The sequence below is a fragment of the Mesoplodon bidens genome, assembly GCF_964165515.1.
Source record: "Mesoplodon bidens genome assembly, chromosome: 16".
In the NCBI taxonomy this organism is placed as follows: Eukaryota; Metazoa; Chordata; class Mammalia; order Artiodactyla; family Ziphiidae; genus Mesoplodon; species Mesoplodon bidens.
The window spans coordinates 35,321,213-35,393,301 of record NC_138173.1 but is presented as its reverse complement, the minus strand read 5'-3'; the positions used below and the strand labels follow the sequence as shown (position 1 = coordinate 35,393,301).

At 36.6% G+C, this 72,089-nt stretch overlaps 1 protein-coding gene across 1 annotated transcript; it reads right to left on the bottom strand.

Moving 5' to 3' along the window:
- Nucleotides 1–22,148: 22,148 nt before the first annotated feature.
- On the bottom strand, nt 22,149–61,793 carry LOC308630018 (large ribosomal subunit protein uL15-like; the record flags this gene model as incomplete). The annotated part of the gene is made up of 2 exons (XM_081258415.1): nt 22,149–22,596; nt 61,515–61,793. The coding sequence occupies 2 exons, from the start codon at nt 61,791–61,793 to the stop codon at nt 22,171–22,173; spliced, it is 705 nt and encodes a 234-aa protein (XP_081114541.1). The 3' UTR covers nt 22,149–22,170.
- Between the last annotated feature and the right edge of the window lie 10,296 nt (nt 61,794–72,089).

The window sequence follows — 72,089 nt, the reverse complement described above, 5'->3', positions numbered from 1 at the left end:
AAACTGGAGAGCTACATGTAAAAAGAAATGAAATTAGAACACCCTCTAACACCATACACAAAAATAAAGTCAAAATGAATCAAAGACCTAAATGTAATTCCAGGCACTATAAAACTCTTAGAGGAAAACAGAACACTCTCTGACATAAATCACAGCAATATCTTTTATGATGTACCTTCTAGGTTAATGAAAATAAAAACAAAATTAAACAAATTGACCTAGTTAAAATTAAAAGCCTCTTCACAGCAAATCAAACCATAAATAAAACAAAAAGACAACAGAATGGGAGAAAATATTTGCAAATGATGTGACCAACAAGGAATTAATCTCCAAAATATACAAACAGCTCAAGTAGCTCTATGTCAAAAAAAAAAAAAACCCAAACAACTGAATCAAAAATAAGCAAAAGTTCTAAATAAAAGGTTACCAATGGCATTGAGGGTGGGCAGAAAAGAGAACCCTCGTATACTGTTGGTGGGAATGTAAATTGGTACAACCATTATGGAGAACAATATGGAGGTTCCTTAAAAAAACTAAAAATAGAACTACCATATGATCCAACAATTCCCCTCATGGGCATATACCCAGGGAAAAATCTAATTTTAAAAGATACGTGCACCCCAATATTCATAGCAGAACTCTTTACAATAGCCAAGACTTGAAAGCAACCTAAATATTCATCAACAGATGAATGGATATAGAAGATGTGATACTTATATACAGTGGAATATTAGTCATAAAAAGAATGAAATAATGCCATTTGCAGCAACATGGATGGACATAGATATTATTATACTAAGTGAAGCAAGTCAGACAAAGTCAAATGTCATATGATATCACTTTTATGTGGAATCTAAAAAAAGTGATAAAAGTGAACTTATTTACAAAACAGAAAAGAGTCACAAATATAGAAAACAAACTTATGGTTACCAGGGAGGAAAGTGGGGGGGGGAGGGATAAATTGGGAGATTGGGATTGACATATACACACTACTATATATAAAATCGATAATTTTTGGTAGATAAGTAATAAAGGCCTACTTTATAGCACAGGGAACTCTACTCAGTACTCTGTAATGTCTTATATGGGAAAACAATCTAAACAAGAGTGGATATATATATATATATATACACACATATACATATACATATGTAAATGATTCACCTGAAACTAACATAACATTGTAAATCAACCATACTTCAGGTTCCAGGGGAAGATGTCAGAATAGTAAGATGCGGAGATCACCTTCCTCCCCACAGGTACATCAGAAATTCATCTACACGTGGAACAACTCCTACAGAACACCTACTGAACACTGATAGAAGACCTCAGACCCCCCAAAAGGCAAGAAACTCCCCACATACCTGGGTAGGGCAAAAGAAAAAAGAATAAACAGAGACAAAAGGATAGGGACGGGACCTGCACCAGTGGGAGGGAGCCGTGAAGGAGGAAAGGTTTCCACACACTAGGAAGCCCCTTCGCGGGCAGAGACTGCAGGTGGCGGACGGGGAAAGCTTCGGAGTAGCGGAGGAGAGCGGAGCAACAAGGGTGCGTAAGGCAAAGCGGAGAGATTCCCGCACAGAGGATCGGTGCCCTCAGGCACTACCAGGCCAAGAGGCTTGTCTGCTCGGCCGCCGGGGCGGGCAGGGCTGGGAGCTGAGGCTCGGGTATCGGGTTTCAGTCAGAGCACAGGGAGAGGACTGGGGCTGGAGGCAGGAAGAGAGCCTGAAGGGGTTAGTGCACCATGGCTAGCCCGGAGGGAGTCCGGGAAAAAGTCTGGAGCTGCCGAAGAGGCAAGAGACTTTTTCTTTCCTCTTTGTTTCCTGGTGCACGAGGAGAGGGGATTAAGAGCGCTGCTTAAAGGAGCTCCAGAGACGGGCGCTAACCGTGGCTAAAGGCGCGGACCCTGGAGACGGGAGTGGGACGCTGGGGCTGCTGCTGCCGCCAAGAGGCCTGTGTGCGAGTGCAGGTCACTGTCCACGCCCCCTTTCCAGGGAGCCTGTGCAGCCCGCCACTGCCAGGGTCCTGGGATCCAGGGACGGCTACCCCGGGAAAGCACACGGAGCGCCTTGGGCTGGTTCAACGTCACGCCGGCCTCTGCCGCCGCAGGCTCACCCCACACTCCGTGCCCCTCACTCCCCTCTGCCTGAGTGAGCCAGAGCCCCTGAATCAGTGGCTCCTTTAAACCCGTCCAGTCTGAGTGAAGAACAGACGCCCTCCGGAGACCTACATGCAGAGGCGGGGCCAAATCCAAAGCTGAGACCCAGGAGCTGTGAGAACAAAGAAGAGACAGGGAAATCTCTCTGTGCAGCCTCAGAAGCAGCGGATTAAAGCTCCACAATCAACTTGATGTACCCTGCATCTGTGGAATACATGAATAGACAACAAATCATCCCAAATTGAGGAGGTGGACTTTGAGAGCAAGATTTAAGACTTTTTCCCCTTTTACTCTTTTTACAACGAATTATCCAAAATTGAGGAGGTGGACATTGAGAGCAAGATTTATGATACTTTTCCCCTTGTTCTCTTTTTGCGAATGTGTATGTGTATGAGTATGATTCTGTGTGAGATTTTCTCTGTATAGCTTTGCTTCCACCAACTGTCCCAGGGTTCTATCCGTACTTTTTTTTTAATAATTACTTTTTTATTTTAATAATGCTACTATATTTTATCATACTTTATTCTATTTTACTTTATCTTCTTTGGCTTTTTCCTACCTTCACTTCCTCCCTCCCACCCTCCCACCTTTCTTTCTTTCTTTCTTTCTTTCTTTTTCTTTCTTTCTTTCTGTCTTTCCTTCCTTCCTCCCTCCTGTCTTTCTTTCTTTCTCTCTTTCTTTCTTTCTTTCCTCCCTCCAGCCCTCCCTCCTTTCTTTCTTTCTTTCTTTCTTCATTCCCTCCTTGTTTTCTTTCCTTCTTTCTTTCTTTCTTTCGTTCTCTCTTTCCTTCTTCTACTAATTCTTTCTTTATACTTTTTCTCCCTTTTATTCTGAGGCGGGTAGATGAAAGGCTCTTGGTGCTGCAGCCAGGAGTCAGTGCTGTGCCTCTGAAGTGGGAGAGCCAACTTCAGGACACGGGTCCACAAGAGACCTCCCAGCTCCACATAATATCAAGCGGTGAAAATCTCCCAGAGATCTCCATCTCAACACCACCACCCAGCTTCATTCAATGACCAACAAGCTACAGTGCTGGACACCCTATGCCAAGCAACTAGCAAGACAGGAACACAACCCCACCCATTAGCAGAGAGGCTGCCTAAAAACATAATAAGGCCCCAGGCACCCCAAAACACACCACCAGATGTGGACCTGTCCACCAGAAAGACAAGATGGAGCCTCATACACCAGAACACAGGCACTAGTCCCCTCCACCAGGAAGCCTTAACAACCCACTGAAACAACCTTAGCCACTGGGGACAGACACCAAAAACAACGGGAAATACGAATCTGCAGCCTGCAAAAAGGAGACCCCAAACACAGTAAGATAAGCAAAATGAGAAGACAGAAAAACACACAGCAGGTGAAGGAGCAAAATAAAAACCCACCAGACCTAACAAATGAAGAGGAAATAGGCAGTCTACCTGAAAAAGAATTCAGAATAATGATAGTAAAGATGATCCAAAATCTTGGAAATAGAATAGACAAAATGCAAGAAACAGTTAACAAGGACCTAGAAGAACTAAAGAAGAATCAAACATTGATTATAAACACAATAGATGAAATGAAAAATACTTTAGATGGAATCAATAGCAGAATAACTGAGGCAGAAGAACGGATAAGTGAGGTGGAAGATAAAATAGTGGAAATAACTGATGCAGAGCAAAATAAAGAAAAAAGAATGAAAAGAACAGAGGACAGTCTCAGAGACCTCTGGCACAACATTAAACGCACCAACATTCGAATTATAGGGGTTCCAGAAGAAGAAGAGAAAAAGAAAGGGACTGAGAAAATATTTGAAGAGCTTATAGTTGAAAACTTCCCTAATATGGGAAAGGAAATAGTCAGACAAGTCCAGGAGGCACAGAGAGTCCCATACAGAATAAATCCAAGGAGAAATACGCCAAGACACATATTAATCAAACTGTCAAAAATTAAACACAAAGAAAACATATTAAAAGCAACAAGGGTAAAACAACAAATAACACACAAGGGAATCCCCATCAGGTTAACAGCTGATCTCTCAGCAGAAACTCTACAAGCCAGAAGGGAGTGGCAGGACATATTTAAAGTGATGAAGGAGAAAAACCTGCAACCAAGATTACTCTACCCAGCAAGGATCTCATTCAGATTTGATGGAGAAATTAAAACGTTTACAGACAAGCAAAAGCTGAGAGAGTTCAGCACCACCAAACCAGCTTTACAACAAATGCTAAAGGAACTCCTCTAGGCAAGAAACACAACAGAAGGAAAAGACCTACAATAACCAACCCAAAACAATTAAGGAAATGGGAATAGGAACATACATATCGATAATTACCTTAAATGTAAATGGACTAAATGCTCCCACCAAAAGACACAGATTGGCTGAACGGATACAAAAACAAGACCCATATATATGCTGTCTACAAGAGACCCACTTCAGACCTAGAGACACATACAGACTGAAAGTAAGGGGATGGAAAAAGATATTCTATGCAAATGGAAATCAAAAGAAAGCTAGAGTAGCAATTCTCATATCAGACAAAATAGACTTTAAAATAAAGACTATTAGAAGAGACAGAGAAGGACACTACATAATGATCAAGGGATCAATCCAAGAAGAAGATATAACAATTGTAAATATTTATGCACCCAACATAGGGGCACATCAATACATAAGGCAAATACTAACCGCCATAAAAGGAGAAATCGACAGTAACACAATCATAGTAGGGGACTTTAACACCCCACTTTCACCAATGGACAGATCATCCAAAATGAAAATAAATAAGGAAACACAAGCTTTAAATGATACATTAAGCAAGATGGACTTAATTGATATTTATAGGACATTCCATCCAAAAACAACAGAATACACATTTTTCTCAAGTGCTCATGGAACATTCTCCAGGATAGATCATATCTTGGGTCACAAATCAAGCCTTGGTAAATTTAAGAAAATTGAAATTGTATCAAGTATCTTTTCTGACCACAATGCTATGAGACTAGATATCAATTACAGGAAAAGATCAGTAAAAAATACAAACACATGGAAGCTAAACAATACACTACTTAATAATGAAGTGATCACTGAAGAAATCAAAGAGGAAATTAAATAATACCTAGAAACAAATGACAATGGCGACACAACGACCCCAAACCTATGGGATGCAGCAAAAGCAATTCTAAGGGGGAAGTTTATAGCAATACAATCCCACCTTAAGAAACAGGAAACATCTCGAGTAAGCAACCTGACCCTGCACCTAAAGCAATTAGAGAAAGAAGAACAAAAAACCCCCAAAGTGAGCAGAAGGAAAGAAATCATAAAGATCAGAGCAGAAATAAAAGAAAAAGAAATGAAAGAAATGATAGCAAAGATCAATAAAACTAAAAGCTGGTTCTTGGAGAAGATAAAGAAAATTGATAAACCATTAGCCAGACTCATCAAGAAAAAAACGGGAGAAGACAAATCAATAGAATTAGAAGTGAAAAAAGAGAAGTAACAACTGACGCTGCAGAAATACAAAAGATCATGAGAGATTACTACAAGCAACTCTATGCCAATAAAATGGACAACATGGAAGAAATGGGCAAATTCTTAAAAATGCACAACCTGCCAAGACTGAATCAGGAAGAAATAGAAAATATGAACAGACCAATCACAAGCACTGAAATTGAAACTGTGATAAAAAATCTTCCAATAAACAAAAGCCCAAGACCAGATGGCATCACAGGCGAATTCTATCAAACATTTAGAGAAGGGCTAACACCTATCTTGTCAAACTCTTCCAAAATATAGCAGAAGGAGGAGCGCTCCCAAACTCATTCTATGAGGACACCATCACCTTGATACCAAAACCAGGCAAGGATGTCACAAAGAAAGAAAACTACAGGCCAATATCACTGACGAACATAGATGCAAAAATCCTCAACAAAATACTAGCAAACAGAATCCAACAGCACATTAAAAGGATCATACACCATGATCAAGTGGGGTTTATTCCAGGAATGCCAGGATTCTTTAATATACATAAATCAATCAATGTGATACACCATATTAAAAAATTGAAGTAGGAAAACCATATGATCATCTCAATAGATGCAGAGAAAGCTTTTGACAAAATTCAACACCGATTTATGATAAAAACCCTGCAGAAAGTAGGCATTGAGGGAACTTTCCTCAACATAATAAAGGCCATATATGACAAACTCACAGCCAACATCGTCCTCAATGGTGAAAAACTGAAACCATTTCCACTAAGATCAGGAACAAGACAAGGCTGCCAACTGTCACCACTCTTATTCAACATAATTTTGGAAGATTTAGCCACAGCAATCAGAGAAGAAAAGGAAATAAAAGGAATCCAAATTGGAAAAGAAGAAGTAAAGCTGTCACTGTTTGCAGAGGACATGATACTATACATAGAGAATCCTAAAGATGCTACCAGAAAAGTACTAGAGCTAATCAATGAATTTGGAAAAGTAGCAGGATACAAAATTAATGCACAGAAATCTCTGGCATTCCTGTACACTAATGATGAAAAATCTGAAAGTGAAATTTAGAAAACACTCCCATTTACCATTGCAACAAAAAGAATAAAATATCTAGGAATAAACCTACCTAAGGAGGCAAAAGACCTGTATGCAGAAAATTATGACACTGATGAAAGAAATTGAAGATGATACAAATAGATGGAGAGATATACCATGCTCCTGGATTGGAAGAATCAATATTGTGAAAATGACTCTACTACCCAAAGCAATCTACAGATTCACTGCAATCCCTATCAAACTACCACTGGCATTTTTCACAGAACTAGAATAAAAATTTTCAAAATTTGTTTGGAAAATCAAAAGACCCCGAATAGCCAAAGCAATCTTGAGAATGAAAAGTGGAGCTGGAGGAATCAGGCTCCCTGACTTCAGACTATACTACAAAGCTACAGTAATCAAGACAGTGTGGTACTGGCACAAAAACAGGAAGATAGATCAATGTAACAGGATAGAAAGCCCAGAGATAAACCCATGCTCATATGGCCAACTTATCTTTGATAAAGGAGGCAGGAATGTACAGTGGAGAAAGGCCAGCCTCTTCAATAAGTGGTGCTGGGAAAACTGGATAGGGACATGTAAAAGTATGAGATTAGATCATTCTCTAAAACCATACACAAAAATAAGCTCAAAATGGATTAAAGACCTAAATGTAAGGCCAGAAACTGTCAAACTCTTAGAGGAAATAATAGGCAGAACACTCTATGACATAAATCACAGCAAGATCCTTTTGGACACACCTCCTAGAGAAATGGAAATAAAAACAAAGATAAACAAATGGGACCTAATGAAACTTCAAAGCTTTTGCACAGCAAAGGAAACCATAAACAAGACCAAAAGACAACCCTCAGAATGGGAGAAAATATTTGCAAATGAAGCAACTGACAAAGGATTAATCTCCAAAATTTATAAACAGCTCATGCAGCTCAATAGCAAAACAACAAACAACCCAATCCAAAAATGGGCAGAAGACTTAAATAGGCATTTCTCCAAAGAAGATATACAGACTGCCAACAAACACATGAAAGAATGCTCAACATCATTAATCATTAGAGAAATGCAAATCAAAACTACAATGAGATATCATCTCACACCAGTCAGAATGGCCATCATCAAGAAATCTAGAAACAATAAATGCTGGAGAGGGTGTGGAGAAAAGGGAACACTCTTGCACTGCTGGTGGGAATGTGAATTGGTACAGCCACTATGGAGAACAGTATGGAGATTCCTTAGAAAACCAAAAATAGAACTACCATATGACCCAGCAATCCCACTACTAGGCATATACCCTGAGAAAACCATAATTCAAAAAGATACATGTACCAAAATATTCATTGCAGCTCTATTCACAATATCTCGGAGATGGAAACAACCTAAGTGTCCATCATCGGATGAATGGATAAAGAAGATGTGGCACATATATACAATGGAATATTACTCAGCCATAAAAAGAAACGAAACTGAGCTATTTGTAATGAGGTGGATAGCCCTAGAGTCTGTCATACAGAGTGAAGTAAGTCAGAAAGAGAAAGACAAATACCGTATGCTAACACATATATATGGAATTTAAGAAAATAAAAGTCATGAAGATCCTAGGGGTAAAACAGGAATAAAGACACAGACCTACTTGAGAATGGACTTGAGGATATGGGGAGGGGGAAGTGTAAGCTGTGACAAAGCGAGAGAGAGGCATGGACATATATACAGTACCAAACGTAAGGTAGATAGATAGTGGGAAGCAGCTGCATAGCACAGGGAAATCAGCTCGGTGCTTTGTGACCGCCTGGAGGGGTGGGATGGGGAGGGTGGGAGGGAGGGAGACACAAGAGGGAAGGGATGTGGGAACAGATGTATATGCATGACTGATTCACTTTGGTATAAAGCAGAAACTAATTATAAAAAAATAATAATAAAGTAAAAAAATAAACCATACTTCAATAAAAATTAAAAAAAAAAGAAACAGTGGAAAAGCAAATTACCTTAATCACATCAACTAGGAATAACTACTACTGTTAACATTTTGGTGTATTTCTTTGTAGTATTTTTCCTGCATATTTATAAATTTGCAGCTATAATATATATACAAATTTATTCTCAGTTATTAATATTTAACGTTTGTATTTTAATTATGTGTGTAATTTTTATGTCCTGAATTAGTATTCACAAATAGAATTTTTAAAATGACCCATAAGTCAAAAGCCTGTTTCCATTCTTTTTAAAATTTATTTATTTATTTATTTATTTATTTATTTATTTATTTATTATTTATTTATTTTTGGCTGCACTGTGTGTTCATTGCTGCGCACGGGCTTTCTCTATTTGCAATGAGTGGGGCCTATTCTTCATTGCAGTACCTGGGCTTCTCATTGCAGTGGCTTCTCTTGTTGTGTAGCACGTGCTCTACGTGTGTGGACTTCAGTAGTTGTGGTATGCAGGGTCAGTATTTGTGGCTTGCTGGCTCCAGAGTGCAAGCTCAGTTGTTGTGATGCACATGCTTAGTTGCTCCTTGACATGTGAGATCTTCCTGGACCAGCAATCCTACCCTGCACTGGCAGGCAGATTCTTAACCACTGTGCCACTAGAGAAGTCCCTATTTCAGTTTTTAATGCATATTGTCTAACTACCTCTGGGAAAGATTGTATTAATTAGAAATCTTACCACTAACCTGTGAGAGTAATTGCCTTACTACATATTCTTACCAGCAGTGGGTATTATTGGTTTATAAATCTTACCAATTTAATATGTTGAGAATGGTATTTCAATATTGTTTTAATTTATTTGATTGCTATACTGCTAGATACTTTTAATACCTCCTTAGAGTTGTCTTTTCATATTCTTTGTCTACTTTCCTATTGGGTATTTTTAATCAATTTTTACAATCTCTTTATATATTAAAGGTGTTAAATCCTAATTAAATTTATTTTTGCAAAATTTTCCAATTTTAACTTTATTTATGTATTTTAACACATACAGAAATTTAAAATTTTTATGCAATGAAATTCATTGGTACTTGCCATTTTCATTTTTTTCTTTGCTTTTATTCACTGTGCTGAGTTTCCTATTGATTTATATTTACTTCTTTTAAATTATTTTTTTTTATTTTAAGGGGTGGGATTAAAATAATTGTACATCAAATCTTCTCTGTGCTGTTTCAATTTTAGTGTATTTGCTGCTAAAATGAGCACATAATCTTGTTTTCTTATGGTTTAACAGTTTTATATTTAACCCTGCTATCCATCTGGAATTTATTTTGTTGAGAATCTATATTGAGTTTTTTTCCACAAATAGCTGAATTTTCCAACATAATTTGTTAAACAATCCATTTCTTCCTATGGGTTTCTGATCTCTCTTTTATCATATATTAAATTCTTACATACATACATGACATATCTGATTTAGGGCTCTCCCATTCTAGTCATCTGTAGATTCTAGAGATAATACAATGTTGTTTTAATCTTCAGAGTTTTTTTTTAAATTTAATTTAATTTATTTTTTTATGCAGCAAGTTCTTATTAGTTATCTCTTTTATACATACTAGTGTATATATGTCAATCCCAACCCCCCAGTTCATCACAGCACCACCACCTCCCTCCACCGCTTTTGCCCCTTGACGTCCATACATTTGTTCTCTACATCTGTGACTCAATTTCTGCTCTGCAAAGCAGTTTATCTGTACCATTTTTCTAGGTTCCACATATATGCATCAATATACGATACTTGTTTTTCTCTTTCTGACTTACTTCACTCTGTATGGAAGTCTCTAGATTCATCCACATCTCTACAAATGACCCAGCTTCATTCCTTTTTATGGCTGAGTAATATTCCATTGTATATATGTACCACATCTTCTTTATCCATTCATCTGTCAATGGGCATTTAGGTTGATTCTATGACCGGGCTATTGTAAATAGTGATGCAATGAACATCGGGATGCATGTGTCTGTTTTTTTCTTTTCTTTTTTTGAATATTATTTTTATTTTATTATTTTTAATATTTTAATATTATTTTTATTTTATTTTATATTTTAAATCTTCGTTGGAGTATAATTGCTTTGCATGTGTTTTTTTGAATTATGGTTTTCTCTGGGTATATGCCCAGTAGTGGGATTGCTGTGTCATATGGTAATTCTAGTTTTAGTTTTTTAAGGAACTTCCATACTGTGCTCCATAGTGGCTGTATCAATTTACATTCCCACCAACAGTGCAAAAGGGTTCCCTTTTCTCCACACCCTCTCCAGCATTTGTTTCTAGAGTTTCTGATGATGCCCATTCTAACTGGCATGAGGTGATACCTCATTGTAGTTTTGATTTGCATTTCTCTAATAATTAGTGATGTTGAGCAGCTTTTCATGTGCTTCTTGGCCATCGGTATGGCTTCTTTGGAGAAATGTCTGTTTAGGTCTTCTGCCCATTTTGGATAGGTTTGTTTGTTTTTTTTTTTAAATATTGAGCTGCATGAGATATTTATATATTTTAGAAGTTAATCCTTTGTCCATTGATTCATTTGCAAATATTTTCTCCCATTCTGAGTGTTGTCTTTTCATCTTGTTTGTAGTTTCCTTTGCTTTGCAAAAGGTTTTAAGTTGCTTTAGGTCCCATTTGTTTATTTTTGTTTTTATTTCCATTACTCTAGGAAGTGGATCAAAAAAGATCTTGCTGTGATATATGTCAAAGAGTGTTCTTCCTATGTTTTCCTCTAAGAGTTTTATAGTGTCTGGTCTTACATTTAGGTCTCTAATCCATTTTGAGTGTATTTTTGTGTATGGTGTTAGGAAATGTTCTAATTTCATTCTTTTACATGTAGCTGTCCAGTTTTCCCAGCACCACTTATTGAAGAGACTGTCTTTTCTCCATTATATATCCTTGCCTCCTTTATCATAGGGTAGTTGACCATAGGTGCGTGGGTTTATCTCTGGGTTTTCTATCCTGTTCCATTGATCTATAACTCTGTTTTTGTGCCAGTACTTTGATTACTGTAGCTTTGTAGTTTAGTATGAAGTCAAGGAGTCTGATTCCTCCTGCTCCGTATTTTTCCCTCAAGACTGCTTTGGCTCTTTGGAGTCTTTTGTTTCTCCCTACAAATTTTAAGATATTTTGTTCTAGTTCTGTAAAAAATATCATTGGTAATTTGATAGGGATTGCATTGAAGCTGTAGATTGCTTTGGGTAATATAATCATTTTCACAATATCAATTCTTCTGATCCAATAACATGGTATATCTCTCCATCTGTTGGTATCATCTTTAATTTCTTTCATCAGTGTCTTATAGTTTTCTGTATACAGGTCTTTTGTCTCCTTAGATAGCTTTATTCCTAGGCATTTTATTCTTTTTGTTGCCATAGTAAATGGGAGTGTATCCTTAATTTCTCTTTCAGATGTTTCATCATTAGTGTATAGGAATGCAAGAGATTTCTGTGCATTAATTATGTATCTTGCAACTTTACCAAATTCATTGATTAGCTCTACTAGTTTTCTGGTGGCATCTTTAGGATACTCTATGTATAGTCTTATGTCATCTGCAAACAGTGAGAGCTTTATTTCTTCTTTTCCAACTTGTATTCCTTTTATTTCCTTTTCTTCTCTGATTGCCGTGGCTAGAACTTCCAAAACTATGTTGAATAATAGTGGTGAGAGTGGACATCCTTGTTTTGTTCCTGATGTTAGAGGAAATGCTATCAGTTTTTCACCATTGAGAATGATGTTTGCTGTGGGTTTGTCCTATATGGCCTTTATTATGTTGAGGTAGGATCCCTCTATGCCACTTTGTGGAGAGTTTTTATCATAAACCAGTGTTGAATTTTGTCAAAAGCTTTTTCTGCATCTATTGAGATGATCATATGGTTTTTATTCTTCAATTTGTTAATATTGATTTGCATATATTGAAGAATCCTTTCATCCCTGGGATAAATCCCACTTCATCATGGTGTATGATCCTTTTAATGTGTTGTTGGTTTCTGTTTGCTAGTATTTTGTTGAGGATTTTTGCATGTATATTCATCAGTGATATTGGTCTGTAATTTTCTTTTTTTGTAGTATCTTTGCCTGGTTTTGGTATCAGGGTGATGATGGCCTCATAGAATGTGTTTGGGAGTGTTCCTTCCTCTGCAATTTTTTGGAAGAATCTTCAGAGCTTTATAAATATGTTTTAGTGTCTGTTAAGACAAATCCCTTTGATTAATCTCCTTTTTATTATATATTTTTGATGAATTTTAGAATAATATTATCGAACATAAAATAATTTTACATTTTGATTAAAAAACGTTAAACATATTAAGGTATTTGGTCATCTCATTCAGGATAATTGCGTGCCTTTCCTTTTATTCATAACTTTTTATATGTCCCTTGGTGGAGTTTAGCAGTGTTCTTCATATGGGTCTCTATAAAGTCCTAGTTCTAAAAACGACAAACAGTTCATTCTTTAATACCTAGTAAAAGCACTTCTTACTCTTCAAAGGCCTTAAAATTTTCTACAATTTTGGCCACTGGTATTCTCCGTCTTCCCCTTACTTACCTCATGGTTACATCCTCATTTATTTTTCTCTGATTATTTCACGTAGCTTAAGCTGTTATTCCTTAACAAAATTAATCACTGTTTTTTTTTTTTTTTTCAGTACGTGGAGCTCTCACTGTTGTGGCCTCTCCCGTTGTGGAGCACAGGCTCTGGATGCACAGGCTCAGTGGCCATGGCTCACGGGTCCAGCCACTCCGCGGCATGTGGGATCTTCCCAGACCAAGGCATGAACCTGTGTCCCCTGCATCGGCAGGCGGACTCTCAACCACTGCACCACCAGGGAAGCCCCCTAAATTAATCACTTTTAAAGAATATAGACAATGCTTTATAGTTTGTTTTGAAGTACATGCAGTAATCATTTTCACTCATTACATCATCAGCTACTCACTTGGTTCCAACCATTTGAGTGGCCCTGCACTAAGCACGAATATATATCAGCAAACAAGTCCAACACAGAACTTAGCCTTTGAGGAGTTTATAACCTAGTGTGAGAGATAGATTTTAAGAGACTAATTGAAAAACTAAATTTCAAAAGTGATAACTAATAGAATAAAGATCCGCAGGGTGTCATGAGAAAACATAACAGAGACACTTGATTTACATCTGGGGTGTCTAAGAAGACTTCCTTTTATAAGGACCAAAACCTGAGTTTTGGAGGATAACTATGTGTTAATTTGGTGATGAAGGTTTAAGGGTGGGACAACAAGAATTCCAGATATAAGGAAAAGAATAACTAAGAGCTAACACTGATTACTTATTACTTATTATGTACCAAAAACTGAACTGTGCTAAGCTCCATATATACTATATATATATATATATATATATATATATATATATATATATATATATTAACCCTAACAGTCTCCAGTTAACTCATGGAGAAACTGAGGCATAGAGACCTTAAGCAACTTACAACTTGCAGGCAATGTGTACAAATCTCGTGTGACTCCACAGCTCATAGTCTTAACTCCTATGCTATCTGGTCCTTCTATGCAGGCTTTGAAGGGGGAAGAAGCATTTCATGTTTGCATATCTAAAAGAAGGTCCAGAGTATGGAGAGCTGGGAAAAGTGGAGCTACCTCAGACTGTTGGGTCAGGTAGGTGTCAGATTGAATTTGTAGACCATGGTGAGACATTGGCTTTTGTCCTAAAAGAACTCAGAGCCCACTGGTAGGTATTCATCAGGAAAATGACAAGATCATATTATCACTTAAAAAAGATTTATCTGGCTATGGTATGAAGAATAGATTGAAAGAGTTGAAATGAGGGCAGAGAAAACAGTGTGGAAACTATCTCAGTACAGGCACACCTCATTTTATTATATTCACTTTATTGTGTTTCTCAGATACTGCATTTTTCTTTTTTTTTTTTTTTTTTACAAATTGAGGGTTTGTGGCAATCCTGTGTTGTCAGATGATGGTTAGCATTTTTTAGCAATAAAGTATTTTTGATTAAGTTATGTACATTGTTTTTCTAGACATAATGCTATTTCACACTTAACAGACTATAGTATAGTATAAACATAACTTTAATATGCACTGGGAAACAAGAAAAATTCATGTGACTTACTTTATTGTGATATTCACTTTATTGTGGTGTTCTGGAACTGAACCTGCAATATCTCCAAGGTCTGCCTGTACTACGAGTTAGAGATAATGGTAGCTGAGAGTAGGGTAATAGTGACGAACATAGAAAGAAGACTATATTTGAAATATACAGTGGAGCCATAAAGAAATGGACTTTTGATAAGTTGGGTATAGAAATAAGTGAAAAGGAAATATAAAGCACATTTTAGGCACGTGTAACAGAGTGACTAGTGGTGACAATCACTAAAATGAGAATCACTTATTAGTTCTAGAAAGAAAAACAACACAGAAAATAGTCTGATATTTCCCCCTCTTTAAGAACGCTAGAAAACATTTTTTCTTGTCTTTGATTTTCAGTTTCACTATACTAGCCTTAGGTGAATTTTTCTCAGTGTTTATCAGGCTTCTTAAATCTGTGCCTTGATATCTTTTGTCAAATTTTTGGAAAGTCATTTGTCATTATCCTTCAAATATTGCTTCAGTTTCCCTTCTCTGTCTTCCCTTTCTGGGACTCCAATTATATATATGGTAGAACTCTTAATTTATTCTCTTTTCTGTATTCTCTCTTTTTTCTCTACAGCTTCAGTCTAGATATTTTTTTCTGTCCCCTTCCGCATAACAAATGCTCTCTTCACTGAGTTTAATCTGCTGTTAAATCTACTGTGTCAGTAATTACATTATTGCCTCTCAGCTCCAAACCTACTCTTTTGTACTCTGCTTTGGGATGTTGAACTGGGACTCTGCAAACCACCTTTCTGCTTCGTCACTAGGATCCAAATTAGGTCGTCTGGTTCTACATTAGGATCTGACCAGAGGAAACACTAGAGGGAGAGTGCAAGATTGGAGAAGGAAAAAGGAACTTGTTTCTTACTCTGTGTCCTGTGAGTTTCCTATGAGATTTCTTTCTCCTACCAGATCCTTTGAGCATTACCTCCATGCTTCTTGAAATGCCTTCCTGTTGCATCAGCTGAATACTGCTTGCAGTTTTTCCATATGAAGCTAGCAGAGATAGCTTCATTGTTCTTCCCTCTAAGGCCACAGAATCTCAGAGATTTAAGTCCCAGACTCAGAAACACCAACACCAGCTGGCCAGGGCCTCCTTCTCAGAGGCCCAAGTTTCATCTTCACAGGACTCTTCCTCTAAGTTTTAATAATGTCAATGTCTTCACTTTGTTTCCCTATTTCTGTTGTAGGTGTGGTATTAACTCCTTGAAGTTGCTAATTTCATGATATATTAGAGTTCTTATCCTACTCTTTTAGTTACTTAGTTAATAAATTTATGCCTAGCTAACCATTCTATATATTAAACTCCTCTGTTCAAATTACTGGTAGTGGTTTTCTCTCCTGGGTCCTGTTACTTCCACTTATTGTGTTCTTATTTTCAGTTGTATTTCTCAATTCTGAAATTAGCATTCGTTTTTTTAAAAGAATTTTTACTTTTCTGATGAAAATTTTCATTTTGTCGTCTAATATATTGTGTATAAAATCATACAACTTAAGAGTTGGTGTCTGGTACTTTTAATATCTCAATATCTAAATCACCTGTTAGTCTATTTCTACTATCTATTTTGTTTGTATGATTTTTATTGCTTGTTTGTGTTTGATCATTTGGTCTTGTCTCCTGGTATCCCTTGTAACTTAATGATGAACCTTGTATATGAACATTTGTAAAGGCAATTTGGGTCTTTGGATATATTAGCATCCTCCAGAAGATTTATGCTACTTGTGTCAGGCAATTAAGAGTCAAGAAGATCATCTCAATCAAACAAGGAACTGAGCTGACTTGAAGACAGTTTTCAATATTTTAAGGGCCCAGCTTCTTTTAGTTTGTCTTTATTTCTAGGGTATGACCTTCAGGGGTCTCAGCTAAAAGCTAGGGTGTTTACATTGGTGTAAATGTATCCTGAACTCCATTTTTATGCCTTAGCCTTATAAGACATCCAGAAATTATTTTCAACTTCTCATTTTCTACTTGAGAATCAGCAAATCTCTTGAGGGGTGCTGATTATTGGACTCCCTTCTCTGTTCTTTTCTCCCCTCTGAGATGTCAAGTTGTCACTGCCTTGTTAGCTCTTCTATGCCTTTATGCATATTTTTGAAAAATATATACATTTTATCTAGCTTTAGGAACATTCTTACTCTATTTAGTAATTGTGTTTTTTTTTACCTGTTCAAAAGATCCCCATTATACTAACCAGGTCAAAGATATTCTCTCTTTGAACAAAGAGTAAATAAAACATTGCAATATTACTTTATTAAAAGAAAATGTCATTTTTCTTTCTTACCTTATTCTGATAGACTCATGACTCACAGAAAAGAAAGGCTTCTTTTGTCTTCTTTCCATGCTCTCCTAATCTCAACTTTACCACTCAAAGTGAATCCTCAACATATTATTGCTTCCAAACAAAGATACATTTTTTAGGAACTGTGATGTCATTTGTTGGGATAATATGTTTTTTCTTGCCCCCACTGTAAAGTCAATGATAATTATATTTACTGTTTTAAAATTTTAATTTCTTGAGGTTTTAAAATAACATTATATGTCTCATGAGGATGACATTCTATATCTACTTCTGTATACCTTATGATGTGTTCACCACCAAAAATTTAGTTTCCATTTGTCACCATACAGTTGACCCCCTTTACCCATTTTGCTCTCCCCCCTGCCCTTTCCCCTCTGGTAACCACTGGTCTATCCTCTGTATCTATGTGTTTGTTTTATTTGGTTTGGTTTGTTCATTTATTTTGTTTTTGTTTGTTTATTAGTTTTTGTTTTATATTCCACATATGAGTGAAATAATATGGTATTTGCTTTTCTCCTTCTGAGTTATTTCACTTTGCATAATACCCTCCAAGTTCATCCATGTTCCTGCAAATGGCAAAATTTCATTCTTCTTTATGGCTTAGTAGTACTCCACCACATCTTCTTTATCCACTTATCTGTTGATGAGCACTTAGGGTTGTTTCCATTTCTTGGCTATTGTAAATAATGCTGCAATGAACATGAGGTGCAGATCAGGTTTTGTATTCTTTGGATAAATACCAAGAAGTGGAATAGTTGGATCATAAAGTAGTTCTATTCTTAATTTTATGAAGAATCTCCATACTGTCTTCCACAGGGGCTGCACCAATTTACATTCCCACAAACAGACTGTGAGGCTTCTCTTTTATCCACATCCTTGCCAACACTTGTTATTCCTTGTCTTTTTGATAACAGCCATTCTGACAAGTGTGAGGTGATATCGCATCGTGGTTTTGATTTGCATTTCCACAATAACTGGTGATGCTGAACGTCTTTTCCTGTGCCATATGTACATCTACTTTGGAAAAATATCAACTCCTTTGTCCATTTTTAAATTAGGTTTTTTGGGGCTTCCTTGGTGGCACAGTGGTTGAGAGCCCACCTGCCAATGCAGGGGACACGGGTTCATGCCCCAGTCTGGGAAGATCCCACATACCACAGAGTGACTGGGCCCGTGAGCCATGGCCGCTGAGCCTGTGCATCTGGAGCCTGTGCTCTGCAACGGGAGAGGCCACAACAGTGAGAGGCCTGCATAAGGCAAAAAAAAAAAAAAAAAAGAAAAAAATTAGGTTTGCTGTTGTTGAATAGTATAAGTTCTTTATATATTTTGGATGTTAACCCCTTATCAGATATATAATTTGCAAATATCTTCTCCCATTTGGTAGGTTGTCTTTTCACTTTATTGATTGTTTCCTTTGCTGCACAGTTTTTTAGTTTGATGTAATCCCATTTGTTTATTTTTGTTTTTGTTTCCCTCGCCTGAGGAAACATATCTAGAAAGATACTTCTAATACTGATGTCGAAGAGTGTACTGCCTATGTTTTCTTCTAGTTTTATTGTTTCAGTTCTTACATTCAAGTCTTGAATCAATTTTGTTATCACATTTACTCTTTTTATAATAAGTTTTTGTTGGAGTATAGTTGATTTACAATGTTGTGTTACTTTCTGCTTGACAGAAAAGATAATCAGTTATACATATACATATATCCACTCTTTTCTAGATTCTTTTCCCATATGGATCATTACAGAGTACTGAGTAGAGTTCTCTGTGCTATACAGTAGGTCCTTATTAGTTACATATTTTATATATAATACTGTGTGTATGTCAACCCCAATCCCACAATTTATCCCTCCCTCCCTCTCCCCCCTGGTAACCATAATATTTACTCTTGATTCTGGCTTTGAGTCAGAGGAAAGACCTATAAGAAGTTATTTGCACATGTAAAAGATGATGATTCTCAGCCTTTGTTTACAATTCAACAATTACTTAGTTCAGCTTTTCCCAGATTTGCCTAAAGGTAAGAAGCAGCCTCTCACTTTCTTGTTAGAAATTCAGACCTCACCTCTGGAAACCCTGAATTAGTAGGTCTGGACTGTGGTTTAGTGATTCTTCTGACAAGACAAGTTTGGGAAATAGTGATCTGGTTATTATTACATCACAGGAGAACCAATTAACAATTAAAACAGCCTTACAAATCACTAAATATAGTAGAAAAATGATACTGACTTTGCATATTATTTTAATATTGACAAAGTTTTCAGTTCGGATGAAGCTGTGTTGCACATACATATCCAATTGAAGAATTAAGGCAATTACTTTTATAATTTAGGCCACCATCACTCCCTGCCCACCTCCTCAATCCATTAACACATAAATATATCCTTAAATGATTTGTTGGTTTTGGAAGATGAAAAGATAGTAGAAAGATGACTGGTGAATAATGAAGAGAAGAACTTCTTTAAACAATTTAACTGAATGATTTTATGTCATCTATGTGCACATGGAGTTTTGGGTCTCTCTGGTTGAACATATATACATTTGAGATATTTGCAATCAATATTGTTGCATGTTAAATTAAATGAGTTTGCATGTATTTCTAAGGTTGTACAAAATAACTAATGTATATCCAACTTTTAGCTACAGTAATAACTAATCAATTACATCTATTTTAAGATGTGAGTCTATTATAAAGTCTGTTATAGTACTGACAGACAAGCTTCCCCCAAAATTTAGAAATATAAGTTGCAGTATCCATTGCAGGTGGGATCTTATTGTTTTACCTACACATCAGACATTTTCACTAATATGCAAAATAAGCCATAAATTCAACTGATGTAGTTTTTTTCCCCTCCTTATTTACTAATTTGTTTGCAATGCTACTTAACTATCTGGGTAACACAGGTTTATTTCAACTATTGTCAGAAAGAAGTTAAAGAGTCCCTTTCTCTTATTCAAGTTCGATTTCCTATAGTACTGCAAGTATGTCTATATAACTTGAACATGGCTAGAAATATCCCTTAGAGAAATTATACTGGTTTTGCAGCTTATGGTGCTTCAGTATAGACATTTTAAAAAGCAAGAGAGTTAATTTAGATACTTTGAAATGACTATGTTAATATGAGCTTGAGATTTGTTTTCAAAAACTAATTTAGGTCAATAGAAAAACCTTGGATGTTGTAACCAATTGGTCGAAGGAGTGAGAAACGTTAGTCTAGGATATAATTTTACTAACATTGGAGCCATGCAGGCTTACGATATAGGCAGTATTGAAAAAGATGCAGGAATTGGTCAAGTTTAAGTTATTTAAAGTTAGATGGAGTGAACTTTTACTAATTTTAGTGGCCAAATAAATGAAATACTAAGTCAAGTAACCTAGCAGATATGGGTCAGTGTTCAGGCTTTTTTGAACTGATAAAAGAAGTTGGTGGCATAAAAGGGTTGCAGGTCACATGAACACTTCTTTCAAGTCACGGAGTCACTGCCATAGCAATTTTAAATAGAGTTCAGTGTGTTTCTGCAAGGTCATGGCTGAAATTCTATTAGTGCTTGAGTTGAAATGTCTGCTCGTTATGCCACTTTAAGCATCTGAGGTGGTCTCCCCTTCAACTGCTTAGGGTGACAAAGTTGCTTTCCTAGTTTATCAACTTCAATCCTGGAAAATTTTAGAATTAAGTGTAGAAGTGTTACAGAGACTTAAACACATTATTTATTTCTTTGCTTCATTCAGTTTTTTCCTCAAATATTGTCTCAAAACAGATTCAGGTTTCCTAAAACAGGAAATCCCATCCATTTCCTTATTGTGCCTTATTTTTTTCTATAGCATCTATTACTACCTATTATACATTATACTTTATATAATATATTTATTTAAGTTATTTGGTTCTTTTTCCATTGGGATATAAATTCCTCTAGGGTGTGGACTTTTATTTTTTCTTTGCTATATCCCCAACATATAGAGTAGTGTACCCTGATGTTACACAATAAACTGTTGTTAAATGAAAGAAAATAACTACTGGAGTCACTGTAAAAAGGAACCCTCACTTTTCAGGCTTCTAAAGCAATCCAAGGAAGCTAAAAATGAAGAAATAATTCCTTAGCATTACTTTGTCTTTGAAATTACAGAACAGCATTTTTATTTTAAGTAGTATTTCTTCCAGTGACTACCTGTTCTTTTCTTATAGTTCTCCAGTTCTAAAAGGTATGGTAGAGGTGGTAATTATGTACTTTTGTATTTTAGTCATCCATAAAACAAGTTAAGCAAACAAACATATTAAAAACCTTATAATGTTCCAGGCACCCTATTAGATGCTCTAGATTTGAAAGTAAAGAACATGTCCTTGTCCTTAAGAGGTTTTCCAGTCCTGTAGAGGAGGCAGCAAGAAAACAAACACTTAGAACATGATGCAATGACATTTGCACAGAGTGTGAAGAGAGTCCAGAAGTAGGGCATGTAATCTAGAACAGGAGTGTCAGCAAAGATTTGCTAGAATAGATGCTACTTTAACTCAGCATTGACTGATAAACATAATAAAAATATTAACAATCATCATTCATTGAGTGTTTATTATATGTCAGACAATTTACAACCCTGATGTCATTATATCCTTTCAAGAATCTTCATGTGGTAAATATTATTATTCTTATATTACAGAAGAGGAAAGTATGTTTAGAAATACTGAATTAGTAATTTGCCCAAGATTACATAGGCAGTTCAGTGTCAAAACAGAAAGTTGGGTGTAACAGAACATGACAAGGCAGGAACTAATGGGACTGAATCAGGTATTCTTTGGAAGCTGAGGGAAGTAGCAATAATTTGATCTAATGTTGCAGATGAAAACAGAGCCAGATCATAATGGACAAGGATCACTCCAAGAATTTTAAAGTTTATACTGGTTTTGACCCAATATTCCAAAGAATTGTTAATTAGGTTTGCACAGAAATTGGTGGAAAAGTTTGAGATATTAAACGTGCCTTATTTAGTAATTTCTTATTCTTTAGACTAGTGAATTTATTGATTTATTGATTTATATTTTTTGAAAAGCACTTGTTAACATTTAATGAACCTTCTACCATGTGGCTTCAAGCTACCAGGACACAAGCCCCACCTACATCCTTAATCTTCTCCTCAGCTCTTCTGCTGAAGAATTTGGCCTTCACAATGACAGGCTGCTTTGGGAGCTTCCCCTTCCCCAGAACTTTGTAGTAGCCCGATAGCACCATATAAATGATAGGAGCAGCTCCAGTCTTGTTCTTTGCAGCATTTACCCAAGTCTCCTCACTGACGAAGGTCCATAATTTATCAAGGTTGACAGATGGGCAGAAGTTCTGGTTCCTCTTTAAGTGGTAATGCCTCATACCAACTTTCCCAAGGTAGCCTGGGTGGTATTTGTTGAAGTTGATCCTGTGGCGATGTATGCCACCAGCATTACCCTGGACTTCTGGGTGCTTCCAGTGTTTGCCGATGTGGCCGTGGCCGTGGCCATGGCTCACTTGGCCCCTAATAGACTAGAGAATTTAAACAAGTGTTTTGTCTATGAGTTTGTGAAAAAGACTGAGAATGAAGGAGAGGGAGAAGGTTTAAAAGGGTTTGAAAAGCAGTGTTTCTACAGAGAGCTTGCTCCCTCTTAGGCTTTTTGAGATTTAAGGGATGATCCATGAACTAATATTTATTTTCATTCTACCATGTATCAGAGAATGGGCTTGGATTTTCACATGTCAACTCAATGATCCTCACAATCTTCCTGCAAAGTAGGAATATTACCTCCATTCTAGGGTTGAGGAAACTGAGCATATGAGCTAAGGATCTTGTCAAAGGTCACATGGCCGTCAATAGCAAAGTCAGATTTTAAACCTATTTCAAGACACAAGCTCTTTCTAGCTTAAGCTGCTTTCATCCCTTGAGACAGTGTTTTTCAACCCTTTAGGTCAAGACTTAAAGGATAATGGAATCAATTTAGTGGTTCTTAAACAGCATTTGAAAAAAATACGAAGACTAGAATAAAATAAAATAGAGGGTATCAGAGTGTACTACACATAGTAAGGGTCAACACTGGTTGAAATTCGTGCTTCAGTTAGACATACACATGTATAAACATAAATACTAGTGTGTCCTGAGTTGTGATGGGAAATATACCTCTTACAATTGGCTGAGTTTTAAAAGTTTGAAAAACTCATCTAGTGAAATAAAGATCATATCACAGCTACTACGTTAACTCATTTCTTATTTCCTCCTATGAAGTTGAATGTTCGTAGGTAACCGACAGGACACCACACCTCACAGCAAGGGTAGAATAGGAATGAGAAGCAGAAAACTTCATGAGGGCTGAAGGAGGACAGTGGACCTTCATTTTAGTCATGGCAAACTACAAGACTTCTTTAATTTAACCCTTCACCTGCCATATCAAGGGAAGATAGTAGTAATTACTGTTTAAAGGAAAATGTATGTGTGTGGGTCATTTATTGAGGTGATAAACTGAGGGGGGTTCCCCACCTCCTGCTTCCCACCTCCCTCTGGATTTTTTACCTGTAATGAAAGAGAAAGAGGAATAACATTTGAAATTGAAGCGTATGTGTATGCTAATATTTCATACTTATTGAACACATGTGCTTTTGCAGATTTATTATTTATACTGTATAGAATTATATATAAAATCCAACTAAACTCTGTGTGTGGTGTTAAGTTACAATGTTTCTCTTTGGAATCCCATTCTGTGTACAAACATTTTTACAAAACATGTGGATTAGTAGTAGGAGTAGATGGTTTAAAAACGTTATGTTAAAGCAACACCTTAAGTCAGCATGTTGAAAGAATGAGAAAATCAAAATAGTACTGTAGTTCCTTTACTGGTGGAAATAAGAGGGGAATCCGAGGATGAGGGGAATATATAGATTTCTCTGTATGTTTACAAATGTCCCAGCAGTTGTTAATTTCTCCTGGAAGAACCTTAGATACACTAAATTTCTCAATAAATATTATTTTACATTTTAGCAAAGAAACTTAACTACTTACCTAGTAAACAAGGTTTTAAATTTGCCATTTTCCTCTTTTCCCTTTTTATATTCAAATATTAGTGCTAGTGCTGTTTTTTGTTTGTTTGTTTGTTTGTTTGTTTGCGCTACGTGGGCCTCTCACTGTTGTGGCCTCTCCCCTTGTGGAGCACAGGCTCCGGACGCACAGGCTCAGCGGCCATGGCTCACGGGCCCAGCCGCTCCGCGGCATATGGGATCCTCCCGGACCGGGCACGAACCCGTGTCCCCTGCATTGGCAGGTGGACCCTCAACCACTGCGCCACCAGGGAAGCCCCGCTAGTGCTGTTTTGAAGAGCCTAGATTTTACTCTGTACTGTATTTAAATTTTATAAGTCTGAATAAATTATTGTAACTAGCTAGTTGTGTTAATTATATTTGAGTTTCTAACTAGTCAGATTTTAGAGGATTAAAAGACAGAAAATTTAATTGCCTAGTGTCAACCATTTCCAAATGCATGATGATACCAAGCAGAGTGGACTTAGATATAGTGAAATAAACAATTCTATGTGTATGTCACTGACACCATAAGATATTTAAATTTATCTAAACCAACTCTTTCCATAGTGTTGCCTACTATAAATTAATATAGAAAGCCCTTAGGATGCTTGGCCAGTGATATGGAAATTGACACAGTAAATATTTGTTTCCTGTTCTGGGAATTGTGTACACTGCAGATCAGTGGTGTTTAATCATTACCATTTGGCCAATTTTGCTTTTTCAGAACAAAGATAAATAATTATGTATTGGATATGGCAGTCTTGGTGCTTGTTAAACACATAGCTCTTTTAGGCTTATACTGCCCTACCTTGAGTCCCTTGCTCAGGAGGTGAAAGCTATAATTTGTGCAGAGAAAGGGAATTTGTTGTCTCAAATAACTGAGAAGGAAAAAATAGGGTAAATTCAAGCATGGCTGGATCCAGAAACCCACTTATTGGAGTTAGTAGCTGGTTTCTACCTGTTGCCCAGATTGGCCATGTTTTGGCTTCATTTTCAGGATCAGTGAGGTCACAAGATGGTAGCAGCTGCGCCAGCCTCACATCTCCTCAAGTCAAAGCCAAACTGAAGGAGGAAATGTCCTTTCTGTTGAAATATCTCTTTCTGGTTATTCAAGTAAAAGTCCTGAGATTAGCTCTGATTTATTCTGACTAACTTGGCTTGAGTTAAGTGCCTATTCCTGGATCAATCTTTGTAGCCAGGGGAATTCATAGTTCTGATTAGCTGAACTTGGGCCTTATGTTCCATCCCTGGAACCAGGAATTGAGGTTGGATTCAAAACACATGGATTGAAAGTTGGGAAGGGGTATTGTTTTTAGAATAAAGAGGAGTGGGCTGCTGGAGAACAAAAAATATTCACAATGCTCAGATCATTTTTATTTTCTTTAGGCTAATTCAATATTTTTTAAATGAGAATGGGAAATATATGTATATTTATCAGTCTCAATCTAGGGAGAATATATATGGAAGGAGCCAGTCACTTACTGACTTTGTTATCTTGCGTGGATCAAAATATCTTTGATCCTTGTTCTCCTCAGCAGCAAATGGGGATAATATTGTTTTTCTACTACCTCACAGGTGGTTGTGAAGACTCAAACAGTTAATGCTTCTAATGAAAATCATAACATCTAATATTTATGAGCAGTTTGTCTAGAAATTACATTGTTACATCCCTATAATCATTCTGTACAGTAGATACTACTACTATAATACTTATTTTTAAATGACCTAAGGCTTACAGAGGTTAAGTAACTTGCCCAGTATCAATCACACAGCAGTTAAATGACTGAGTCAGTACTCATGTCTATCTGGCTACCAAGTTCATGCTAATAGCTACCATGATGCAGATATAGGGGATTGTCATTGGATTCTTCAATTGTAAGACTCACATGTTTTCACATTTCAGCATTAAAAAAAATCAGTATGTGTCTTACAACTGATGGTAAGAGGACAATCATGACGTAGTAGTTGTTGCTTGTTATGTGTAACTTGGTTACCACTAGTCTTATTGTTATTTCAATTGAGTCTGCTACATGTGTTGAGTTTAAATGCTATACAAATATTAAAATATTACATTATGATTTGGCATTGAAATAGAAATTTATTTAATAGAAAGATGCAGAAACAGAGCAATGAAGCCTAAATGTGATACAGTGAAGTAATATCCATCACCAGAGGAATAGCCAGTTTCACACTTTCTTATAAGGCAATGACCACATGCTTTATGGGATCTTAGAAAGGAGGATCCCCAAAAGTAGAAGCTACCTTATGTTTTCTACTGATATATGTGCTAAAGGATTGCCTGTCAAATGACAACATTTACCAAAGCAATAATGAATTTATTTTGCTTATATTTTGCTTTCTATGTAGGAATAAGATGATAAATATCTATGTCCAAGTAAGTCACAAAGATCTCTTTTTTAAAATATAGAACACAATGTTAAGTGACAAGAAGCTTTGTGCCATAGTTTAATTGACATTGGTCTTCCATTTTAATGTGTATAAAACATTTGTGTTTCTTACAGTTTATGGAGTCTTAAATTCTATAAAATATGACATTATTGTAATGTAGAAATAAGAGAAAGGTTTTTTGTTAAACATCTTTATTGGAGTATAATCGCTTTACAATGTTGTGTTAGTTTCTGCTGTATAAAAAAGTGAATCAGCTATACATATACCTATATCCCCATATACCCTCCCTCTTGAGCCTCCCTTCCACACTCCCTATCCCATACAACTAAGTGGTCACAAAGCACCAAGCTGATCTCCCTGTGCTATGCAGCTGCTTCCCACTAGCTATTTATTTTACATTAGGTAGTATATATATGTCAATGCTACTCTCTCACTTTGTCCCAGTTCACCCTTCTCCCTCCCCATGTCCTCAAGTCCATTCTCTACATCTACATCTTTATTCCTGCCCTGCCACTAGGTTCATAAGAATCTTTTTTTTTTTTTTAGATTCCATATATATATATGTTAGCATATGGTATTTGTTTTTCTCTTTGTGACTTACTTCACTCTGTATCAGAGACTCTAGGTCCATTCACCTCACTACAAATAAATCAATTTCATTTTTTTTATGGTTGAGTAATATTCCATTGTATATATGTGCCACATCTTCTTTATCCATTCTTCAGTCGATGGACACTTAGGTTGCTTCCATGTCCTGGCTATTGTAAATAGTGCTGCAATGAACATTGTGATACATGTCTCTTTTTGAGTTATGGTTTTCTCAGGGTATATGCTCAGTAGTGGTATTGCTGGGTTATATATAGTTTTATTATTAGTTTTTTAAGGAACCTCCATACTGTTCTCCATAGTGGCTATATCAATTTACATTCCCACCAACAGTACAAGAGGGTTCCCATTTCTCCACACCCTCTCCAGCATTTATTGCTTGTAGATTTTTTGATGATGGCCATTCTGACTGGTGTGAGGTGATACTTCACTGTAGTTCTAATTTGCAGTTTTCTAATGATTAGTGATGTTGAGCAACCTTTCATGTGTTTGTTGGCAATCTGTATATCTTCTTAGGAGAAATGTCTGTTTAGGTATTCTGTCCATTTTTGTATTGGGTTGTTTGTTTTTTGGTTATTGAGATGCATGAGCTGTTTGTATATTTTGGACATTAATCCTTTGTCAGTTGCTTCATTTGCAAATATTTTCTCCCATTCTGAGAGTTGTCTTTTGATCTTGTTTATGGTTTCCTTTGCTGTGCAAAAGCTTTTAAGTTTCATTAGATTCCATTTGTTTATTTTTGTTTTTATTTCCATTTCTCTAGGAAGTGGGTCAAGAGGGATCTTGTGTGGTTTCCCTGGTGGCGCAGTGGTTGAGAGTCCACCTGCCAATGCAGGGGATGCGGGTTCGTGTCCCTGTCCAGGAAGATCGCACATGCTGTGGAGTGGCTGGGCCCATGAGCCATGGCCACTGAGACTGCTCGTCTGGAGACTGTGCTCCAAAATGGGAGAGGCCACAACAGTGAGAGGCCTGCGTACCACAAAAAAAAAAAAAAAAAAGGATCTTGCTGTGATGTATGTCATAGAGTGTTCTGCCTATGTTTTCCTCTATGAGTTTTATAGTGTCTGGCCTTACATGTAGGTCTTTAATCCATTTTGTGTTTATTTTTGTATACTGTGTTTGAGAGTGTTCTAATTCCATTCTTTTACATGTAGCTGTCCAGTTTCCCCAGCACCATTTAATAAAGAGCCTGTCTTATCTCCATTGTATATTCTTGCCTCTTTATCAAAGATAAGGTAACCATATATGTGTGGGTTTATCTATGTGCTTTCTATCCTGTTCGATTCATCTCTATTTCTATTTTTGTGCCAGTAGCATACTGTCTTGAATACTGTAGCTTTATAGTATAGTCTGAAGTTAGGGAGCCTGATTCTTCCAGCTCCATTTTTCTTTCTCAAGATTGCTTTGGCTATTCAGGGTCTTTTCTGTTTCCATAGAAATTGTGACATTTTTTGTTCTACTTCTGTGAAAATGCCATTGGTAATTTGATAGGGATTGCAATGAATCTGTAAATTGCTTTGGGTAGTATAGTCATTTTCACAGTGTTGATTCATCCTAACCAAGAACATGGTATATCTCTCCATCTATTAGTATCATCTTTGATTTCTTTCAACAGTGTCATACTTTTCTGCATACAGGTCTTTTGTCTCCTTAAGTAGGTTTATTCCTAGGTATTTTATTCTTTTTATTGAAATGGTAAATGGGAGTGTTTCCTTAAGTTCTCTTACAGAGTTCTCATCATTAGTGTATAGGAATGCCAGAGATTTCTGTGCATTAATTTTGTATCCTGCTACTTTACCAAATTCATTGATTAGCTCTTTTCTGATTTGGATTCCTTTTATTTCTTTTTCTTTTCTGATTGTTGTGGCTAAAACTTCCAAAACTGTGTTGCATAATAGTGGTGAGTGTGGGCAACCTTGTCTTGTTCCTGATCTTAGAGGAAATGGTTTCAATTTTTCACCATTGAGGATGACGTTGGCTGTGGGTTGGTCATATATGGCCTTTATTATATTGAGGTAGGTTCCCTCTATGCCTACGTTCTGGAGAGTTTTTATCATAAATAGGTGTTGAATTTTGTTAAAAGCTTTTTCTGTATCTATTGACATTATCACATGTTTTTTATTCTTAAATTTGTTAATATGGTGTAACACATTGATTGATTTGCATATATCAAAGAATCCTTGCATTCCTGCATTAAACTCCACTTTATCTTTTTTTTTTTTTTTTTTTTTTTTTGTGGTACATGGGCCTCTCACTGTTGTGGCCTCTCCTGTTGTGGAGCACAGGCTCTGGATGCGCAGGCTCAGCGGCCATGGCTCACGGGCCCAGATGCTCCACAGCATGTGAGATCTTCCCAGACCGGGGCATGAACCTGTGTCCCCTGCATCGGCAGGCAGACTCTCAACAACTGTGCCACCAGGGAAGCCCTATCATGGTGTTTTATCCTTTTAATGTGCTGTTGGATTCTGTTTGCTAGTATCTTGTTGAGGATTTTTGCATCTATGTTCATCAGTGATATTGGCCTATAGTTTTCTTTTTTTGTGACATCTTTGTCTGGTTTTGGATCAGGGGTAAGTTGGCCTCGTAGAATGAATTTGGGAGTGTTCCTCCCTCTGCTATATTTTGGAAGAGTTTGCAAAGGATATGTGTTAGCTCTTCTCTAAACGTTTGATAGAATTCCCCTGTGAAGCCATTTGATCCTGGGCTTTTGTTTGTTGGAAGATTTTTTTTTTTTTTTTTTTTTGCGGTACGCGGACCTCTCACTGTTGTGGCCTCTTCCATTGTGGAGCACAGGCTCTGGATGCGCAGGCTCAGTGGCCATGACTCACGGGCCCAGCTGCTCCATGGCATGTGGGATCTTCCCGGACCGGGGCACGAACCCGTATCCCCTGCATCGGCAGGCGGACTCTCAACCACTGCACCACCAGGAAAGCCCTGTTGGAAGATTTTTAATCACAGTTTCAACTTCAGTGCCTGTGTTTCCTCTGCTTATATTTTCTATTTCTTCCTGGTTCAGTCTAAGAAGGTTGTGCTTTTCTAAGAATTTGTCTATTTCTTACAGGTTGTTCAATTTATTGGCATATAGTTGTAATCTCTCATGATTCTTTGTATTTCTGCAGTGTCAGTTGTTAGTTCTCCGTTTTCATTTTTAATTTTGCTCATTTCAGTCTTCTCCCTTTTTTTCTTCGTGAGTCTGGGTAATGGTTTATCACTTTTGTTTATCTTCTCAAAGAACCAGATTTTAGTTTTATTGATATTTGCAATCATTTCCTTCATTTCCCTTTCACTTATTTCTGATCTGATCTTTATGATATCTTTCCTTCTGCTAACTTTGGTTTTTTTAAAATTCTTTCTCTAGTTGCTGTAGGTGTAAGGTTAGGTTGTTTATTTGAGATTTTTCTTGTTTCTTGAAGTAGGATTGTATTGCTATAAACTTCCCGCTTAGAACTGCTTTTGATGCATCAAATAGGTTTTGGGTCATCGTGTTTTCATTGTCATTTGTTGCTATGTATTTTTTGATTTCCTCTTTGATTTCTTCAGTTATCTCTTGGTTATTTAGTAGTGTACTGATTAGCCTCCATGTGTTTGTATTTTTTACAGTTTTTCTTCCCTGCAATTGATATCTAGTCTCATAGTGTTGTGGTTGGAAAAGATACTTGATATGATTTCAATTTTCTTAAATTTACCAAGGCTTGATTTGTGACCCAAGATATGATCTATCCTGGATAATGTTCCATGAACACTTGAGAAGAAAGTGCATTCTGCTGTTTTTGGATGAAATGTCCTATAAATATCAATTAAGACCATGTTGTTTAATGCATCATTTAAAGCTTGTGTTTCCTTATTTATTTTCATTTCGGATGATCTGTCTATTGGTGAAAGTGGAGTGTTAAAGTTCCCTACTATTATTGTGTTCCTGTCAATTACCCCTTTTACGGCTGTTAGCATTTTCCTTATGCATTGAAGTGCTCCTATGTTGGGTGCATAAATATTTACAATTGTTATATTTTCTTCTTGGATTGATCCCTTGATCATCAAATACTGCGTGTCTTTGTCTGTTGTAAGAGTCCTTATTTTAAAATCTATTTTATCTGATATGAGTATTGCTACTCCAGCTTTCTTTTGATTTCCATTTACATGGAATATCTTTTTCCATCTCCTCACTTTCAATCTGTATATGTCCCTAGATCTGAAATTGGTCTCTTGTAGACAGCCTATATAGAGGTCTTGTATTTGTATCCATTCAGCCAGTCAATGTCTTTTCATTGGAGCTTTTAATCCATTTACATTTAAGGTAATTATTGATATATATGTTCCTATTACCATTTTCTTCATTGTTTTGTGTTGTAGGGCTTTTCCTTCTCTTGTCTTTCCTGACTAAAGAAATTCCTTTAGCATTTGTTGTAAAGCTGGTTTAGTGGTACTGAATTCTCTTAGCTTTTGCTTGTCTGTAAAGGTTTTCATTTCTCCATGAATCTGAATGAGATCCTTGCTGGGTAAAGTAATCTTGGTTGTAGGTTTTTCCCTTTCACCTCTTTAAATATGTCCTGCAACTCCCTTCTGGCTTGCAGAGTTTCTGCTGAAAGATCAGCTGTTAACCTTATGGGGATTCCCTTGTATGTTATTTGTTGCTTTTCCCTTGCTGCTTTTAATATTTTTTGTTTGTTATTAATTTTTGATTGTTTGATTAATATGTGTCTTTGCATATTCCTCCTTGGATTTATCTTGTATAGGACTGTCTGTGCTTCCTGGACTTGATTTACTATTTCCTTTCCCATGTTAGGGAAGTTTTCAACTATAATCTCTTTAAATATTTTCTCAAACCTTCTCTTTTTCTGTTTTTCTTCTGGGAGCCCTTTAATTTGAATATTGGTGTGTTTGATGTTGTCCCAGAAGTCTCTGAGACTGTCCTCAAGTGTTTTCATTCTTTTTTCTTTATTCTGCTCTGCAGTAGTTGTTTCCACTATTTTATCTTTCAGGTCACTTATCCGTTCTTCTGCCTCAGTTATTCTGCTATTGATTCCTTCTAGGGAATTTTTAATTTCATTTATTTTGTTGTTCATCATTGTTTGCTCTTTTGCTATTCTAGGTCCTTGTTAAACCAATTTTTGTATTTTCTCCATTCTATTTCTATGATTTTGGTCACCTTTACTATCATTATTCTGAATTCTTTTTCAGGTGGACTGCTTGTTTCATCTTCATTTGTTTAGTCTGGTGGGTTTGTACTTTGCTCCTTCATCTACTGCATATTTCTCTGTCTTGTCACCTTGTTTAACTTACTGTGTTTGGGGTCTCCAATCTGCTGGTTCATATTTCCTGTTGTTTTTTTTCTGCCCCCAATGGGTGAGGTTGGTTCAGTGGCTTGTGTAGGCTTCCTGGTGGAGGGGCTGGTGCCTGTGCTCTGGTGGGTGGGACTGGATATTTTCTTTCTAGTGTGCATGACTGTGTCCGGTGGTGTGTTTTGAGGTGTCTGTGAACTTATTATAATTTTAGGCAGCCTCTCTGCTAATGGGTGGGGTTGTATTCCTGTCTTGCTTGTTGTTTGACATAGGATGTCCAGCACTGGAGCTTGTGGGCCATTGGAGCTGGGTCTTAGCATTGAGATGAAGATATCTGGGAGAGTTCTCACCAATTGATATTACTTGGGGTCAGGAGGTCTCTGGTGGTTCAATGCCCTGAACTCGGCTCTCCCACCTCAGAGGCTCAGGCCTAACACCAGGCTGTAACACCAAGACCCGGTCAGCCACACGGCTCAGAAGAAAAGGGAAAAAAGAAAGAAAAAAACCAATAAAAATTATTAAAATAAAAACATTAAAATAATAATAATAATAAAAAAGTAGAGAGCAATCAAACGAATATACTAATCCACCTAAGATAACAAGCGCTAAAAAGCGTACTAAGAGAAACATAAAAATCTGAAACAAATCAGTCACAGACAGCAAACCCCAAGTATACAGTTGCTTGTAAAGTCCACCACCTCTGTTTTGGGATGATTTGTTGTCTATTCAGGTATTCCACAGATGCAGGGTACATCAAGTTGATTGTGGGAATTTAATGTGCTCCTTCTGAGGCTGCATGGAGAAATTTCCCTTTCCCTTCTTTGTTCGCACAGCTCCTGGGGTTCAGCTTTGGTTTTGGCCTCACCTCTGCATGTAGGTCACCCTCAGGCACCTGTTTCTGCCCAGACAGGATGGGGTTAAAGCAGGGCTGATTAGGAGGCTCTTGCTCATTCACGCCAGAGTGAAGGAGGGGTATGGTAGTTATAATTGGAATATGGAGTGAGCCTGCTGTGGCAGAGACCAACGTGATGTTGCAATAGCCTGAGGAGCACCGTGTGTTCTCCCAGGGAACTTGTCCCTGGGTCACACGACCCTGTCAGTGGAATTCTGCGCAGGCTCCTGGTGGTTGTGTGCATGGATAGTGACCTGTGCTTGCATACAGGATTCCTGGTGTCTGTAGCAGCAGCATGAGCATTTCATGCCCATCTCTGTGGTCTGAGCTGATAGCTGTGGCTCACGCCCATCTCTGGAGCTAATTTAGGTGGTGCTCTGCCTTCTGTGGGCAGACAGGGAAGGAATCCCCTCTCCTTGTGCACCCCGAAACAATGGTCTCTTGCCTCTTAGGAAGATCCAGACTTTTTCCTGGACTCCCTCTTGGCTAGCTGTGGTGCACTGGCCCCCTTCACGCAGTCAACCCCAGTCTTCTCCCTGGGGTCTGACCTCCAAAGCCCAAGCCTCAGCTCCCAGCCCCCACCAACCCTGGTGGGTGAGCAGACAAGCGTCTCAGGCTGGTGAATGCTGGTTGGCACTGATACTCTGTGTGGGAATCTCTCCACTTTGCCCTCTGCACCCTTGTTGCTGCTTTCTCCTCTGTGGCTCTGAAGTTTCACCCTGACCACTCCCTGTCTCCACCAGTGAAGGGGCTTCCTAGTCTGTGGAAACTTTCCCTCCTTCACAGCTCCCTCACAGAGGTGCAGGTCCAGTCCCTATTCTTTTGTCTGTTTTTCCCTCTTTCTTTTGCCCTACACTGTTACATTGGGGAGTTTATTACCTTTTGGAAAGTCTGAGGTCTTCTGCCTGCATTCAGTAGGTGTTCTATAAGAGTTGTTCCACATGTAGATGTATTTTTGATGTATCTGTGGGGAGGAAGGTGATCTCCATGTCTTACTCCTCCACCATCTTGAAGGTCCCCAAGAGAAAGTTTTATATTTTGAGTTTTTCTTACAGATCTGTAGTAGCTCAAATATTTTCAAGATCTTTAATATAAAAATTAAACCATTAATTCTAAAAGCTAAAGCATTGGAGATTCATTATAAAATTCAGAAAAATTATAAGTACTTAAATTTTCATTTAACAAATTATAAAATTGGCTAAAAAAATAGAAACAGGAACAGATTTCTGGCCAGGTAATTACTCAACCTACTCTTTCTTTAGCAAATACTAGACAAATATGGGTATATGGGCCTCAAAGTATTTTGAAACTAATACTTAGTTTGGGGCTCAAGATTGCTCTTAATCAGCTCTACTTTTATTTTTGTATAAAATAGGAAGTTTTAAAAATATACTCTATCATCCATAACTATGATTTCATAGGGAAGAAAGAGGGATCAGTTGAAATCCAGGAGGGCTTATTTCTTACCATTAATGATTCTCCTTCCTCCAAAGAATTGAATCTTAAGATACTAAACCTTTTCCCACAAAACAATTATTACAGAGAAAGGGTATCCATTCTCAATTTGCTTGAAGCATTTACTTAAAAACCCCATTTTGATCAACTTTTATTAAACTGCAGAACTTCTGCAGTTATTAAACTGCAAAAGTTCACAGGAACCTCTTATTCAGAGGCTGTGAAGTAACTGAATGAAATAAAATCAAATTTGGCCTGGTATTTCATGGAAATCTTATTAGCAGAGGCTGGGCTGTTTTCCTTGGGATTGAACCTACTTAGCACTGTTTAATGATGATCTCCTAGGTCTCAATAGGTTCAATAATAACAGAATATTTTTACACTAAATTGTGCTGAAAAATACAATATATTTTCTTTTCTAGGAAAATATCAATATGAGTAAATTTGATTTGATTTTTATCCCTGGACATTTACAGATTGCCATTTTAGTCTTGAGTTCCTCAAACCATGAAGTTTTGCAAATAAGTAACAATGAATGTGTTCTTAGAAATTATTACTGTTACTACTGCCAGTACTACCTAAACTTCATCTAATGCTTTGTAATTTATAGTGTCACTTCACATGTATTATCTCGCTAAATTCTTACATGTTTATTGTAGAATACCTATAGAATTCAATATGTAAAATATATTTTGTCTCATGTACTGGTTTCCATATACTGACCTCAATCTTTCCTATTACAAAGGGAGGTGTGTGCTTTACCTGGTAGAAACCTCCAAAGATTATGCAGTGTGTCTGTCAGAACAATTTTCCAGTTAGTCATGATGGGTAATCTCCCTAGTATTACAATAGTCTTGATACAATGTTTGAGAGTAAGGGTTGGGAATTTGTGGCACACTGAAAAATGGTGTGAAGTATAAAGTATTGAAAAGGAATTCGATTAATGCATTGAAAGATTAAAAGGAAAACAAAAAGGAGAAAACATGCTCTCAGAACACTTCAGAAAGTGTCAATTTTGTTAGTTCAAATTATTAGTTATCTAGCTTTTTTTTTTTAATTTAAATGTTCTATCATGGAGACACAATCTCACCTTAGTCCATGACTTTGGTGTTGGGACATTGATTTGGGATTCTGGGATTTTGCTTGTATTTATCAAATAAAAAAGATTATCTTAAAAATGCAGTCCTTCAGGAGCTGAGCTTTTTATTTTAAATTGAATTTTCCTTATCTGTTTTATTACATGTATATGTTTATGATTTTTATCAAGATGATGAAAATAAATTTTAAATTTTAATTTTTAGGATAGACTAGATACACTACTTCCAGTTAAGGCCATGTTCATACAAATCAGGATCCCTGGCAAGCTTCAGTAAGCCAAGGCCCCTCAGAGTGAACCATCAGGAGGAAAAAATAGGTTGAGAGGCAGTGAGAAGAAGCTCATAATTGCACATGTTTAATTTCAATAATTAGGCATAGTGTTAATAGAAACATTCATTTGAAGCAAAGGCTGGCTATTTGCACAAACAGAGGAAATATGTGGTGCTGTAGTTTTGCTATGAAGACTGCAAAATTAAGCAAGAAATACTCAGCTCAATGTAAATTTAAAAACATGTTTTCAAAGAGAATTAGAAATAGAACTTGGGAACTAAACCTCAAAATGCCTAATAGATTTTATTTCAGAAGAGTGTCCTTAACATAGTTAGTTCTATTTTCTTTTAAAAGCTTCATTGAAATATAATTAGTATACTATACAATTCATTCTTTGAGTGTAAAATTCAGCACCTTTCAGTATATTCATAGTTGTGCATCCATCACCACAATCAATTTTAGAACATGTTCATTGCCTAAAAAGAAACCCTGGATCCCTTAGCTACCATTCTCTAATCCTCCCATACTCCTAACAACCTTAGGCAATCTCTGATTGATTTTCTGCTTCTATAGATTTTCCAATTCTGTACATTTTATATAAGTGGAATTGTACAATATATGATCCTTTAACACTGATTATTTAACTTAGTCTAATGTTTTCAAGGTTCAACCATGTTGTAGCATATATCAATAATTTAGTTTTATTGATGAATAATGTTCTATTGTAGAGGTATACTGCATTCATTAGTTGATAGACATTTGGGCTGTTTCCACCTTTTCACTATTATGAAGAATGCTGCTAAGAACACTTGAGTACAAGTTTTTGTGTGCACATATATTTTAATTTCTCTTGGGTGTATACATAGGAGTGGAATTGCTGGATCATATAGTAACTCTATGTTTAACATTTTTAAGGAACAACCAGACTGTTTCCCAAAGTGGCTGCAACATTTTACATTCCCATCAACAATGCATAAGTGTTCCAATTTCTCTATATCCTCTCTGGTACTTATTATTTTCTCTCTGTGTGTTGTATGTGTGTATGTGTGTGTGTGTAATGATAGACATCCTAGTGGCTGTGAGGTGGTATCTCCTTGTGGTTTTCATCTTTATTTCCATGTTGGTTAATTACACTATCTTAGACATTTGTATATCTTCTTTGGAGAGCTATCTATTCAGATCCTTTGCCTATTTTTAATTGAGTTGTCTTTTTATTATTGAGTTTTATAGCTCTTTATGTAGTCTAGATACAAATCACTTATCAGATTTATGATTTGCAAAAATTTCTCCTGTGAGTTGTCTTTTCACTGTTTTTTTAAATTTTATTGCAGTATAATTGCTTTATAATGTTGTGTTAGTTTCTGCTATACAATGAAGTGAATCAGCTATATGTATACATATATCTCCTTCTTCTTAGACCTCCCTCTCCCATCATCCCACCCATCTAGGTCATCAGAGAGCACTGAACTGAGCTCCCTGTGCTATACAGCAGGTTCCCACTAGCTATCTATTTTACACATGGTAGTGTATTTTTGTCAAACCTTATCTCTCAATTCATCCCATGCTCCGCTTTCCCCACTGTGTCCACACGTCCGTTCTCTATGTCTGCATTTCTATTCCTGCCCTACAAATAGTTTCATCTGTACCATTTTTCTAGATTCCACATATATGCATTAATATACGATATTTAGACTCTAGGTCCATTTCTACAAATGATTCAATTTCATTTCCTTTTATGATCTCCCTGTGTTACACAACTGCTTCCCACTAGCTATCTATTTTACATTTGGTAGTGTATATATGTCAGTGCTATTCTTTCACTTCGTCCCAGCTTACCCTTCCCTCTCCCTGTGTCCTCAAGTCCATTCTCCACGTCTGTGTCTTTATTCCTGTCCTGTCCCTAGGTTCATCAGAAACTTTTTTTTTTAGATTCCATATATATTGGTTTGCATACAGTATTTGATTTTCTCTTTGTGATTTATTTCACTCTGTATGACAGACTCTAGGTCCATCCACCTCACTACAAATAAATCAATTTCATTTCTTTTTATGGCTGAGTAATATTCCATTGTATATATGTACCACATCTTCTTTATCCATTCATCTGTCAATGGACACTTAGGTTGCTTCCATATCCTGGCTATTGTAAATAGTGTTGCAATGAACATTGTGATACATGACTCTTTTTGAATTATGGTTTTCTCAGGGTATATGCTCAGTAGTGGTATTGCTTGGTCATATGGTAGTTCTATTTTTAGTTTTTTAAGGAAACTTTATACTGTTCGCCATAGTGGCTGTATCAATTTACATTCCCACCAACAGTGCAGGAGGGTTCCCTTTTTTCCACACCCTCTCCAGCATTTATTGTTTGTAGATTTTTTGATGAAGCCCATTCTGACTGGTGTGAGGTGGTACCTCATTGTAGTTCTGATTTGCATTTCTCTAATGATTAGTGACGTTGAGCATCCTTTCATGTGTTTGTTGGCTACCTGTAGGTCTTCTATGGAGAATGTCTGTTTAGCTCTTCTACCCATTTTTGTATTGGGTTTTTTGTTTTTCTGATATTGAACTGCATGAGCTGCTTGTATATTTTGGAGATTAATCCTTTGTCAGTTGCTTCATTTGCAAATATTTTATCCCATTCTGAATGTTGTCTTTTCGTCCTGGTTATGGTTTCCTAGGCTGTGCAAATGCTTTTAAATTTCATTAGGTGTCATTTGTTTATTTTTGTTTTTATTTTCATTACTCTAGAAGGTGAGTTATAAAAGATCTTGCAGTGATTTATGTCAAAGTGTTTTTCCTGTAAGAGTTTTATGGCGTCCAGTCTTACATTTAGGTCTTTAATCCACTTTGTGATTATTTTTGTGTATGGTGTGAGGGAGTGTTCTAATTTCATTCTTTTACATGTAGTTGTCCAGTTTCCCTAGCACCATTTAATAAAGAGTCTGTCTTATATCCATTGTATATTCTTGCCTCTTTATCAAAGATAAGGTAACCACATTTGCATGGGTTAATCTCTGGGCTTTCTATCCTGTACCATTGATCTATATTTCTGTTTTTGTACCAGTACCATACTGTCTTGATTACTGTAGCTTTCTAGTATTGTTTGAAGTTGGGGAGTCCTGATTCCTCCAGCTGCATTCTTCTTTCTCAAGATGGCTTTGGCTATTTGGGGTCTTTTGTGTTTCCATAAAAATGGTAAAATTTTTTGTTCTAATTCTGTGAAAAATGCCATTGAAAATTTGATAGGGATTGCACTGAATCTGTAGATTGTCGATCTGTAGATCTACAAACAATAAATGCTGGAGAGGGTGTGGAAAAAAGGGAACCCTCCTGCACTGTTGGTGGGAATGTAAATTGATACAGCCACTATGGCAAACAGTATGAAGGTTCCTTAAAAAACTAAAAATAGAACTACCATATGACCAAGCAATACCACTACTGGGCATATACCCTGAGAAAACCATAATTCAAAAAGAGTCATGTATCACAATGTTCATTGCAACACTATTTACAATAGCCAGGATATGGAAGCAACCTAAGTGTCCATCGACAGAAGAATGGATAAAGAAGATCTGGCACATATATACAATGGAATATTACTCAGCCATAAAAAGAAATGAAATTGATTTATTTGTAGTGAGGTGGATGGACCTAGAGTCTGACTATAGTCATTTTCACAAAATTGATTCTTCCAACCCAGGAGCATTGAATATCTTTCCAACTCTTTGCATCATCTTTGATTTCTTTCATCAGTGTTTTATAGTTTTCTGAGTACAGGTCTTTTGCCTCCTAAGGTAGGTTTATTCCTAGGTATTTTATTCTTTTTGTTGCAGTGGTAAATGGGATTGTTTCCTTAATTTCTCTTTCTGATTTTTTTGTTGTTATTGTATAGGAATGCAAGAGATCTCTGTGCATTGATTTTGTAACCTGCAACCTTACCAAATTCATTGATTAGTTCTAGTAGTTTTCTGGTAGCATCTTTAGGGTTTTCTATGTATAGTATCATGTCATCTGCAAACAGTGACAGTTTTAATTCTTCTTTTCCAATTGGGTTCCTTTTATTTCTTTTTATTTTCTGATTGCCATGGCTAGGACTTCTAATACTATGTTGAATAATAATGGTGAGAATGGACATCCTTGTTTTGTTCCTGATCTGAGAAAATTCTTTCAGTTTTTCACCATTGAGAATGATGTTGGCTGTGGGTTTGTCATATCTGGCCCTTATTATGTTGAGGTATGTTCCCTCTATGCCCACTTTCTTGAGAGTTTTTACCATAAATGGGCGTTGAATTTTGTCAAAAGCTTTTTTTGCCTCTATTGAGATGATCATATGGTTTTTATTCTTTAATTTGTTAATATGATGTATCACATTGATTGATTTCCATATATTGAAGAATCCTTGCATCCCTGGGATAAATCCCCCTTGATCATGGTGTATGATCTTTTTAATGTGTTGTTGGATTCTGTTTGCTAGTATTTTGTTGAGAATTTTACATCTATGTTCATCAGTGATATTGGTCCATAATTTTCTTCTGATATCTTTGTCTGGTTTTGGTATTAGGGTGATGGTGGCTTCACAGAATGAGTTTGGGAGTGTTCCTCCATCTGCAATTTTTTTGAAGATTTTGAGAAGGAGAGGTGTTAGCTCTTCTTTAAATGTTTGTCAGAATTTGCTGGTGAAGCCACCTGGTCCTGGACTTTTGTTTGTTTGAAGATTTTAAGTACACTATCAATTTCATTACATGTGATTTTTCTGTTTATATTTTCTAATTCTTCCTGGTTCAGTCTTGGAAAGTTGTACCTTTCCAAGAATTTGTCCATTTCTTTTAGACTGTCCATTTTTTTGACATATAGTTGCTTGTAGTAGTCTCTTATGAGCCTTTGTATTTCCTCATTATCAGTTGTAATTTCTCCTTTTTCATTTCTAATTTTATTGATTTAAGTCCTCTCCCTTTTTTTCTTGTTGAGTCTGGTTAAAGCTTTGTCAATTTTGTTTATCTTCTGAAAGAACCAACTTTCAGTTTTATTGATCTTTCATATTGTTTTCTTCATTTTGAATTCATTTATTTCTGCTCTGATCTTTATGATTTCTTTCCATATACTAACTTTGGGATTTCTTTGTTCTTCTTTTTGTAGGTGAGTTAGGTGTAAAGTTAGGTTGTTTGTGATTTTTCTTGTTTTTTTGAGGTGAGATTGAATTGTTATGAACTTCCCTCTTAGAACTGCTTCTGCTGCATCCCATAGACTTTGGATTGTTGTGTTTTTGTTGTCATTTGTTTCTAGGTATTCTTTTATTTCTTCTTTGATTCCTTCGGTGATCTCTTGGTTATTTAGCAGCACACTGTTTAGCTTCCATGTGTTTGTGTTTTTCACATTTTTCCCCTGTAATTTATTTCTAATCTCATAGTCTTGTGGTTGGAAAATATGCTTGAAATTTTCTTAAACTTTCCAAGTCTTATTTTGTGACCCAAAATGTGATCTACTGTGGAGAATGTTCCATGTGCACTTGAGAATAAAGTGTACTCTTTTTCCTTCGAGTGTAATATCCTATAAATATCAATTAAGTCAATCTGGTCTACTGTGTCATTTAAAGCTTGTGTTTCCTTATTTATTTTCTATCTGGATGATCTATCCATTGGTGTAAGTGGAGTGTTAAAGTCCCCCACTATTATTGTGTTACTGTTGATTTCTCCTTTTATGGCTGTTTGCATTTGCCTTATGTATTGAGGTGTTCCTATGTTGGGTGCATAAATATTTATAATTGTTATGTTTTCTTCTTGGATTAATCCCATGATCATTATGTAGAGTCATTCCTTATATCTCTCCTTTTTAACTAAATTTTTTTTTTTTTAATTTTTGCCTGTGTTGGTCTTTGTTGCTGTGCACAGGTTTTCTTTAGTTGCGGTGAGTAGGGGCTACTCTTCGTTGCTGTGTGGGGGCTTCTTTTGTTGTGGAGCATGGGCTATAGGCACGTGAGCTTCAGTAGTTGTGGCTTGTGCACTCTAGAGAACAGGCTCAGTAGTTGTGGTGTACAGGCTTAGTTGCTCCACGGCATGTGGGATCTTCCCAGACCAGGGTCTGAACACATGTTCCCTGCATTGGCAGGTGGATTCCTAACCACTGCACCACCAAGGAAGTCTCTTGCCTTATCTCTTGTAACAGTCTTTATTTAAAAGTGTATTTTATCTGATATGAATATTGCTACTCCAGCTTTCTTTTGATTTCCATTTTCATGGAATATCTTTTTCCAGCCCTTTACTTTCAGCCTGTATGTTTCCCTAGGTCTGATGTGGGTCTCTTGTAGACAACCTATGTATGGGTCTTGTTTTTGTATCCATTGAGGCAGTCTGTGTATTTTTGTTGGAGCATTTAATCCATTTACATTCAATGTAATTATTGATATGTATGTTCCTATTACCATTTTCTTAATTGATTTGTGTTTGTTTTGGGGGGTCCTTTTCTTCTGTTGTGTTTCCTGCCTTGAGAATTTCCTGTAGTATTTGTTGTAAAGCTGGTTTGGTGTTGCTGAATTCCCTTAGCTTTTGCTTGTCTGTAAAGCTTTTGATTTTTCCATTGAATCTGAATGAGATCCTCACTGGGTAGAGTAAACTTGGTTGTAGGTTTTTCCCTTTCATCACTTTAAATATATCCTTCCACTCCCTTCTGGCCTGCAGAGTTTCTGCTGAAAAATCAGCTGATAACCTTATGGGGATTCCCTTGTATATTATTTGCTTTTCCCTTGCTGCTTTTAATATTTTTTCTTTGATTTAAATTTTGTTAGTTTGATTAATATGTGTCTTGGTGTATTTCTCCTAGGGTTTATCCTGTATGGGACTCTCTGGACTTCCTGGACTTGGGTGGTTATTTCCTTTCACATGTTAGGGAAGTTTTTGAATATAATATTTTCAGATATTTAAAAATATTTTTCAAATATTTTCTCAGGTCCTTTTTCTTTCTCTTCTTATTCTAGGACCCCTATAATCCAAATGTTAGTGCATTTAATGTCTCAGAGGTCTCCAAGACTGTCCTCAATTCTTTTCATTCTTTTTTCTTTATTCTCCTCCTCAGCAATTATTTCCACCATTCTATCTTCCAGCTCACTTATTTGCTATTCTGCCTCAGTTATTCTACTATTGATTCCTTCTAGTGTATTTTTCATTTCAGTTATTGTGTTGTTCATCACTCTTTGTTTATTCTTTAGTTCTTGTAGGTGTTTGTTAAACTTTTCTTTTATTTACTCGATCCGTGCCTCCATTCTATTTCCAAAATTTTGGATCATGTTTACTATCATTAGTCTGAATTCTTTTTCTGGTAGGTTGCCTATTTTCTCTTTTTTTATTTGGTCTTGTAGGTTTTACTTTGCTCCTTTGTCTGTAACATATTTTTTTTACTTGGGTGTTGCTCTGTTGCTGTCTTACTGGTTGTTTGTCCTGAGTTGTCCAGCACTGGAGTTTGTAGGCAGTTGGGTAGAGCTGGGCCTTGGTGCTGAGTTGAGAACCTCTGGGAGACCTCACTCTGTTTAATATTCCCTGGGGTCTGAGTTTCTCTGTTAGTCTAGTGGTTTGGACTTGGCACTCCCACCACAAGAGCTCAGGCCTGACCCCTGGCCTGGGAACCAAGATTCCACAAGTTGTGCAGTGTGACAAAAGAAAAAAAAAAAGGAGAGTACAATAACAAAGAATAAAACATGAAATAAAAATAGAAAATATCTTAGGAAAAATAAAAATATAGGTGAAACAACTACAACAAGGTAAAACAGAACAATAACAGAAAAAAGAAAAAAGAAAAAAAGGGGGAGAACAAGCCAAAAGGAGGAGAACAATAATAAAATATCAATAAAATAAAATTAGAAAAATATAAATTTATTAGAAAAAATAAAGATATAAATGAATCAAAAACAACAAAGTAAAACAGAACCACAACCTAAAAAACCCCAGAAAGGTCAGAAAGGCTTTGGCTGTGGGGCCAGGACTTAGGCGGTGGTGGGGCTAAGGTTGGGTGGGGTTTAGGGTGGAAGCGGGGCCTAGACTCAGGACCCACATGGCCAGAAAAGGCCTTGGGAGCAGGGCCTAAGCGGGGGTGACATTAAACATAGTGCAGCTGGGAAAGGCAGCAAGGCTGGAGGGGGGCCTGGAGTGTGGAGCTTGGAGGTAAGCACCTGGGTTGGACTGTGGAGACAAGGCTTAGGCTCAGTTCAGCAGGAGGGAGCATTGGAGGGCAGAGGATTAGGCCTGGGACCTCAGTAGGCTCCCTGGGGCCGAAGTGGGTAGGGAAAACAATGGCTTCATTCCCTTCCAATTCTCCCCTCTCCCGAGGGCCTAACCCATCCCTGTTGATCCCCTAACCATGGGTGGGCCCCTCTGGGCATGAAAACCCATCACTTCCCTCAGCTGCCCCTCAGAGGTGCCAGTCCCATCTTGTCAGCCTTTACTTTTCCTCCCCCATTACTCCTTCAGGACTCACGTGGCTGGAGGGGGCCTCTCTGGGCAGAGAATCAGGTCCAGGACCTCATCAGGCTCCCTTGAGCCCAATTAGGCAGAGGAACACTGGCCTCGTTCCCTTCTGATCCTCCACCCTCCCAAGGGACCTTCCATCTCCATTGACCTGTTGATCCCCTAACCATGGATGGGACCCTCCAGGTGTGGGAACCCCTCTCCTCCCTCAGCAACACCTCAGGGGTGCTGGTCCTGTCCTATGTCTACTTCTCATCCCCTATCTCCCGCCACATCCTACCCAGTTGTTTGGGGATTCTTTCCATACCCTCAGGTGTCTGTGGTCCTCCACTAGTGCCTGGTAGGTGGCTTAGTTGTGCAGAGAAGTGAACTCTGCGTCCTCCTAGTCCACCATCTTGACTCTGCCCCCTTTTTTCACTTTCTTAATAGTGTCCTTTGGAGCACAGAAGTTTTTAATTTTGATGATTTACAGTTTGTTTTTTTTCTTGTTGTTTGTGCTCTTGGCATGACATCTAAGAAACCATTGCTTAATCCAAGTTTACAAAGATTTACACCTAAATTTCATTCTAATATTTTTATAGCATTTACCTCTTAGGCTTAGTTCTTCAATCCAGATTGAGTTAATTTTTATATATGGTATAAGGTAAGGGTCCAACTTCATTGTTCTTCATGTGAATATCTAGCAGTCCTAGCACAATTTGTTGAAAAAAACTATTGTCTTGTCATATTTGTCAGAAATCAATTGGCTGTAAATGTGAAGGTGTACTTCTGGACCCTCAATTATATTCCATTGTTCTATATGTCTATTCTTAAGCTAGTACCTTTTTTTTTTTTCTTACCATAGCTTTCTAGTAGTTTTGAAATTGGGAGGGAAATGTAAACCCTCTAACACTGTTCTTCCTTTTCAAGATTTTTTGGCTATTCTGGTTCTTTTGCATTTACACATAAATTTTAGAATAAATTTGCTACTTTACCAATTTGTGGAGTATTGCCATCTTAACAATATTAAGCTTTCCAATCCATGAGCATGGTATGTCTTTCTATTGATTTAGATCTTTAATTTCTTTCCACATTTGTAGTTTTCAGTGTATAACTTCTTCACTTATTTGGTTGAATTTATTCCTAAGTATTTCATTACTTTGCTGAATTGGTTTATTAGTAGTTAGTTCTATTTTTACAATAAGCTTTCAATGTCATATTTAAGACTTAAGTTTGGGTCACATTCTCAATACTTTTTGACAAGATTAGAGACTTCCTGACTTACAGCAAAACATGGTCTGAAACACAAAAACTTTATCATTTCTTTTTTAAGTAAATTAATACTATGGTGGAATAGCAAACAATGCAATTCATTTTGTGGCACTAAATTTCCATTATTTTGTATACTACGTTTAAAATCTAGATCTGGGGCTTCTCTGGTGGCACAGTGATTGAGAGTCCACCTGCCGACACAGGGGACACTGGTTCGTGCCCTGGTCCGGGAAGATCGTACGTGCCGCAGAGTGGCTAGGCCTGTGAGCCATAGCCACTGAACCTGCGTGTGCAGAGCCTGTGCTCCACAATGGGAGAGGCCACAACAGTGAGATGCCCGCATACCACACAAAAAAAGTCTAGATATGAACTTAAGAAAATAATAAGTTAGGTGCATGAAAAATTTTAAATCATTCTTTCTCAAAATGAAGTCTCCAGACCAGCAGAATGTACTAGCATCACTTGGAAAATTGTTAGACACCCTTGTGTCCCACTTCAGACTTACTGAATCAAAAGCTCTGGGGTTAGTTAGGGCCCAGCAATCTGTGTTTCAACAGGCCCTGATGCATATTAAAGTTTGAAAGCCACTGCACAAGTCACCCTTTCTTTAGTCTGTACATAAAAATCATCTGAAAAACTTAAAAAAAAATTCCTGGTTTCAATTTCAGATATAATGAATCAGAATTTTGGGGGTTGGGGCCTAAGAATCTATATTTTTAAAATGCACCCTAAGTAAATCTGATGTGCAGGTTTGTGATCCACTGCTTCAAATAATGGTATACCCTCATATTTAGAAGGGTTTCCTGGAAGTTCTGAAGCTGGTGAAAAAAAAATAGTGAACTTGTTATAATTTTAGGTATCATATTTTAATCTTGGTAACTGAAAAAAGCTAAATATATTTATATCTTGTTAATTTTGTAACTTCTTTTAATGAAAAACTATTTCAAATAATTTTGTTGACAATTTAATTAATTGTTGCAAAACGTTTTCCTCCTTACCTGAAATCAGGGGTTGGTAACCTTTTTCTATAAAGGTCCAAATAGTAAATATTTTAGTCTTTAAATTTATACATAAGATAAAATACATGGCACCCAGTTAAATTTGAATTTCAAATGAACCACAAATAATTTTTTTTTATAAATATATCCACATTGCTGCACAGATCATACTTATAATAAAATTATTTGTGGTTTATCTGAAATTCAAATTTGACTGAGCTTCTTGTATTTTTATTTACTAAAATACAAATCTGGCAACGTTATCCATTTGGTCTCTGACTCTGTTGCAACTACTCAACTTTGACACTATGGTGTGCAAACAGCCATAGACAGTATGTAAGCAAATGGGCATATATTGTGGTATTCCAATAAAACTTTGTTTACAAATATATGTACAGTGCATGGATGGAGTCCCTGCCCATATTAATGAGCACATGTGGTGTGGCCTTCTTTAATCCATCTCTTCGTGCTCCCACCTAACCCTGAATGTTAAATGTGTCTTGTCATACTGCACTGATTACTGAAGCTTTATAGTTAAGTCTTGGACTCAGGTAGTGTGAATCATTAAACTTTGGGGTTATAAACAATTATTTTGGTTATTCTATGTCCTCTGCTTTTTCATATAAATAGTAGGATCATATTTTCAGTTTCTACAAAAGCCTTCTGGGTTTTTGATTGGAATTTCATTGACTCTATCGATCAGTTTGGGGAGAATTGGCATCTTTATAAACATTGATCCTTCTAAACCATGGACACCATATATTTTTTAATTCCTCTCACCAATGTTTTATAGTTTTAACATACAAATCTTGTTAGAGTTAACATACAAATTTTTTAGATTTATTTCTAGTTTATTTTTTGGATGCTATTTTAAATAGTACTTTAAACATTTCAACATGCAATTTTTCAGTGATTGAATATAAAAATACAACTGATATTTGAAGATTGACCTTATATCTTGAGAGCTTGCTAAACTTCTCATTAGATCCAGTGGTCTTTCTTTCTTTCTTTCTTTCTTTTTTTTTTTTTTTTTGTAAATCTTTGGTATTTTCTACATAGACAATCATTCTTCTTAAATTTTTTTTAAAAAGTTTTATTTCTCTTTCCCAATTTTTAAAATTATTTTTCTTCCCTTGTTGCACTGGTTATGATTTCCCATATAATGTTAACAAGGGGTGATCAGAGCATAAAGCATTTCAAAATGTTTTATCTACCATTACATGTTATGTGGAAATGTGGGAGAAAGGCTTTAAGATATAAAATTATGATATACTTATTTTGTAATCATCAGAAAAAAATCAATTAACAATTTTAAAGAGAAAATAATAGATTGTACAAAGTTTTACACCAGCATTTGACAACAGAAATAGGAGGAATGGGAGGATATAGGAGATCACTCTATCCAACTCTCTTATTATACAGACTGTGATACTGATGATCTAAGTTGAAGTGACTGGCAAATTTTAGTATAATAATCAGATCTTGAGACTCTTAGCCACATTCTCTTTCCCTTGAAAGATAATATCTTAAGAAATGATGACATCTCCATAGCCATTGATTTAAGTTTTAATTTTGGGTGTCCAGAGCTCAGTCTCCACACCCTCAACACACCACATAAAAAAACACTGCAGCTTTGCACTTTGAGAAGTGGTCCTTTCTGTCTGCATCCTGCCCGCTGCAGGGGCAGTTTATAGATAAGTATTGATGCTTGGATCCACCACCAAAGATTCTGACTTAATTGGTCTGGGTATAGCCTAGCCATTGGGACTTTTAACAACTCCCCATGTGATTTTATTGTGGTAATATTGTCCTTCCTAAGTGCTCAGAAGCTTTAGGTGGAAACTAGTTATAATCTTAGAATCAGATGTGATTCAGGAGTTTGGGATATTAATATACACCAGGCCCTTCTTTGGACAGCTTAAGTGCTTGGTGTATATCACCCTTGGCCTACTGTCTATATAGACATAAAGAGTTCTTAGAGAGTAATTTCTGCTGCTGGGGAAACGGCCTTTCTGTGCAATCAACTTTCAGTGATCATCCAACATTGATTCCCATCTGGCCTCCACCTGCAGATGTCTGCTTGCCTGTTCTCACTGGCTGGCTTGGCAGAACTGCTCATGCCATCTGTCCTGGGCTGTCTGGACCAAGAGGGTGTGAACAGAGGGCAGACTTTCCAGGGAGACAAAAGTCAGCCATGTACACTAGTCCCCTCCACCAGGAAGCCTACAAAATCCACTGAACCAACCTTAGACACTGGGGACAGACACCAAAAACAATGGGAACTATGAACCTGCAGCCTACGAAAAGGAGACCCCAAACACAGTAAGTTAAGCAAAACGAGAAGACAGAGAAACTCACAGCAGATGAAGGAGCAAGGCAAAATGCCACCAACTTAACAAATGAAGAGGAAATAAGCAGTTTACCTGAAAACGAATTCAGAATAATGACAGTAAAGATGATCCAAAATCTTCAAAATAGAATGGAGAAAATACAAGAAACGTTTAACAAAGACTTAGAAGAACTCAAGAGAAAACAGTGAGGAACAACACAATAAATGCAATTAAAACTTCTCTAGAAAGGATCAATAACAGAATAACTGAGATAGAAGAACGGATAAGTGACCTGGAAGATAAAATAGTGGAAATAAATACTGCAGAGCAGAATAAAGAAAAAAGAATGAAAAGAATTGAGGACAGTCTCAGCATCGTCTAGGACAGCACTAAATGCACCAACATTCGAATTATAGGAGTCCCAGAAGAAGAAGAGAAAAAGAAAGGGACTGAGAAAATATTTGAAGACATTATAGTTGAAAACTTCCCTAATATGGGAAAAGAAAGAGTTAATCAAGTCCAGGAAGCACAGAGAGTCCAATACAAGATAAATCAGAGGAGAAAAAAGTCAAGACACATATTAATCAAACTATTAAAAATTAAATACAAAGAAAAAATATTAAAAGCAGCAAGGGAAATACAACAAATAACACACAATGGAATCCCCATACGGTAAACAGCTGATCTTTCAGCAGAAACCCTGCAAGCCAAAAGGGAGTGGGAAGACATATTTAAAGTGATGAAGGAGAAAAATCTAAAACCAAGATTACTCTACCCAGGAAGGATTTCATTCAGATTTGACAGAGAAATTAAAATCTATACAGACAAGCAAAACCTAAGAGAATTCAACACCATCAAACGAGGTTTACAACAAATGGTAAAGGAAATTCTCTAGTCAGGAAACACAAGAGAAGGAATAGGCCTACAATAACAAAGCCAAAACAATTAAAGAAAATGGTAATAGGAACATAAATATTGATAATTACCTTAAATATAAATGCATTAAATGCTCCAACCAAAAGATATAGACTTGCTGAATGGATAGAAAAACAAGACCACTATATATGCTGTCTAGAAGAGACCCACAGCACACCTAGGGACACATACAGACTGAAAGTGAGGACATGGAAAAAGATATTCCATGTAAATGGAAATCAAAAGAAAGATGGAGCAGCAATTCTCATATCAGACAAAACTGACTTTAAAACAAAGACCATTACAAGAGACAAAGAAGGACACTACATAATGATCAAGGGATCAATCCAAGAGGAAGACATACAAACTGTAAATATTTAAGCACCCAACATAGAAGCACCTCAATACATAAGGAAAATATTAACAGCCATAAAAGGGGAAATCGACAGTAACAAAATCATAGTAGGAGATTTTAACAGCCCACATTCACCAATGGACAGATCATCCAAAATGAAAATAAATAAGGAAACACAGCTTTAAAGGATACATTAAACAAGATGGACTTAATTGATATTTATAAGACATACCATCCCAAAACAACAGAATACCCATTCTTCTCAAGTGCTCATGGATCATTCTCTAGGATAAATCATATCTTGGGTCACAAATCAAACCTTGGTAAATTTAAGAAAATTGAAATTGTATCAAGTATCTTTCTGAACCACAACACTATGAATTACAGGAAAAAAATCTGTAAAAAATGCAAACACATGGAGGCTAAACAATACACTACTTAATAACGAAGTGATCACTGAAGAAATCAAAGAGGAAATTAAATAATACCTAGAAACAAATGAAAATGAAAACAGAATGACCCAAAACCTATGCGATGCAGAAAAAGTAGTTCTAAGAGGGAAGTTTATAGCAATACAATCCTACCTTAAGAAACAAGAAACATCTCAAGGAAACAACCTAAACTTATACCTAAAGCAATTAGAGAAAGAAGAACCAAAAAACCCCAAAGTTAGCAGAAGGAAAGAAATCATAACAATCAGATCAGAAATGAATGAAAAAGAAATGAAGGAAATGATAACAAATATCAATAAAACTAAAAGCTGGTTCTTTGAGAAGATAAACAAAATTGATAAACCATTAGCCAGACTCATCACAAAAATAAGGGAGAAGACTCAAGTTAATAGAATTAGAGACGAAAAAGGAGGAGTACCAACTGACACTGCGGAAATACCAAGGATCATGAGAGATTACTGTAAGCAACTATATGCCAATAAAATGGACAAACTGGAAGAAATGGACAAATTCTTAGAAATGCACAACGTTCTGAGACTGAACCAGGAAGAAATAGAAAATACGAACAGACCAATCACAAGCACTGAAATTGAAACTGTGATTAAAAATCTTCCAACAAATAAAAGCCTGCAACCAGATGGCTTCACAGGTGTATTCTATCAAATATTTAGAGAAGCGCTAACACCTATCCTTCTCAAACTCTTCCAAAATATAGCACAGGGAGGAACACTCCCAAACGCATTCTAGAAGGCCACCATCACTCTGATATCAAAACCAGCCAAAGATGTCACAAAGAAAGAAAACTACAGGCCAATATCACCGATGAACATAGATGCAAAAATCCTCAACAAAATACTAGCAAACAGAATCCAACAGCACATTAAAAGGATCATACACTATGATCAAGTGAGGTTTATCCCAGGAATGCAAGGATTCTTCAATATATGCAAATCAATCAACGTGATACACCATATTAACAAACTGAAGGAGAAAGACCATATGATCATCTCAATTGATGCAGAGAAAGCTTTTGACAAAATTCAACACCCATTTATGATAAAAACCCTGCAGAAAGTAGGCATAGAGGGAACTTTCCTCAACATAATAAAGGCCACATATGACAAACCCACAGCCAACATCATCCTCAATGGTGAAAAATTGAAACTATTTCCACTATGATCAGGAACAAGACAAGGCTGCCCATTCTCAACACTATTACTCAACATACTTTTGGAAGTTTGAGCCACAGCAATCAAAGAAGATAAGGAAATAAAAGGAATCCAAATGGGAAAAGAGGAAGTAAAGCCGTCACTTTTTGCAGGTGACATGATAATATACATAGAGAATCCTAACGATGTTACCAGAAAACTACTAGAGCTAATCAATGAATTTGGTAAAGTAGCAGGATACAAAATTAATGCACAGAAATCTCCTGCATCCCTATTCACTAATGATGAAAAATCTGAAAGAGAAATTAAGGAAACAGTCCCATTTACCACTGCAACAAAAAGAGTAAAATATCTAGGAATATACCTACCTATGGAGACAAAAGACCTGTATGCAGAAAACTATAAGACACTGATGAAAGAAATTAAAGATGATACAAATAGATGGAGAGATATACCATGATCTTGGATTGGAAGAATCAACATTGTGAAAATGATTATACTATGCAAAGCAATCTACAGATTCAATGCAATCCCTCTCAAAGTACCACTGGCATTTTTCACAGAACTAGAACAAAAAAATTCACAATTTGTATGGAAACACAAGACACCGAATAGCCAAAGCAATGTTAAGAATGAAAAACAGAACTGGAGGAATCAGACTCCCTGACTTCAGACTATATTACAAAGCTACAGTAATCAAGAGAGTATAGTTCTGGAACAAAAACGGAAATATAGATCAATGGAAGAGGTTAGAGAGCCCAGAGATAAACCCACCTTATCTTTCATAAAGGAGTCAAGAACATACAGTGGAGAAAAGACAGCCTCTTCAATAAGTGGTGCTGGGAAAAGTGGACAGCTACATGTAAAAGAATGAAATTAGAACACTCCCTAACACCATACACAAAAATAAACTCAAAATGGATTAAAGACCTAAATGTAAGTCCAGACACTATCAAACTCTTAGAGGAAAACTTAGGCAGAACACTCTATGACATAAATCACAGCAAGGTCTTTTTTGATCCACCTTGTAGAGTAATGGAAATAAAAACAAAAATAACCAAATGAGAGCTAATGAAACTTAAAAGCTTTTGCACAGCAAAGGAAACCATAAACAAGATGAAGAGACAACCCTCAGAATGGGAGAAAATATTTGCAAATGAAGCAACTGACAAAGGATTAATCTCCAAAATTACAAGCAGCTCATGCAGTTCAATATCAAAAAAACAACAACCCAATCCAAAAATGGACAGAAGACCTAAATAGACATTTCTCCAAAGAAGATATACTGATCGCCAACAAACACATGAAAGCATGCTCAACATCATTAATCGTTAGAGAAATGTAAATCAAAACTACAATGAGATATCATCTCACACCGGTCAGAATGGCCATCATCAAAAAATCTACAAACAATAAATGCTGGAGAGGGTGTGGAAAAAAGGGAACCCTCCTGCAGTGTTGGTGGGAATGTAAATTGATAAAGCTACTATGGAAAACACTATGGTTGTTCCTTAGAAAACGAAAAATAGAACTACCATACGACCCAGCGATCCCACTACTGGGCATATACTCTGAGAAAATCATAATTCAAAAAGTATCATGTACCAATATGTTCATTGCAGCTCTATTTACAGTAGCCATGACATGGAAGCCACCTAAGTGTCCATCGACAGATGAATGGATAAAGAAGATGTGGCACATATATACAATGGAATGTTACTCAACCATAAAAAGAAACAAAATTGAGTTATTTGTATTGAGGTGGATGGATGTAGAGTCTGTCATACACAGTGAAGTAAGTCAAGTCAGAAAGAGAGAAACAAATTCCATATGCTAACACATATATATGGAATCTAAAAAAAAAAAAGGTCATGAAGAACCTAGGTGCAAGACAGGAATAAAGACACAGACCTACTAGAGAATGGACTTGAGGATATGGGGAGGGGGAAGAGTAAACTGGGACAAAGTGAGAGAGTGGCATGGACATATATACACTACCAAACGTAAAATAGATAGCTAGTGGGAAACAGCCGCATAGCACAGGGAGATCAACTCGGTTCTTTGTGACCACCTAGAAGGATGGGATAGGGATGGTGGAAGGAGGGAGACGCAAGAGGGAAGAGATATGAGGATATATATATATATATATATATATATATATATGTGTGTGTGTGTGTGTGTGTGTGTGTGTGTGTATATATAACTGATTCTTTTTCTATAAAGCAGAAACTAACACACTATGTAAATCAATTATACTGCAATAAAGATGTTAAAAAAAAGCCATGTTGCTGTGGCTCAGAGCAAATATTTTCTAGCTGGCTCTATTTCACAACTTCTCACATCACATTGTGTCTTAAAAGAGGTGTGGAATATATATATGGAGGATATTTATGTACTTATGAAATAAAAAACAATTATATGCAATTATTTGAATTATTTTCCACAGCCAAACAATTGTTATATGCAATTATTACATGTAAACAATTATTTGCCTATAATAAGGACATACAAATCTTATTTAATGAAATAATTATAATATTTTACCTTCATTTCACTAACCAGTTTATTGACTGTAGTAAGAACTACTCCAAGACCAAAGATTTAAAAAGCTTACAAATTAAAACCACTCCTGATGTGGAAAAATCCCTTCTAATCTGAAACATTCCTTCTGATTCTGTTTTTAAGATCTGTAAACACCATATGTTGAGGGGACAGTATTATCGTGTTTTGACTTAAACTGTGGTCTGTTTCTCTTTCTTTCTTTTTCTTTTTTTATTCTCCTGAGACTGACCTAATTGATTCAAAAGACAAAAGACCAAGGACATTACAAGAGAAATAGGAATTGAATACTAACAATTCATCTACATATGGAATTACTTATTTTATCATCAAAAAATGTTCACACAGAGAATGGCCAAAGTGATTCTTTTACCATCTGATTTTTCAGTTAATGTAAAGAGTCCTGTGCTGCATTCCTACCCTGGAAAGACATGCAGTAAAGTAGATAATGGAAAGTTCTCTTACCCTGGCAAAATAGCAGTTACAATTGACCAAAGAACAAATTTTGCTGCTGAGAAGCTTGGGAAAAAATTTACAGACACCCAAATTCACAAGATCATGGATACCTTTTCTCTGGAAATAGGGTCAAATTTTATGGATTATGAGCGTCAATAAGAGTAAAAGTTTTTTAGAAAATTATTTTCTACCTAAATCTAGCTCCACGTCACTTTCTGCACCCCTCCCTCTCTCCTGATTTGATCCACCTCAGTCCCTCCTTACACATATTCAGACTTGCTGTTTCAGGATGTCCTTGGGTGATGAGTGAGAAAGGCTAACATTCATGTAAGATGATCATCATGTTGATAAAACTGAATCTGTGAGTTCATGGGCTTAATATGCCACAAATCAAAGAACTGTATTGTCAAACATATGTATTTTTTAAAGAATAAACATTATTGACAGCAAGCATATGCCTTATGAAACTGATAACATACAATCCAGCATTGTTTCATCTCAGGACTGGTACACCTGGCTGTACCTCAAACCCTATCCACTGACAGACAATAGAGTTCTTAGTTGTAATATTCAATAAGATTCATCCTCCAGTAAAATCACCTTTGTCAAGTGCCGAGACACAGATGACTGCTCACTAGTAGTGGAGGCCACACCTGTTGAGTCCATGAATAAAGATGCAAGTCTAAGACCTCTTAAATTCAGGCCAGGCAAAGGAGAGTCCTTCATGATTCCACTCAGGAAAAAGCATGTGCCTGAAGCCATCTGATTTCACAGATTGCAGGGCAATGCACACCCCATCCTGGAGGTATTGATAGATGGGTCAGGATGAGTCGAGATGCAAGCCTAATGTGCACCCCTCCCCATTTTCCACAGCCAAACAAGTACACCTCCTTTCTCCTGGGAGAAAAACAAATGGGTTTAGAACAGAAGAGAAATAAGGGGAGAATATTTCTCTCCTTTTGCTGTGGGAACTAGATAAGAAAACAATTGAAAGTAAATACTGTTTCTTTGGCCCTGGATGTTTCCAAGTAACATTTTTAGGAACTCTAATAATAACAGCTAATATTTTTGAGCATTTATCATGCATTAAGCACTTCTATAAGCATATGAATTAACTAATGTAATCCGCACAACAATGCTCCTAGTATTTATTATCTCCATATTCCCGAAGAAGAAACTGAGACTAAAAGAGAATTACACAGAAAGTATGTGACGTGTTTATGTTTAAACTTTACACTGAGGTTAGAGTCTGCATTATTAACCATTATTTTATAGGGATGTCTTTGAATAAGCACTTTATGTACATCAGCTTATTAAATCTCAACAATGCTATGAAGTGACTACTGTTGTTTTCCTACTTTACAGATTAAGCTACCGACGTCTGGAGAGGTTAAACAACTTGCTTAAGAAAACACATCTGTACACTTCTGGAGATGAGGTCCAAACCCACACAGGTTGACCAGAGACAGCTCCCTTAACATCCTTGCAATATGCCCAATGTTTCTGATCAACCACAGTCAGCAGAGACTTCATCTCTGTGGTCTTCTGCTTACCTCCTCCCTTTGCCTTCGGCATTGCCATCTCCACCCCTGTCCTAGGATGAGCTCATGTGAACATAATTGACTACACCAGCTCCGGGGTCACTCATTTCGCCATTCCTAAGCTCCAGGTCATGGCAGGCTGCATTTTCAAATCACATAATCATTATACTTTAGGACTGATATTAAAACTGTGGATGGTATTTCTATCTATGTTTGCCCTTGTGACAGAAAATACCTATGCAAAAAGAATGCATTTTCAAACATCAAAATATACTTCAAAATAGAGCTTAAATACTAAGACTTTCAGTCTGACTAGGTACCTTTAGAAAGCAAGCTATCTTTTGTTCAAAATATATTTGATATGAGGAAGCAAGAGTTAGAATATATTTCCCCTGGAGTCTATAAAATTCACATAGCTTGCAATAGAACATCATAAATTTACTTGAGCCCTTTCAGATATTGAAACTAAATATATCAAATATAAAATACATTCACATATCTTTAACCTGCACATGCTTATGGTAGTTGGTCTCTGTGGAATTTCTCTTCTCGTTGTATAATGACTGTAAATTCTTTGAGAGGCAGGGAGAGAAGGAACATTCCTTTCAATATCTCCAAATGATAAAAGATAGACATCTTTTGTTTGATGAGAACTATGGTCAAAATAACCATTTAAAGGATACAGAAAAAGAGAGCACAGAGCAAAGTACAATTGAACAAAACCAGACCCTGAGTCTCTTTGGCAGAGAGAGTCCAGATATAGCACAGATGGATCCCGAAAAAGGTCAGCATCATTAGACTTTTAAAATGAGGAATGCAATCTTTGATAGGAGGTGGGGGAACAAAAGCTTTCTTGGCTGTTGTCCACTTTGGAAGTCTTTATCAAAGAATAAGAGGAGTTTCCTTTTGATAATGGCCTCTTAGATAGAGTTAATCCTTCAATTTTGGATTCCCCCTGTTGTCTCGTGCCAGCTACAAATACTTAAAACAACTCCAAGATTCCTAATGTCTATGTAAGTGCAACTGCAAACACTGAATAAGGTGTGAACATTTCACTACATTATAAAATATTTTTACCAATATTGTCTTGAAAATCCAAATGTGGACTTCAGTGTTTATCTGAATAACGTCAAACAAGAAATTTTGTTTAGAAAATTTTCAGGTTTGTGAAAGTTTCAGGGAGAGGGAAAGGGAATCCCTAATTTCATGGTTTCCAGTGATATGCTGGCAGAGGATAGAAGGGTTCTAGCTTTTGGGATGATAGCAGGAACCATTGCCTGAAAAATCAGAGACACCTGACCCAAGAGGTATCCTGGATTGGTGGAGAGAGTATTAAACAGAGAATCAAAATTATAGATTTTCACTGAGCCTGCCTTAAGTTGCCTATCCTGGATCTCAGCTATTAAACTGGGTAAGCTCTGGGGGCCTCTTTCAAAAGTCTAAGCTATAAATTTACTGTTATTGTTAGTAGCTCTTATTATTATTATTATCATTTTTATTATAACCCACTTTGTACAAAAAGTGTTTGAGGTCATGGCTTGAAAAAACAGACAACTTGCAACTAGATACAATAAGTAGATAAATGGGTCAAAGGAAGAGTAGAATAGTTAAAATAAAGATTAGTGCCCTGCCACTAATATTGATATTAAGGTGGTCTGAAGTACTGGCTAAAGGTAAGACAAGTTTTTATGCAGAAAAAGTTCTTGGTCCACTTGAACTTTTATGCCCATGGGTGACTGAGTTCCCAAAGTCCAATTCTATAGAACACAACTATACCAGTTTATTTTGAAGTATTTTCAAATGAACCATTGCCAAGTGTCTGTGGTAGCTAAAAAGTTTCAGTGAAATACACACAGGTTAACTAATTTAAAACAACTCAGCTTCTTATAAAAATCAGATAAAGATTAGTGAGTAAAACGTAACCCTGGAACATGGAATGATTTGATTCCATGTGTAGAACTGACAGGTACTTGCTAATTAAATATTAGAGGCCACCTGTCAAAAATGATTATTTTGGTCTTAGAATAATTGATTTTGTCTCACTCTTTTTTATGAAAATCACATGGAAACCCAACTACTGTATGTAAATTGGCCTTTGTACTTGTACACAGAGGGCAAGGAGACATCAAAGAAAGATGCAGACCACTCCAGGTTGGTAGGTAGCATGTTTAATAAGCAAGGGAACTTACTTAGGAGGGTGTCTTGGGCGGTTGAGTAGATTCCCGCACATGTGCACCAGAATCTTAAAGTTTATATAGAAGCCTTATCTGGGTTCAGTCACCTATACTGTTCATATGGCCTCAACAACACCTTACTCTCTGAACTGTGTCCTTGGGGCAGCTTCTAGTGTGGGGAAGGCAAGTGGAACACACATCCCAAGGGCGGAAAGGGAGTGAGGAGACTAATTGCCTGGATCCAGTTTGCCGGTCAACCTGATGGTCATGTCCTGTCGATGACCTCCTCCAACAACTACTCTTTTTATCACTATTCTTAGCTACCTAGGATCGTCATTGTCTTTGAGCCAGCATATAACTACAGGTACAATGAAGGAGACATTTGTCTAGTTGATCAGAACAAACCTGATGAGAATTGAAATGACAGATTGTGGTACAAGATCACTCGATTATCCATTTGAAAACAGTGAAATAGAGAAGAATGTTTAGCTCTTTATATTTGGTAGTACATGGCTATAGCTCCTACTTCTTAAGTATTGCCTTCAAATCATTAAGGTGCAAGGCAAAGAGAAGGAGGCCAAAACCCATCACCATTTTACATATCTCAATCTAAAAAAGTGATACAAATGAACTTATTTACGAAACAGAAATAGACTCACAGACTTTGAAAACAACCTTTCCAAAGGGGAAAGGTTGGGGGAGGGATAAACTAGGAGTGTGGGGTTAACATATACACACTACTATATATAAAATAATCAATAAGGACCTACTGTATAGCACTGGGAAATCTACTCAATATTTTGTAATAACCTATATGGGAAAAGAATCTAAAAAAGAATGGCTATGTGTATATGTATAACTGGATCACTTTACAAACTAAACGACATTGTAAATAAACTATAATTCAATATAAAAAATTAAATTAAATTAAAAAAATTTGATATCCAGTCTGTACATTAATAACAATGAATCTAGGTAAATTCATACATGATCGGTTTCTGCCCACAGTCAAACCCTAAGTAGATACCAGCTGAAGAATAGTCAGTCTTCTGCTACACCTCTGAATTTCTCAAAATATGATGGAGTGTGTTACAATCATCAATTGTTGGAAGAGCTCACCTGCTCCTTGTGTGAAATATTGGCCAAAACTTAACAATTTGTGGGAAAAAAAACTGGCATGAAGTTAGAAAAAAGTGTTTAACTAACCAACATGTTCATAATTTGCTGAGGCTATAGGGTTTTCTTTTCTTTTTCTTTAGTTTTATTGAGATATTATTACATATAGCACAGTAAAAGTTTAAGGGGTACAACATAATGACCTGAATTATAAATACTGCAAAATGATTACCACAGTAAGTTTAGTAAACATCCATCTCCTTATATAGTTACAAATTTTTTCCCCTTGTGTTAAGAACTTTTAGGATTTACTCTTAGCAACTTTCAAATATACCATACAGCAGCATTAACTATAGTCATCATGGTGTACTTTACATCCCTAATATTAATTTATCTTACAACTGAAAGTTTGTACCTCTCAACTACCTTCATTCAATTCCTCCTCTCTCCACCCCCGGCCTTTGGTAAGAACAAATATATCTCTTTTTCTATGAGTTTTGTTTGTTTGTTTTTTTAGATTTTATGTATAAGTGAGATCAAACAGTATTTGTCTATCTGTCTGGCTTATTTCATTTAGCATAGTGTCCTCAAGATCCATCCATGTTGTTGCAAATGGCAGGATTTCCTTCTTTTCTTAGGGCCATATATTATCCATATATCCATATCCATATATATATATATATATATATATATATATATATATATATATATATATATATATATATATATATATATATATATATATATATATATATATATATATATATATATATATATATATATATATATATATATATATATATATATATATATATATATATATATATATATATATATATATATATATATATATATATACATACAGTAAGTCCCCTACATATGAATGAGTTCTGAGAGCATGTTTGTAAGTCTAATTTGTTCGTAAGTCAAACAAAGTTAGTGTAGGTACCCAACCAACACAATCGGCTGTATAGTACTGTACTGTAATAGGTTTATAATAATTTTCTCACAAATGATACATGAAAAACAAATAATAAAAAATAAAGAAAACATTTTTAATCTTACAGTACAATATCTTGAGAAGTACAGTAGTACAGTACAAGAGCTGACATACAGGGGCTGGCATCAAGTGAACAAGAAAGAAGAGTTACTGACTGGAGGAGAGAGAGGAGGTGGGAAATGGTAGAGCTGAAGGATTATTAGCAATAGGAGATGGAGGGAAAGGTGCAATTTCACTTATGCCTGACGTTGAAGGCACAGGTTCTAGTTCCTTGCTGGATTCGATTCTATCTACCCTCTTGAAAAAATGATCCAGTGATATCTGGGTAGTAGCTCTGTAAGCTTCACATACTGTTCTACATTTGGGTCCTGTGTCTCAAAAACTAACAGTGCCTCCTCAAATAAAGAAAATCCCCTTGCCATTTCCTGCATCATGAATCTCTTCAGTTCTTCAGTTCTTCTTCCTCTTGTCTCTCTTTGTCCTTTCTCTGGGCCTCCAATTCCATCAGGTCTTCACTAGTAAGCTCCTCGTGTTACGCAGCAAGGAGTTCAATGAAGTCCTCCTCTTGCAGATCTAGCTCCAGCTTCTCTCTGAGGATCAATAAGTTGCAGAAGACCTCTTTGGACTCCTCATCCACCTTCTCAAATCCACAAAAATCATGAACAAATTGCAGGCAAAGGTTCTTCCAAGCCACATTCATGGTGACAGCTGTAACCTCATGCCAAGCAAAGTCAATGTTTTTTATGGCCTCATAGATGTTATAGTCCTTACAAAATTTTTGCAAGGTTGTTCCTGATTTGTCACTCACCTTTACTGCTTGACAAAAAGTGTGACATAAATAATATTTCTTGAAAGTCGCTATAACTCCCTGGCCCATAGGTTGGATGAGCGACATAGTATTTGGTGGCAGATGCACTACTTTGATGTTGGGATGAAAGTTGTCCATGAATGGAGGGTGGCCCAGAGCACTGTTGAGCAGCAAAATAATGTTGAATGAGACTTCCTCCTCCAAGCAATATTTCTCTACCTCCAGGATAAAATGGTGGAAAAACCAGCCTTGGAAAAGGGCCTGTGTAACACAGGCTTTGAGGTTACTCTTCCACACAACAGGAAGAGAGCCCTTGACTATGTTTTTTAAGGGCTCTTGGTTTCTCTGAATAATAAACTAAGAGAGGCTTCAGCTTCATATCACTGGAAGCATTGCCACCAAACAATACAGTTAGCCTATCCTTTGCTACGTTATAGCCTGACATCAACTTTTCCTCCTTAGTGATGTAACTTCGGTCTGGCATCCTCTTCCAGTACAGTCCTGTCTCATCTACATTAAAAACTTGCTTGGGTAAATACACGCCTTCACCAAGAATTTATCGAAGGGTTTCAGGAAATTTCCGGGCAGCTACCATATCTGCACTTGCTGCCTCGCCACTTACTTTTACGTTGTGAAGGTTGGCTCTAGCCTTGAACTGATGAAATCAGCCATGGCTGACATTAAAAGATGTTCCCTCTGATTCTTCTTCATGTTTCTTCTTCAAGTCTTCATAAAGGCTTTTAACTTTCTCTTGAAACAGCATTAAGCTAAGCAAGACTCGACACTGATGCTGATCCTGCATCCACACACTGAGAAGTTTCTCCATCTCCTCCCTCACTTTTCCACATTATTGTTGACATCATCGGCACAGCAGACTTCACATGTTCCATGATCTTGCCTTTGTTTAGAATCCTGCTGATGGTTGAACGATTCATGTTATAAGAATGAGCAATGTCTACCAACTTTTGCCTTTCTCTACTCTCTCAATTATTTTCACTTTTGTTCCCATCATTATCTCTTGGTGCTTCTTAGCAGTACCAGCTATATCACTGTTGCTTTTACACTTGCTTCTGGATACCCTGGGCTTGAAATAAAGAGACTGTACTACCGTACTGTATGCAGTACTGTAAAGTACAAAAAGCACAACCACTTGTAGAGGATACACACACGTGACAATGTACACCAGACACATACATGAACTAACTTACGTGATTGGACATGTGAATGCACGTTTACATATTTGAAAGTTCGCAACCTGAAATATGTAGAAGACACTGTATACGTTATATATATATATATATATATGTATATGTATATATATATATATATATACATATATATATATACACATACACACACACACACATCACATTCTCTTTATCCATTCATCTACTGATGGACACGTAGGTTGTTCCCATGTCATGGCTATTGTGAATAATGCTGCAATGAACATGGGGGTGCAGATATCTTTTTGACATAATTTAATTTTTTTCAGATATATACCCTGAAGTGGAATTGCTGGATAGATTTTCTTTCTTTTAGAAAACTGATAATTTCTACTTTGGGCCCTTTCAGTGTAAAATTGGGGGTCATACTCATAGAGTTAACAACAGAAAATGAGGAGTCAATGATCAGGACTCACAAAAAAGAATTAGTATAATAAAATTCCAGTGGTAAAAAGACAGAGATTCTATAAAACTCTGCCGTTACTTTTCTGTTAAAAAACAGCCTCTGTAAATGCCAACCAAGATTGGTACTTCTATAATTGTATTTATTGTTTGCCAAATTCATGACAAGAGAAAATATATCATCAAATCTGACCTCATTCTTTTCTAATTGCCAAAATCATGTCTTACTATCAGGATTATTACATTTAAATTTTATAAGGGCTGTAAAGAGCCTAGTACAGTTTAAATGACACAAGCACCTATGTGGCTATTTCCAAATTCTGTCTCCCCCGTTACCCCTCCAACCTGGTCAAGAGTTAGTTTAGCTCCTTGGTGGTCTTCTTCAAACAAAGGACTAAGAGAGTGAGCCCCATGACTAAAAACACGCATAGTACATGCACCAGTTTTAGTTTTATATACTGAGTGATATAGACTGAATATTTGTGTTTCTCCCCTCCTCCCCACCAAATTTATATGTTGAAACCTAATCCACAGTGCAATGGTATTAGAGGGTGAGGCATTTGGGAGATGATTAGGTCATGAGGGTGGAGCCCACATGAATGAGATTAGTGCCATTTAAAAGAGACCTCAGAGAACTCCCTTGCCTCTTCTGCCATGTGAGGACACAGCAAAAAGCCATCTATGAACCAGGAAATGGACTCTCATCAGACACTGAATCTACCAGCCCCTCAATCTTGGAATTTTTCAGCCCACAAAACGGACATGAATTGCTGTTGTTTATAAGTAACCTAGTTTATGGTATTCTGTTATAGCAGCCTGAATGGACTAAGACACTGAGACATCAATGATGGAAGTTTAAAAAAGTTCCTAGGCTTAAAAGGTCACTAATGGATATTGAAAAAAAAATTTATTCTATTTTTCTAAAAAATTGAAGACTTACCATTCCAGTCTTATGAACAAAACAGTATGGTATAACTTTCTCAAGGATTAGGGAAGGGGCTGCTATTGTGTTCTACTTGGTCTCAAAAACCTTACTAAATGTGTTGGTAAGCAAAGAGGATAAACATAATACAGCCTGTAACGTTGGCCCACCAGGAAGTGATGCAAAGATAGGTACACCCAGAGTTATTTTATGTTTTACCATTTAGAATATTTGCATAGGATATTTCACATATATTATCACATTTAATTATCATTTCATAAGCTTATTTTACAGATGAGGAAACTGAGGATAGGAGAATAGGAATAATATTTACCATATTTAGTACATATGAGTCTTGTCTGATATAGTCTCCTCAAAATAAGAAAGCATTTCTTAATAATTATTTCATTAAAAGTTAATGTTAAAGCTGTTGCTGTCTTAGTAGTTTATGGTTTGTAACAATCTTCAAGTAATAAATTTAAACAAGGTAGATTGGATTATAGACATTTAAAGAAAAAGTAAGTTAAACTACATATGTTTTCTCTTTTCAGTAGTGACAATTAATATTGATATTTGGTTGGTTGAAATGATTACCTACTTCTAAGATATAACGGTAATAATTTTACCAAAAATTCCAAGTACAATGTACCAAGAACTAGTTTCTTTTTTGTTAATTAACTTTTATTGGAATATAGTTCCTTTACAATGTTGTGTTACTTTCTACTGTACAGCAAAGTGAATCAGCTATATGTACACATATATCCCCTCTTTTTGGATTTCCTTCCCATTTAGGTCACCACAGAGCATTGAGTAGATTTCCCTGAGCTATACATACGTTCTCATTTGTTATCTATTTCATACTTGGTATTGGTAGTGTATATAAGTCAATCCCAATTTTCCAATTCATCCCACTCACCCCCTTTTCCCCTTTGGTATCCATATGTCTGATGTCTACATCTGTGTCTCTACTTCTGCTTTGCAAAAAGATCATCTATACAATTTTTCTAGATTCCACATATATGCGTTAATATATGATATTTGTTTTTCTCTTTCTGACTTACTTCACTCTGTATGACACCCTCTAGGTCCATCCACATCTCTACATGACCCAATTTTGTTCCTTTTTATGGCTGAGTATATTCCACTGTATATATGTATCACATCTTCTTTATCCATTCATCTGTGAATGGACATTTAGGTTGCTTCCATGTCCTGGATATTGTAAATAGTGCTGCTATATACTCCAAATGCAACTGTTTTTCTCTGGGTATATGCCCAGTAGCAGGATTGCTGGGTCATATGATCATTGTATTTTTAGTTTTTTAAGGAAATTCCATACTGTTTTCCATAGTGGCTATATCAATTTACATTCCCACCAACAGTGCAAGAGGGTTCACTTTTCTCCACACCGTCTCCATCACTTACTATTTGTAGATTTCTTTTTGATGATGGCCATTCTGACCAGTGTGTGGTGATACCTCATTGTAGTTTTGATTAGCATTTCTCTAGTAATTAGTGATGTTGAGCATCTTTTAATGTGTTTGTTGGCCATCTGTATGTTTTCTTTTGAGAAATGTCTGTTTAGGTCTTCTGCCCATTTTTTGACTGAGTTGTTTGTTTTTTTGATATTGAGCTGCATGAGTTGTTTGTATATTTTGGAAATTAAGCCTTTGTCAGTTGCTTCATTTGCAAATATTTGCTCCCATTCTGAGGATTGCTTTTCGTGTTGTTTATTGTTTCCTTTGCTGTGCAAAAGCTTTGAAGTTTCATTAGGTCCCATTTGTTTATTTATTTTTGTTTTTATTTCCATTACTCTAGAAGGTGGGTCAAAAAAGATGTTGCTGTGATATATGTCAAAGGGTGTTCTGCCTATGTTTTTCTCCAAGAATTTTATAGTGTCTGGCCTTACATTTAGGTTTTTAATCCATTTTGAATTTATTTTTGTGTATGGTGTTAGGGAGTATTCTAATTTCATTCTTTTACATGTAGCTGTCCAGTTTTCCCAGCACCACTTATTGAAGAGACTGTCTTTTCTCCATTGTATATCCTTGCCTCCTTTGTCATAGATTAGTTGACCACAGGTGCGTGAGTTTATCTCTGGGCTTCCTATCCTGTTCCATTGATCTATATTTCTGTTTTTGTGCCAGCATCATATTGTCTTGATTACTGTAGCTTTGTAGTATAGTCTGAAGTCAGGAGTCTGATTCCTCCAGCTCCTTTTTTTTCCCCTCAAGACCTCTTTGGCTATTCAGTGTCTTTTTTGTCTCCATACAAATTTTAAAATTTTTTGTTCTACTTCTATAAAAAATGTCATTGGTAATTTCATAGGGATTACATTAGGTAGTAGATTGTAGATTGCTTTAGGTAATATAGTCATTTCAAAATATTGATTCTTCCAATCCAAGAACACGGTATATCTCTCTATCTGTTTGTGTTGTCTTTGATTTCTTTCATCAGTATGTTATAGTTTTCTACATACAGTCTTTTGCCTCCTTAGGTAGGTTTTATTCCTAGGTATTTTATTCTTCTCGTTGCAACCAAGAACTGGTTTCATATTTCCTATGATACATCTTGATCTCTTATTTCATAATCAGTATTTTCCTTGAACTTGCTCCCAATGCAATTATTACATGAGTTTTCAATGAGTTGATTTTCATCAAAATCTGGTGTCTCAGAGAAAATTGCTTTGGATTAAAAATGTTGGTGTAGGGCTTACCTGGTGGTACAGTGATTAAGAGTCTTCCTGCCAATGCAGGGGACATGGGTTCGAGCTCTGGGACAGGAAGATCCCACATGCCACGGAGCAAGTAAGCCTGTGCACCACAACTAGTAAACCTATGCTCTAGAGCCCGCAAGCCACAACTACTGAAGCCCACGTGCCTAGAGCCTGTGCTCTGCAACAAGAGAAGCCACCAGAATGAGAAGCCTGTGTGCCACAACAAAGAGTAGTCCTTGCTCACTGCAACTAGAGAAAGCCTACGTGCAGCAATGAAGACTCAATGCAGCTGGAAAGAAAGAAAGAAAGAAAGAAAGAAAGAAAGAAAGAAAGAAAGAAAGAAAGAAAGAAAGAAAGAAAGAAAGAAAGAAAGAAAGAAAAAGGAAAATTAACAACAACAACAAAAAAGAAAAATGTTGGTGCAGATCAACTGTTTGCCTTTCAGCAACTGTTTGGCAAAGCTCTCACATTCTGATTCTCCTCAGAGCAGTCTCAAGAGGGGACTATGTCTTGCACAAGTTGTGTCCTTAGGGATATGAAGGCCTGACTCAACAGGCCAAAACCTGAGAGCTGATGTCTTTAAAGTATTTGTCAGAATACCCTTCAAGAAAAGAAAAATAAAACAGATAAAAATCTCTAATACATCTGAAAATGATATACTCTATTGTACTTTCCATTTGGTGAGTGAAAGAACAAATTACATTATTGATTAACGTATTTCATAGATGGATTTTTATCTGTTCAGTACTTCTAGAGAAGGTTACTAATATACAGTTCTGTATCAAAAAGTTGGAATCAGCAGAAATTGCACTTGTCAATTGATCACAGATGTCACTTTTTAGGATATCTTTGTAGGAAACATGGATTTCATGTACCTTTCTCTGAAGAGCACTCAGCCTTTGCCAACTAACAGAATGAACCAAGAGAGGTATATTTGGTAATGTCATAATCTTTCTCCACTAAAAAAGTTGCCATCACTTCTACAGCTCTAGAAATCTAAAATCACAAAGTACCAATCTACAAACAAAGTCTTTTCAAGACTTCTCAGTGCTTTACTCACAGGTACAAGTACACATGCTTTGTTTTGTTGTGTTTCTAGAGACATCCGGTCCCTCAGGCCCTCTCCTTTCTCCCTTTCTTCCCACTTCATTCTCTAGTGGCCTTGATGGTTCAGTCATTCTACCACTTTTCCCGTTTCATGACCAGCACACTAGATCCCCTACATTTTTCCCTCAGATGCCCTGTAAACTCTAAATTATGGATCAGTCCATACATATGCCAAATTTTTAAATTCTGGAGCTGCTTTTTCATAAATTTCTCCTCTGCTTGGATAGTCTTTATAAAGTATTTTCATCCATAAAACTATGGTATTTCATACTCAGCTCAGATGCTCCCTTATTCTGAATCCTGACTTCTTCTTCTTCACTTACTCTGCAGTTCATAAATCTCCTGTGTGCTTCCTTAGTACCAAAGCACACTATCACCCTGTATCAACAGTATTTCTCTGTTTTACCTGCCTGTGGATTATGTGATTTTTTTAGGCAAAGGGCAATGTCCAATCCATTTTATATCCTCAGAATCTACCCAGTAGTATGCCACATTCTCAGAAGTGTTTATTGAACAAATAAATGAAGAACTTATTAAGAGTTTGAGAACATGACGAGATAAATGCTCTCATGTATGTCTTTCTCTGGGGAAAAGGCAAAGATTGCAAATAAGAACAGAATATGACGATCTAGTTAAGAGTAGTAGCTAACTATTAAGAATGCAAAAACACTCTAATGTAACATTCAAGAATATGGATTTTGGAGCCAGGGTTCAAATCCTAGCTCTCTCTGGTCTTTGAAGAGGTTTATTTTCTCTTCCTTCAGCAAAAGAAAAAACTATTTTTAAATACTTACTATGAAAAAGTGCCCAGCAAAATTCAAACCTGTTAACGTATCTTGATTAATTTATTCATATATCAAATTTATGACTTTTTTGAGACATATGATGAGTACATGAAACCTCTAGTCTCTAAAGAAATGAACCCTCAGGTATTTGGGACACAGGTATTATAAATTAAATGATCTTCATTGCTGCTAATCAGAATCAATACAAATCTGACGAGTTAGCCACTTGCACCAGTCAGTTGTGGCCACATCAATTTGTAAACCTGAGTCAGGGAAGGATATTTCACAAGTGGCTTAGCAAGAGGCCTGGTGCTCTCAAATCAAGCAAGATGGCTAGTGTCTTCCTGAAAAATATTACTGTATTGCAACTGATAGAAAGATTGTCTTCACAATCTGAGGCAAATTGCAAAATAACTAAAATATGATCTTCATGAAATACAGAAAATAATAAACAGAAAATTTTGTGTGCCTTTTGAGAACTGCCCAAGATAAAGCATCCTGAGACTAATAAACACTGTGTGTGATAGTAACATGGTTACTAGTGTAGGCATTATTAAACGGGAAGTAGTGTGTACAGCTATCTAATGTGAATATATTCTTGCTTGCTCCTGTGCATATTTTTCACTTCAAATTAAAAAAATGTACTGCAGTCTTTGTATAGTATTGCTTTGTAGTTTTATAGATCTATTTTCATATCCTGACTTTCTGGGTAACTTTGGACTGGATTATTGAATCTCTCAGATACTCAGTTTCTTCATCTGGAAAGCAGAGATAAAACACCTTCCTCAGCATAGTTATGGAAAGTTAATTAGCAATACATCAAAAGCACTTTCTGCAGTGACTGACATTTGTGTAATTCCCAGAAATGTCTTCAGCCATGGGTGACTCTTTTCTTGGTCTGACATCAGGCAAATAAACAAACATATGTGTGTTCATGTGACATAATTTAAATAAACAATTGTGTCTATGTGACATCATACCAATAAATAAGACTTTGTTTAGAAATGGCACCATTGACAATTATTCTTGATTGATTTGTATAAACAAAATTGTTTGGTGAAATAAATCATTTAATTATGGGTCCATACTATTCTTTAGGCACTAGGACCCCCAGTATTATAGACATGATGGGAACTCAATAAAATATAAACTCTCCTTGATTTATTGCTCAGTCAGCCTCTGGATCACTAGTCAAGGAAATAAAAATATTAGTTTGTACCCTCATGCTCAGAATTTCCACCCTGTGTCTTTCATGGAAAACCAGACTTTTATGAATGTTGAAAAAAAATTGTTTAAATGAGACAAGGTACAATTTATCCTTCATTGGAAATCTATTGATTGTCACTAAGCCTGGGCCTTTTACATCCTAACCAGGCAGATAATGAATTAAATATAGAAAATAGTCATTAAGAGACTTCATAGAACACTAAGAGAACAAGTTCTGGAGTAAGTTTGTAAGGAGTCAGCTTCTCTATTTCCTTCTCTTAGTTAGTTCCGTGATCTTGAGCAAGATATTTCATCTTACTGTGAAATGGGGATGGTAACAGCTATAGCCTCATCAGAGAAGAAGAATGGTGCCAAGAAGAGGGATGAGAGTGTCAGATGGTGAGGGGTAGTAAGAGAATTTTAAATAATGTGGTTAAGGAAGGCCTTACCGAGGAAGTGATTAAGAGCAGAAAGGGGATGGAGGGTGAAGAGGAGGTGTCTCAGGAAAGAGGGTACCAGACAAAAGGATCATAGAAGGTTAAAGGGCCCTGAGGAAAGAGCATGCCCTGTAAGACAGAGAAGCATAGTGAGCAGTGTGAGATGAATTCACATAGAGTGTGGAAGAAAAGTGTGTGAGGCCATTATAGTGACTTTGAGCAAGGAAGTCATTGGACCGTGCTATGGGTTGAATTGTGTCCCCCACCAGTTGAAGTCCTACCCACCAGTAGGAATGTGAATATGATCTTATTTGAAAACAGTATCCTTGCAGATGTAATCAAATGAGGTCATACTGGATTAAGGTGTGCCTTAATTCAATGACTGATGTCCTTATAAGAAGAGGGAAATTTGGACACAAATACATAGAGAGGGAAACACCATGTGAAGATAGGAGCAGAGATTGGAGCAAAGTATCAACAAGTCAAGGAATGCCAAGGATTGCCAGCAACCACCAGAAACTAGGAAGAGGTAAGGAAGGATCCTCTCTTAGAGCTTTCAGAGAGAGCCTGACCCTGCTGACACATTGATTTTGGACTTCTAGCTTCCAGAACTGTGGGACAATAAATTTCTCTGGTTTCAATTTCTTTTTTTGTTCTGATGATCAGTGATCATTTGGATTTCACCATCTGTTTGCAGTCAGATGGTGGCTGGGCTGAAGTCATATGAAAGCTCGACTGGGCTGGACATCCCAGATGGCTTCTTCACTTGTACGGGCTGGAACAGCTCAGGCTGTTCAGCCTCTCTCCCACCATGTGGCCTCCCACATGGCTATCTTAGCTTCCTCAGAGCATGGAAATCTTAGGGTAGTCACTCTTCTCACATGGCAAGTGTCTTCCATTAAAAAATATGTTCCAAAGAGACCCTAGTAGAAGCTGCAAGACTTTTTAAGTACTGGCCTCAGATGTCATGCAGTGTCACCTTTACTGTGTTCTATTGGTCAGTCAAAGGGTGAACCTGATGAGTCATAGGGTCAGCCTGGACTCAAGGGGAGGGGACCATGCATAGATTTGCATACCAGGAGGTGTGGTTCATCAGTGTAACCATCATCAGAGACTAGCTATCACAGTGGTATCCTCACTAAGAGTTACTGAAACAGTCAACTTCTCTTCTTTCCTCCTCAGTTTTATCCAAGTAAAATACATACATATTTCAGATTAGACACGATTAAGTTCTTGTGCTTTCATAAATCTAGGAATACCTCTAGATAATGGAAATGTGGAATCCTAGAGCTAGAATCTTAAAAGCCTATAGAGCTAGAATCCTAGAACTCACATAGATCAATCCTATACTTTTTAGGCAATTTAGAAGAAACCTTTCATGGAAGGTGTGGAAATAAGGGAACCCTCCTACACAGTTGATGGGAATGTAAATTGGTACTGCTACAGTGGATAACAGTAAGGAGGTTCCTTAAAAAACTAAACATAGAGCTACCATATGATTCAGCAAATCCACTCCTGGGCACATATCCAGAGAAAACCATAATTTGAACAGACAGATGCACCTCAATATTCATTGCAGCAC